The 69,800-nt window shown below is 47.0% G+C and overlaps 5 protein-coding genes across 8 annotated transcripts in view; 3 read left to right on the top strand and 2 right to left on the bottom strand.

Moving 5' to 3' along the window:
* The first annotated feature begins 15,586 nt into the window (after positions 1 to 15,586).
* On the top strand, positions 15,587 to 27,129 carry ccdc80 (coiled-coil domain containing 80). 2 transcript variants are annotated; one of them, XM_062457102.1, is made up of 11 exons: positions 15,587 to 17,275; positions 17,474 to 17,671; positions 18,094 to 18,351; positions 18,388 to 18,704; positions 19,245 to 19,616; positions 20,233 to 20,389; positions 22,814 to 22,950; positions 23,954 to 24,105; positions 24,570 to 24,673; positions 25,593 to 25,676; positions 26,209 to 27,129. In XM_062457102.1, the coding sequence occupies exons 1-11, from the start codon at positions 16,573 to 16,575 to the stop codon at positions 26,526 to 26,528; spliced, it is 2,802 nt and encodes a 933-aa protein (XP_062313086.1). In that variant the 5' UTR covers positions 15,587 to 16,572; the 3' UTR covers positions 26,529 to 27,129. The 2 variants fall into 2 exon arrangements, with proteins under 2 accessions (XP_062313086.1, XP_062313085.1); XM_062457101.1 differs by having other exon boundaries at positions 15,588 to 17,275; positions 18,094 to 18,704.
* A 159-nt stretch (positions 27,130 to 27,288) lies between these two features.
* Positions 27,289 to 32,770, bottom strand: slc35a5 (solute carrier family 35 member A5). 3 transcript variants are annotated; one of them, XM_062457103.1, is made up of 10 exons: positions 32,488 to 32,770; positions 31,479 to 31,706; positions 31,127 to 31,225; positions 30,898 to 31,031; positions 30,618 to 30,685; positions 30,235 to 30,417; positions 29,833 to 30,030; positions 29,547 to 29,674; positions 29,024 to 29,335; positions 27,289 to 28,255 (listed from the first exon to the last, which is right to left on the bottom strand). In XM_062457103.1, the coding sequence occupies exons 2-10, from the start codon at positions 31,603 to 31,605 to the stop codon at positions 28,125 to 28,127; spliced, it is 1,380 nt and encodes a 459-aa protein (XP_062313087.1). In that variant the 5' UTR covers positions 31,606 to 31,706; positions 32,488 to 32,770; the 3' UTR covers positions 27,289 to 28,124. The 3 variants fall into 3 exon arrangements, with proteins under 3 accessions (XP_062313087.1, XP_062313089.1, XP_062313088.1); XM_062457105.1 differs by having other exon boundaries at positions 29,067 to 29,335; positions 32,488 to 32,767; XM_062457104.1 differs by having other exon boundaries at positions 32,697 to 32,714.
* A 501-nt stretch (positions 32,771 to 33,271) lies between these two features.
* f5 (coagulation factor V) lies at positions 33,272 to 46,558 on the top strand. Its single transcript, XM_062457100.1, has 27 exons — positions 33,272 to 33,599; positions 34,220 to 34,302; positions 34,776 to 34,898; positions 36,214 to 36,426; positions 36,613 to 36,774; positions 36,861 to 37,082; positions 37,240 to 37,405; positions 37,501 to 37,681; positions 38,238 to 38,334; positions 38,634 to 38,839; positions 38,941 to 39,088; positions 39,266 to 39,478; positions 39,657 to 41,677; positions 41,821 to 42,020; positions 42,139 to 42,307; positions 42,445 to 42,549; positions 42,675 to 42,809; positions 43,011 to 43,215; positions 43,367 to 43,546; positions 43,662 to 43,778; positions 43,860 to 43,931; positions 44,024 to 44,109; positions 44,239 to 44,397; positions 44,561 to 44,705; positions 44,795 to 44,946; positions 45,503 to 45,685; positions 45,952 to 46,558. Exons 1-27 carry the CDS (start codon positions 33,433 to 33,435, stop codon positions 46,096 to 46,098), a joined length of 6,057 nt encoding a protein of 2,018 aa, XP_062313084.1. The 5' UTR covers positions 33,272 to 33,432; the 3' UTR covers positions 46,099 to 46,558.
* Positions 46,559 to 47,710: 1,152 nt separating this feature from the next.
* Positions 47,711 to 53,549, top strand: rgcc (regulator of cell cycle). Its single transcript, XM_062457099.1, has 5 exons — positions 47,711 to 47,904; positions 48,181 to 48,354; positions 51,178 to 51,285; positions 51,728 to 51,790; positions 52,644 to 53,549. Exons 1-5 carry the CDS (start codon positions 47,871 to 47,873, stop codon positions 52,649 to 52,651), a joined length of 387 nt encoding a protein of 128 aa, XP_062313083.1. The 5' UTR covers positions 47,711 to 47,870; the 3' UTR covers positions 52,652 to 53,549.
* A 14,467-nt stretch (positions 53,550 to 68,016) lies between these two features.
* Positions 68,017 to 69,800, bottom strand: part of vwa8 (von Willebrand factor A domain containing 8) — a 46,876-nt gene continuing 45,092 nt past the window's right edge. Inside the window, exon 44 of the mRNA XM_062457106.1 lies at positions 68,017 to 69,636. Within this exon, the coding sequence (XP_062313090.1) occupies positions 69,528 to 69,636 (109 nt within the window). The 3' untranslated portion in view covers positions 68,017 to 69,527. The remainder of the gene's footprint in view (positions 69,637 to 69,800) is intronic.

Raw genomic sequence — 69,800 nt, 5'->3', positions numbered from 1 at the left:
AGTTGTACAGACTATGGATTACTGTATTTGATCAGTTTTGCCAGTTTTTTCTTATCTTATATATGATGTGATTTATGTTTTAAACAGTTAAAACAGTTTTTCACTTGAGTTGAATGAATTGAGTGAATTAAGTGAATATAAACATGTAATGGTTAACAATAATAATAATACATTTGATTTGTAATGCCCCTCTCTTGCACTAAAAGTCTTACAGCACAGTAAAAAAACATAATATACAATAAGAACAGACACACATTAAATTAACAATTAAAAGCCTGATCAAAAAGGTACGTTTTGAGGAAATATTTTTAAATGGCCAAGCGAAGAAGAATTTCTTATGGAACCAGGTAGTGAGTTCCACAGTTCAGGAGCAGTGTTTGAGAAGGCCCCTCCATCCATGGTTTTAAACGTTTTTACATTACATGAGGAAGGGCAGGAGTTGGTACACAAACATCTAGATTTGGTTGTTTTGGACCAGGCCTGAGTTCCATAGACCATGGGGTCAGTTTAGGTGAGAGTGGAGATTACAGAACAACAGCGTCCTCTACTGGAACTGGATGTTGTTTTTTGAAAATATCCATAACCATGCAGTAGGGGGCAGTCTGCAGTGTACTTGCATAAAAGGCAATTTTCCACTTGCCGGGTCTGTTCCAATACCTTCACTTTAAAGTTGTTCTGCCGAGTACAGAATCTAGTTGAGTGAACTCTCTAGGGAAGGGAGTAGGAGCTGGAATGGTACTAGAACTGGAAAGCAGGAAGTCATTGTGCATTGTGGATTCATAAGTTATTTACTTGATGGTATCAGGATCTCTGACATGGATCCTTTAGATGAAGAGTATATTACCTTCTGAGAATATCCAAGTTTGTCTCAGGTATCTGTATAGCATCTGGTCTCTTTAACAGCCAGAAGCACGACACAACATATCAGGTCACAGTTTTTCTGTGATGTAGTAACAGTGTTGACATTATGGTTGTGTTTATACTGTGTGGGGTGTCCAGTGAATTGCTATGGATAAACCTAACGTGGGTCAGAATGGGCCTGTGGTTTGAGTTGTGGTTTGGGTAGACCATGTGAGGCTCAGCCCAGAGAGCAGGACGTCCACGTGCTGATAGATTGACCTGTGGATAGATGAGAGATGCATGGTGGATTCATGTGTATGTGTTCCTTTCAGACTTTTTTCTTCTCTCCGTGGCGTCTTCAGTTTTATTTTTAACATGCTTGACCTTTTGGTCCCAGCCTTGCATTTCTGTGGTATTTGTGTCTCTGAAAACGAAAACAAGCATCTTCAAAGCCTATGTTTGTCCATGACTACTATGATTAAAAACGATCCAACTTTTCAACATTCCTACAGATGTGCTTGTGTGGAGTTTTATTCACACTATTTCAAGGTCTTTAAAATACTGGACACAATAATTGGACAGGTATTTTAGAAGACAACAGTCAATAGATTCTATTGGCCTTCTCCTTTCCTACACTGGTACACAGACAACTGGCCTTAATAATTCAATAGCAAAAGAAAAAAACGACTTTGTTTTCTTTTCCCAGGTGAACCCCAGAATCCATCTAGTTCTATGACCCGTCAACTTCTTCACCCTTCCTCATATCCCCTCGTCTAACTGAAGTGTAACTGGAGCAGGAAGAAGAGGTATCCATGATATTACACTCTGTAATGGACACAACCCATAACCAACTTGGCCATTCACTTCCTTTCCCATGATGTCACCAGAGAGACAGCTATGTGTGGGGTCACTGATGACTGGATCCCTCCTCGGTCACTTGGGAGAGGGAGCCTCTGCGTGCTCCTGTGGCCGAGAGGCTTCAGGGGCGAGAGGCCGAGAGGCTTGCCGTCTGCTGCTTCCATCAGCCACGGCCATGACTGATGATGTCATGACCGTGCATACCTCCCAGGATTCAGCAGTGCATGCAGTAGAGCAAACAGGGATATATCTGCTGTTCGTCAATCAGTGTCTGATATACTCTCTCACAACATGGTCCGCATCAAGAACGGGTTGACATGGAAAGAGAAAATGTGTACATATTCATGTATATTATACATCTATATGTATGTGTAAATATAGGTGTATTTACATATACTGTACATATACAGGTACAATAATTTAAAGCCTGGGACTCAAAAGCTAATTAAAAGAATTATACTATTAATATGAGAAATGGATAAAAAAAATGTATCTAGGTTACCTAAGACATCTTAAGTTGGAGAAAGTAATGACCAAAGTCATCTTAGTGGGACTGATGATGTTCAAACAGTACAGGCAAATTCCTCAGCCCTTCCAAACAACGAGGGCTTTTTGGAAAAGTACTGAGAGATTTTTGGACAGAAGCCTGTCTAAACCTACAATGGGGAAGTTGGGCTCTCCCATGTTTGGCACCCATGATTGGCTGTGTTTATAAATACATACAGTATAGTGTGTGTGTGTGTCTGTGTGTTTGTGTTGAGCATGCATGCACGCACGCACGCACACGTGTGTGTCTATATGGCTAAGAGCATGTTCTTGTGTGTATATTCCAGGTTTGTTTTTGTGTGCTGTACACATATAGCACAGGTCATGTTGACACTGGCTCAGGCCTTCCTCTCACATTTTGCTCACGGCCTTTGAAGACGGCATGTGTTAGAACTACTCATGCTTATGTGTAGGGGTAATGGGAATGTTGTTCCTTGTAGTATATGACCATAGGAAATGAGACTGTACGATTCAGTTCCTAGTCAGTTAATGATATGGACCTGTTCCACCCTCCCAGTACACTGTCAGTATTGTAAACTACCAAGAGGCTCTAAACAAAGTCAGTTTGATAGTATACTGATGGGGGTGGGTATGGCTCAGTGATAAAGGATTTGACTGCAGATCAAGAAGTCCCAGGTTCACATAGATGACAATCATATTGTGACCGACATCATTTTATACCATGTTAGAGTTTGTACCATGAGTAGAAATTCAGTCTGAAAAATAAACAGGCTGACTGAAGTGTACTTCGTGTCATCGCCTGTTCATCTCCAGATTAATCTGGGTCCCAGACTGTCACTAACTGTACAGCCAGGAAGCACCAGATGCCCAGAACCCCCACCCACCCACCCCTCTCTCTCTCTCTCTCTCTCTCTCTCTCTCTCTCTCTCTCTCTCTCTCTCTCTCTCTCTCTCTCTCTCTCTCTCTCTCTCTCTCTCTCTCTCTCTCTCTCTCTCTCTCTCTCTCTCTCTCTCTCTCTCTCTTGTCAGCCTGAGCCCAACTACCACAGTTTGCCAAACCAACTGGGAGGACGTTTCCCAGTACCATATTTTTCACCATGTTGCCAGTCACACATCAGAGACAGCCACATATCGAGCAGCAGGAAACCTGGAAACCAGTTCAAACCTGAGTAGAAATCGCAGTTGAAACTTTTCCTCAACACAAAACAAGAAACAATTCTGCAACAATAAGCTTGTATGTATGTAGAATTCAGTACAGGTGTTAGTGATACTCCACTTCAAAGAGTTCCTGTCCGATAGCATGAAGGACTTTGACAGCTATGGAAGGAGTTACAGAGATTCAGGATCATGTGCCTTCTCTCCATCTGCTGGGTGACCACTGACCTCTAACTGTCTGATCAAGGTTCTGTACAACACCCTAAGAAGCTTTCTAGCTTTCCTGGCTCCTGGTTTTCTAGCACTTTAAACTTCCAGCTCCCCATCCTTCCTCATCACCTCTAGTTTTCCTGCTCTAGACTCCAGTTTGGTGGACATGTGCAATATGCCTGGTATAAAGTGATGAAAGCCCAGGAAATTGTTAAATTACCGAACAGGAATAACCCATGCACTGGTGCCACTCCATGAATTCTACCCTCAGGGATCATGGCATTACGAGTGGTGTCCCTGCATTCAAGTACAAAAGTGAAAAAGGCAGAAGTGGAAATTGTTGAATCAAACCTGAATCAAAAACAGTGTGCCACTTTAGAAACATTTTTTTTTGATTGACAACTTGAACTCTCCTCCTGTCTCTCCTTCCAGTGGTGTCTGGGCCCTGGATATGTGGCTGTAACCAGAGAGCCTTTCCTTGATCGCGCCCCCTTGCCTCTCTCCTGGGTGTCTGACTCAAAGTCTAAAGCATACTTGTAATGGCAGAGGCAGATGTGGCAGTGACTAACAGCCCCTCTTCCAGCCAGCTCATCTCCCATAGGTCTACCCTGCTGTGCTTCACTCGCCAGAGACTGGATGTACAGACACACAGCGGTATGGTGCACTGGACACTTAGCTGGACTGAACCGTAACCTTGTGCTGTACACCATATCAATCATTGTTTGCTGACAGAAAACTGTGGTGGGGTGAACGAAGAAGAAAGAATGAAGAAAACGATTCATCATTTTTATTTTATTTTTACCAGTCCTTGAGATGCTCACATTTTACTAACTGGGGTTGGCCTCGCACCAGAATACTGATGTTGTGTGTGAAATGTCAACATTGTTGATGTCACAGAAATACAGCTCCAGAATTCAACTGGCCTCCACAATGGAGCTCTTGTGTCTGTGACAGACTCAGAAAGATATTTACTAGGGAACTAGGAAACCACCCTTGGTTGTACAATTTTGATGGGCTTTGGGAGGTCTGGAATGAGAACAGATTCTAGAATGAATGTGTTTTGTGTTAAAGAATGTCTTACTCTTTAACACATCACAGACATCGATACGGGTGGACTGGGGTACTTTCAGGCAGGACGTTCAAAGACTCATGTCCAGTATTCACACAAACAACTTCCAGCCACCCATCAATCATATTCATAATCCATATCTCTCCTTTTTTCTCTTTCTCTTTCTCTCTCTTTCTGTCTTGCTGTCTTCATTGCTTCCTCCCAAAATAAAAAAAAACACTTTTATATTGTATATTGGATAGGGCAAAGGGATGGGGCTGTGAATATTGGTGATTAAGTCCCAAAAGCAACTGTGTCAGTATAACTTTCATGCGAGGGGGATATTGAAGGGCATGATAACCAACCTCCAAATTGATACCAAACAAAAAATCCAGTTGTCATTCTGTTTTGATTGATACAAGTACAAAATCATTTCAATTGACAGCATTTCAGTCCTAGGTCATTTCAAGTAAACAACAATGCATAACTCTTAACGTGTATTCAACTGGTTTCGAATTCATCCATCACTTTTTGTTAGCCTACGGTAATATTAGGTTACAAAGTTTATCCATGGGCTTGCAAGCCCTAGTCATGGAACTTTAAGGAACTTTTATGAACCATGAGCTGAAATAATATGCCTGTGTGAAAACAGAGGATCGTGATAACTCACATACTGTACACACCAACCACGGGTATCACTAACAGTGTGGGATCTGAGGAGCTGTTCTCTCTGCAGACTGATTGAACTGTTCACATGGAAGCAACTGTCCAGCTGTTCCAATGTTAACAGATGGGGCCAGTAACAGGGGAGATTATTTGGGGTTTACTGTGTAGATAAAAACAATTGTCCAATTTCAAGTCTAGACCAACTGTCAATCAAGGGTGACATCATGTCTGTCCACTTGACCTACGGACATGTAGGATGTGGTCTGTCAGAGAACATGCTGTTTTGGCATCCACATGTAAATGGTTCTAGGTTTTGATTCTTTTGTTGTTTTGAATGTACCAGATCATGCAATGATAGCGATTGCGAGCTTCACTGTGTGCGATATTGATTAAAAGCAAAATAACCTGCTCTAAACTGTTTTTTGGTCCTGTTTCTTAATCAAATACTCATGTGTTTTTTCAAGGATTCGGTCTCAAAAACAAGCTGCAAGTTTTATGTTAAAATATCGTTTTTGTCCTGCCGTGCCTTTGGGAATAAAAAGTGGTTTTCATTAAGAACCTAAGAAAAGATAGAAACGTTGTAACTCTTGGCTGAACATCTTGTTTTTACACCCACCCTTTTTTCTGAGTGTGTGTGCCGACACATGTGTTTGTGAGTGTGTATCTGTGTGTGTTCTCTTGGCACTCTCCTGTCTTAGAGCTGGAATTACAATACCATTCAGCATGCCCCAGACACCAGTAGTGTGCCATTCTGCAACTCACGTCAGGGCTGTGAACAGGACAACAACTTGGTACAGGCATTGGGGTGTAAACGTCAGGGAGCCACTGGAAGACGCACGTCTGACCATAAAACATCATACTTAATCGTGGCTGAAGCTAATGTGTCATCTTTGTTGAGTCTGGCCTTTTTTTTCTAGCCTGCCAACTCAGCCCCTCCCCAGTACGAGCCTGCCTTCGCATAGCTCCCCAGTATGGGCCTGCCTTCCCATAGCTCCCCAGTATGGGCCTGCCTTCCCATAGCTCCCCAGTATGGGCCTGCCTTCCCATAGCTCCCCAGTATGGGCCTGCCTTCCCATAGCTCCCCAGTATGGGCCTGCCTTCCCATAGCTCCCCAGTATGGGCCTGCCTTCCCATAGCTCCCCAGTATGGGCCTGCCTTCCCATAGCTCCCCAGTATGGGCCTGCCTTCCCATAGCTCCCCAGTATGGGCCTGAGTATGGGCCTGCCTTCCCATAGCTCCCCAGTATGGGCCTGCCTTCCCATAGCTCCCCAGTATGGGCCTGCCTTCCCATAGCTCCCCAGTATGGGCCTGCCTTCCCATAGCTCCCCAGTATGGGCCTGCCTTCCCATAGCTCCCCAGTATGGGCCTGCCTTCCCATAGCTTCCCAGTATGGGCCTGCCTTCCCATAGCTTCCCAGTATGGGCCTGCCTTCCCATAGCTCCCCAGCCTTCGACCTGCACACTTAGTCTCCCAAAGCCTCCAGGTGGTGACCACCTCCTCCAGAGCCATGCAACAATAATCAGACCTGTCCAACATGGCCGTTGTATTGATTCCTCTGCAGAGCGATGGATCTGTCTAAATCCAGCTTGGCCCAGCTGGTGACCCGCCAAAATAACAGAGCTAAAGGCTGTACTGGATCAGGTATTCGACCAAATGAAGTGGGTTGAGTCACTCAGAGGGCAGCCGCAAGTTCCTCTGTCTCCCCCTGTATGCAGATGAGCAAATAGTCAAATCTGGGACAAATTCAGCAGCACATCAAACCGAACGCCTGTCTTCATACTTTATGTTGTAGTACTGTGCCTCAGTATGTGCTTTCTCAGCAAGTTATCAATAAAAACCTGATGCTTTCCAGATATCAGTCTGCTATCTATGAGTGGTCAACAGCTGTCAAGATCCAGAAGGTCCCAGATTTTTGTATGTGTTGTATGCGTGCGTGCGTGTGTGTGTGTGTGTGTGTGTGTGTACATGCGTATGCATGCGTGTGTGTCTGTGCGCTTTGTTGTAGGTTGGCTGGTTATTGGGGCGCTTGGGGTCACTGCTAGCACTCGCTGTACATGTGGGGAATGTTATTCTAAAGCCTGACTGTGGAATGTCTTGTTCAAACACCCGTCTGCAGCCGAGTTCTGTGCTCCCTTCCCAGAATAATGCACAACACCAGGGATGTGTGTCAATAGACTAGAATTGCTTCCTTCTCTCTAGAGGAATGCAGTTCATCTCCCAAAAAGTACACATATAATGGAGTTGGATATGACGGAGGTCCTGGAGGAGATGACCACACCTCCACTCCTCCCCCATTCTCTACGTTTCTTCTATAAACATCCTCCCCAGATTCACCTGTCAGATCATGTTCTCTCAACCTTCACGACCTCACCTTGTTCCACCTTTCCCCCGCTCTCAAGTTAGATCCAGGAACCCCGGGGGGAATCTGCTTGTGTTTCCTGCTCAGACATGGCCCTAAAACTCCACCAGCACACCCGGAGGATTCCGCCTGCTAATTATCAAAACATCCATTCTTCATCCGGATGTTCTCATGTGTCTACAGGACTCTGAAGGCTCCTACCAGTCTCATCATCCTGCAACAGGCTTGGCATTGCTGCAAGCCCTACCCTTCTTCTCTACAATCAAATTCCTAAATGTATTCAGTTGTTGGTGGGTTCTTTTTACGCGTGAATACCCAAATCTCAGACCTGAAACAGCCTGATGGAAATCTGGACTGACCAGGACATTTTGTAAAACATGATTTGTTGTTCTCACATAGAGGTTTGAAGGAAACACAGATAGTAAACTTATGAATATGAGTCTTTACTGTAGACACACTGCTAGATCCAGCGCTGGAAATGGTCTTTACTCTGGAACTGCGCTGTAGGAGGTCTGTACTGAAGCAGCTCTGGAGATCTACTCTGTATGAGCCAGGTTGGAGTGAGCAGGGTCAGATAAGCCTCAGCTTGATGATGCTACAGTATGGTAGGAATGTTCATGTAATTTTCATCAGGGCCATCTCAGTGAGAGTGGGCCCATAACAAGCAACTGATGCTTCAACTGAGCACTGACTGAGGATGGAAAGACCGTTAAATCGTCTGGATCGAATGAGAGAGTAAGAGGGAGAGAGAAGTGGAGAGAGGGAAAAAGACAGCGAGAGAGTAAGAGGGAAATAGAAACAGTGAGCACCACATTCTTTCTCTCTATCTCTTTGTGTGTGTCTGTCACCTCTGCACTCTGGCTGAATAATGGTGGGTTATTTCAGCAAGGCAAGTTTAATATGATGAAAAACAGAAATGTGTTTCATGACAGAAATATGTGTACGGCAGGACCCTGACCCCTCCACCCTATAACTTCTGCCCTCTGACCCCTTTCAAGACTCATATCCTCTCCTTTCAAAAACTTCTTTAGATGCCTATTCAGCTGAGCAGTGGTAGGCTTTAATCGTATGGACCCGGACCGACTCTATATAAACTTAAATGCACCATTCTGTTCTCACCAAGATGTTGACAAACGTCAACCTAAATGTGAACATATTTTCAAAACGTTCTGCATCTGGTAATAGTTATGTAGTGCGTTTCAGTCAGAATACACAATAGATTTCATCTTATGATTCATCTTATGAATCATTCCTCCCATCCTCCTATGATTCTATCAGTCCTCCCCAGACCAACCGTTCAGTGGCCACGATGACTTGGAACTAAGAAGATTTTCTTCATCTAGGCAGTCTGTGGATTGTTGTTCGACCAAGTCCATGACCCACAGCACAGTTCAGGCCTACACACACACTTGCACACATACACACACAAGCACAGGCGCTCATGCTCATACTATACACAAACACACACACACACAAAAGCACAAAGATGTTTGTCATATACAGTGTATATATATATGCAAACAGCAGGACACAGCAGCAGACTGGAATAGCTGTTCATGATCAGATCAGTAGTTTCTCTAGACGGTGGTTTAAGTGCTGGGTATGGATAGACAGCCACACCTATTCAGACACCTGTGCCAACCCCTGTCCTGGACCCGTTGTACAGACACGCACAACCCTGAATACAGGACGGAATAAAAGATGTCCAGCGCCAACACGGCAGTACAGACGGCTGCATGAGAACATCTCATGTCTCCTTGTCCACCTTCACGGCTCCTGACACACAACAGAGACAATAGGGGCTGTTGAATGGGAGGGGACAGCTGGCACTCTGCACAGCCCCACCTCTCTCACCTCCCCTGCAACTTATATTCACCTTAGCCCGCTTGTGTTGGGACATCCACACTGAAGCTGGTATATTATTATAACATGATCCACCTCAGGGAAGGACCCCTCTCCCCCCCCCCCCCCCCCCCCCCCCTCCACCAGTGAACTTTGCCTGGATTGCACTCTGCAGGCCTGGGATGAAGCTCTAATTCAAAGAGTAAGTTGTCCAGTCTGGATCACCCCTCTCTGACTGGGACTGAGGCCAGACGTCATCTGCCGTCCATACCTGCTACTGACAACCAGATGCAACGGTGGTTTATATTTCCATGTGGAAGAGACTGGATGTGTATTGTCTGTGTCTATGCGAGTGTGTGTGTGTGCGCACGTTTGTGTGCACGTGTCAAGTGTGTGCATGAGTGTGATGTGTGCATGTGTATGGCGAAGATTTGAGGTTAATAGTCCCAGTGGTCTGTGAATTGAGAAGTCTGCTAGTCATTATCCAATCTATGCTGCAGTATAACTACACTCCGGGGCATAGGAACAACGACAAGCAGAATTACCATCAGGTTATGAGGAAATACCTTACTGAATATTAACTAAATTCCCATTGTCAATGGAACTAATCAGAAATTCTGGCAAATAGGCATTAACATCATTTTCATCACATTTTGCTGTGATGTAATCTCTTGTAGCCATTAGCATGCCCCACAGCACACCTGGCAGCTATCCTCAGGTTGTTTTATCTAAGCCTCCGCTTCCTGCACCATCAGGGATCCAGCATCAACAGCATTCTTCTCCTCTGCCATGTTCCAGGATAACAGGATGCAGGAATGTTCTTTGGCATGCTGTTGTTGGTGCGGATCATAGCATCAGTGCTGAGGGTTTCTCCCCACTAGGCCTGCGGTGACCAGGGGATCATTCAGGTGACACACTCCTTAACTCCATGGTCTGTTGTTCCCCAAAGTGTTACACCCTCACTTTGTGCATGCTACAGGATCACGCTCCGGGGATTTGGTGAAAAAGTTGAAATGTTTCAGATGAATAGCACAATGTTTCGGAACATTCAGAAGCAGTGTCATTGTTTCAAAACGAATCAAAGGATTAAGTGTGTGTGTTTGCGCCAGTGCTTGTGTAAGGTTTGTTGGCTTGTGGTTTTTGGTGGGTTTGATTTTGGATACACACTGGTCTCGTGTGTGTGTGTGTGTGTGTGTGTGTGTGCGTGTGTGTGTGTGTGTGTGTGTGTGAGAGAGAGAGAGACAAAGAGAGAGAGAGAGAGAGAGAGAGAGAGAGAGAGAGAGAGAGAGAGTGAGAGAGAGAGAGAGAGAGAGAGAGAGAGAGAGAGAGAGAGAGAGAGAGAGAGAGAGAGAGAGAGAGAGAGAGAGAGAGAGAGAGAGAGAGAGAGAGAGAGAGAGAAACATCACTGTTACACTAGTCATGCTTGGCTCCACTGTTCCGGACAAATCTCCTAAGCAGGATCTCAGTTTCAGCTATAACAAGTCACTCCTTAATATGCCTGCTACACTCCATACAGGAAATAGAACAAGTGGGATTTTATAGCTACACATGCTAGGGTCATTAGCAGGGAAACCATGTCATGTGTCTCACGTTGTAGAAGGCTGACTTACTCTGCCTGTCCTCGCACCACACAGGATCACTGGCCTGCTCCTTCCATGAAAGGGGGCCTATTGACATGATGAATGCCCTGCGTTATGGTGCAATGATTGGGGAGTCATGGCCTTGAGGTCATTGGTTCAAAGTCTAGTTTAACCACATGCATAATCGACCAATAAACATCCCTATACATTTCAGTTCATTACAGTCTCTGCTAGAGTGGGCTACTTAGCAATGTAAACTAGGCTGGAGGACATGCTGAGCTATGTTTAAACCTCGACTGGAGTGCTTATCAGTGCCAGACACACATCCAGATGATACTGCATCTTTGATAGAAATTAGTAATGAGGCCCAGGGCCAGTCATCCACCCACCCATTGTCCACCCACCCATCCAGCCCCCCTCCCCTCCCCCCCACCCCCCCTCCCTTCTACTACCCCCCCCCACACACACACATACACGCACACAAACAAATCCCACACAATAAAACAAAGAACAGAACCAATAACCATGCAAGCCATAATGCGATAATAGCTTATTAACCTAACGACCAACTACCAGTGTAACCTATAAAATGTTAAATGTTGTGAACGAGTGTGTGTGGGGGTGTGTGTGTGAGGTGTGTGAGTGGGGGTGTGTGTGCGGTGTGTGTGTGGGAGTGTGTGTGCGATGTGTGTGTGTATGTGCAAGACCAGACGTATTTCGTTTACATGACTTCATCACCAAAGGGGCTTATTCATCCTATAATAGACAGACACACACCAACACACACAGACTTGGAGTGGAAAGAACACAGTGTAGGGGCCGTGGGGGAACTGGGGGCAGCCTTCGTGGTGTTTGCTCAAGGTGGGTTTTGTAGGAGCACATAATGTTTCTGGACACAGTAAAGCACTTGGTTTTGCGCTACGCCCATGATCACACACGCAAACATACGCTCACATGTACACACACACACACACACCATATACTAGCACGTATACAAGCACAGCTGCTCTGTGACCACGTCAGGTAATGTTCTGCTGATGTGGAAAGCTTCAAGATAGAGGCTGGAGGAGCTAGAGAAACTGAGAGTCTGAGGAAAGGAGGGATGGAAAGATGGAGCGGTAATGGGAGTTTCCCTTCGATTTTTTTGCAACGCCACCAGTATCTGACCTTTCTCAAACTCTGCAGATTTTCTGACCTGAGAATGTTCCAGAACACCTGAGCCCCTAAAAGACTATTTAAATAATCCCATTCTCTTTCATGTGCTTCCAGAATGGAAACAGTAGTGTTTTGTGTGGTCGTTGTGGGAGTCTGGAAACCTTTTTCCATTTGACATTCTACTGTACAGGTTCCCATACTACATAACAGTACTACAGTTACAATCAGTTACAATCATTGGGACAACAGTTTGATGTTTACCCTGTTTACAGCTACCACTGTGAGAGGCCTTCTCCCACGCTCAACTTCATATTTTTTTGTGGATCAGTGACAAGCTTTTCCAGTGAAGGTCAGTAGCAAAACCGCTTAGCTGCAGGGTAGCAGATAGGATGTGTTCACAACCAAACAGACAGCCTGACAAACAGGCTAGCTGCTTCTCTTCTGGGTATGATTCACCTACTGCCTGTCTGTTAACTCATCACTTCCCATAATAAGGATTTGCTCTCAGCCAATAGGAGGTAGCCTTCTGACATCTGCAATACTACTCCCGAGCTAACTGAAAATGGAAAGAATCTTTTGAATCAGACATTCTCACTGCATGAGAAAGTATGCTTGTCTTTGTGTGTGTGGAACTCACCAGAGGTCGAAGGAAGGTTGTGTCCCCTCTCATTGACCTGACAGGGCAACTAAGAGGTCAAAGGTGAAAAGGGCCACAGACTGGATACTTGGTGTCATGGTGTTACTGTGCATGTCATATTCTGGGCTAGATCATTGAGCCATTTCAAACCGCTAAATCTCGTCATGTTAAGAAATGGGATATGGGAGGAGTAAGAGCAGGAGGAGGAGGAGCAGGAAGAGGAGGAGCAGGAGGAGGAGGAGGAGGAAGAGGAGGAGGAGGAAGAGGAGGAGCAGGAGGAAGAGGATGAGCAGGAAGAGGAGGAGCAGAAGGAAGAGGAGGAGCAGGAAGAGGAGGAGCAGGAAGAGGAGGAGCAGGAGGAGGAGGAGGAGGAAGAGGAGGAGCAGGAGGAAGAGGATGAGCAGGAAGAGGAGGAGCAGAAGGAAGAGGAGGAGCAGGAAGAGGAGGAGCAGGAAGAGGAGGAGCAGGAGGAGGAGGAGGAGGAAGAGGAGGAGCAGGAGGAAGAGGATGAGCAGGAGGAGGAGCAGGAGGAGGAGCAGGAGGAAGAGGAGGAGCAGGAAGAGGAGGAGCAGGAAGAGGAGGAGCAGGAGGAGGAGGAGGAGCAGGAAGAGGATGAGCAGGAAGAGGATGAGCAGGAAGAGGAGGAGCAGGAGGAGGAGGAGGAGCAGGAAGAGGAGGAGCAGGAGGAGGAAGAGCAGGAAGGGGAGGAGGAGGAGGAGGAGGAGGAGGAGGAGGAGGAGGAGGAGGAGGAGGAGGAGGAGCAGGAGCAGGAGGAGGCGGATATGAGGAAGGAGGAGGAGGACTGGGAACAGGAGGAGGAGCAGGAGCAGGAAGAGGAGCAGGAGGAGAAGGAGGAGGAGGAGGAGCAGGAGGAGGAAGAGGAGGAGGAGCAGGAGGAGGAGGAACAGGAGGAGGCGGATATGAGGAAGGAGGAGGAGGACTGGAAGCAGGAGGAAAAGCAGGAGATGGAGCAGAAGTAAGATGGGTTCCACACATCCAGACCCAGTCAGTCAGTCAGCCAGCCAGCCAGCACTTTTATAGCGGATATTAACAGAGTCTATTGAAATCGTAACATGCTGTTTTATCTGCAAAAGCTACATTTGAACAAGAAGTGTCAGTGTTGACACACATCCATATATCAACTCATTTTGTCATGCCCGTGAGGTGCTCACACATGAACACACACACACCTCGCTTGAGCTGAACATGAGCACCACAGACAAGTGTGAGATTTCCATGAGATGTCAAATGCAGATAACAGTTTGATTCTACCCTGAAGTATCTTGGCAATGTTAACCAAAACACAGGCATACACAGACACAGACACACTGAGACAGGTCTTGCGGAAAAGGATCAAAGGTCAGGACAATTGGCTTGACCCCAGATGAACTCTGACCTCTGACTTATGACCAGGAAGTGAAGGATCAAGCCTCATCCTCTTCAGGCTGGCCCTGTGAAGCGCTCAGAGAGAGGAACCAGCTCAAAGCCTCAGCACTTGTCTCACATGCCTGTATTGCCATCTGTTCGGGGCGTGGGTTATGAGGACATGTGCCATCAGTTATGTGGTGCGTGTCTGTCTGGGTGTTTGTTTTTGTGCATTTGTGCGCTTGTGTGTGCGCGAACGTATACCTCAGTGTGCATGTGGGTCCATGTCACGTGCCTGTATTAAGAGTCTGTAATAAAGGCCTTTTCCAAATTAAATAAAGAACATGTTGCTGCTGGAGTTCTGCTAGTAATTTCCATGTAGGCTTAGAGTGTGTGAGACTTCGGAGTTCGCAGAAATCTCTTTAGTGGGATGAAACCGCACTGACTGTGCATGCAGACTGTAATTACAGCCGGTGTAGTGCATGGACGATCCAGCTGATGGACTCCGTATGCTGAAGGTGGTTCAGATCTGGTCTTTGGTTCTGACAGGAGCAGACAGGAAACAGCCTGCAGACCTGTCATCAGCCAGTCTAGCACAGCACAGCACATCCGGGTTTATTCCAACACAGCCCATCACTACCCCAGGTGTCCTGGGCAACAGAGTCCAGAACCACCTGCTGTCCTCTCAGTGTTGCTTCCTGCCTGACACCGGGTTTGTCCATCATCCTCGGGACAGCAGTGGTAACTGAGCAGGTTGGATGATCGGGTTAGGGTTTAGACAATAATTCTCCTTATTCCATCTGTTCCCTGTTTGTCAGTATTATTGATGAGGGTTCCTTATTTATTCAATTTAAAACTAGAAAAACTGTAAATAAAAACGAAACTTTGACAATATAATATTAATTATTTGTGTTTATTTATCAGATGTTTATATCCAAAACAATGTCGGGAACAAAAAATGGACCTGCTACTTCTTACTTTGAAGACAACCAATGTCTACCACTGAGCTACACTCGTTATGGGAAAACCGTCAATATTCCTTGTAATTATATAAAGTTGCCTATAATAAACCGTCTCGTGTACAGTAATTGCACCCCATTGCCCTGTGTACGGTGGACTTTTAGTTAAGTGGAGACCGACGGCCGACCGTTTACAGTCTAAATTTACTACCGCTCTCCGTTCCTTTTGAAATGGTCCGTGTCCAGACAGCTTTACAGTAATACCCTGGTTTATACACTCCCTTTTGGACAAGGTACATGGGAAAACCTGGTCTGTCTGTTTCGGATGAATCAAAGGCAAAAGGAGCGGGCAGGGGGCGTCTCTTGTCAGACTTTATGGGAGGAACTTGACTGAAGTGCGCTATACGGTCATTTCTCTTTCAGCGTTCTCCACGGAGGGGTTACCATTTAAATGTTATCTTTGATGTTAATAATCATAGAATCAAGGTGGGTTTATTGTAAATAACCTTTTGTCTATGTAGGCCTACTTGTAATTCAAATCTCGAATCAGATGTTCGAACCTCGAGAGAAATGAAACATTTTCAGTAGTTTTTTCTTTATTCTGGTAACCTACTGTCAATGCCGAGGCTCATGCTGCGGCGTCGCCAAGAAAGTTGGGAGACTGAGGTTGGTGTGGACATTCTGGGATAACTTCCAGAGCACAAGTCAAGAGAGGGAACTGCGTTTCCCAGAGCAGCAAGTCAGTGGTTATGGACAGGTTTCCTGCTGGATCTGGACTCATTCTGCGTAAAGTTTCTTTATTTTGTCGGGTGGAAAGCATTTCATTTTCATGCGCGAAGCTCTGCATGTGCAGCTAGTTGTCTTTTGAGGATAAATAACTTTCCTCATTTTGTACAGAACTTTTTTCAATGAAGAAGCTTTTTGAGTGAGTATTACATTTGTAGTTTTGGAATAATTGCATTAGAACATTAGTTACATTTCTGACATTTATTATGTAGCGTAAATGCCACGGAGCAGTAAACTGTGCGTTTGAGATAACGGTTCTGGATACAACGGGAAGATCGCTAATAAAACCAGTGATATAGAGGTGGATGACAGTCCGTAATAGTTTCCTGTAATCCCTCAGTGTTCATGTGGCAGCTGGGTTGATACAGACAGTAAAGTAGGGCTATGCGTTACTTGGTGTTCCGCTGTGAAAAGTGAAGGTATGCTCTCAAACACGACACAGTAGTGTATGCACCTTTCTTACATTCTAGTTTTGCATCCGTTGCTAAATACAAATGTAATACGCGAGGACAAATGCACTAAGCACGCACCAAGATCTCATGTCCATTGCTGGATATTTCCCCATCTTCCTTTACCGGAGTGTTTACTTTGATTTACATTTTTAAAATGCGGGGAGAGTTTGTCCTGGGTCTGGCCCTGCTGAGTCTGCTAACATGGGCAGGTGAAGCCGACAGACAGGCGCACCTCAAACGGATTACCTTGCGCCGACGCACCAGACTGGGGCGTCTTCAGCCGTTTGGTTCCGGCAGGGACCGCACTGTCGCCGGCGTGCGCCCTGGCACTTCGCCTATAAACACAGGGTCCAGAATCAAACGAGGAGAGACCATGCAGGCTGACCAGAGCTCTGGTCCTCCCGCCAGTGCTGCAGCTGGACAGAGCAGAAGGAGAGGAAGGATCTTGCTGGCAGGGGCTGGGAGGAGGGGGGGCGGGCTGGGCCAGGCCGGAAAACCACCGCAGCCTGGCGTGCTCCAGGATGAGGGCACTCCCGGGGCACGGGCCAGAGTCGCCAGAATGCCAAACAATGCAGGCTCGCCTAACCTCCTGGCAAGCTTTGCGGGGAAAAACCGGGTCCTGGTTATCTCGGCACCCCACGAGTCAGACGGGTATTACCGGCTGATGATGTCACTCCTAAAGCCAGACGTGTACTGCGAGCTGGCAGACCGCCATGTGCAACAGATCGTGATGTTCCACGAGGAGGGGGAGATGGGCGGGAAGGTGAGGCGGATCACCCAGGAAGGCAAAGTGATGGAGGAGCCGCTGGACACAGCCCTCATCCCCCGACTCATGAGCTTCCTCAAGCTAGAGAAAGGTACAGACACGTACATCTGCTCACATCTGGTGGACAAGGCTATGTTTGTGTGTGAAAGAGAGAGAGATAGACAGAGAAGTAGACCGAGAAGTAAACAGAGAGAGAATGAGAGAGAGAGAGATAGATTACACAATCGCTAAATTCGAATTTTGTATTACTAATAATGCTGACAATAACGTGACGTTGTACCTCTGACAGGCAAGTTCGGAATGGTGCTTCTGAGGAAGACCCTGCAGGTAGAAGAGAGGTACCCCTACCCCGTCAGGCTGGAGGCTGTGTATGAGGTCATCGACCAGGCGCCCATGAGGAAGCTGGAGAAGCTGAGGCAGAAGGGCTTCATCCAGAAGTGTAAAGGAGCGGGGGTGGAGGGCCAAGTGGAGGAGGGCACAGCGACTGGTGAGATGGTGTGGGGACATGTCAACTGTTACCATACAAAAAACGAGAACACGGAGAAAACAGATATCTTTCCTCACAAAAGTGTCTAGTTTTACGTGAAAAGAGCTAAATTAAAAAGAGTTGAATTAACTTGATATGGGGCCGCTGTTTATGACAAGCTAGAGAAGTGCAGTTTTTGATTTTGATTTCGAACTCCTAATCTCCCATTCTGCTTCACTTCCAAATCACAGCACAAATCTTTATTTTGACTGATTATTCATGCAATTACATGTAATTTCTTGGTCATCGATATTATATTTTCTTGATTGTACATATTACAAGAAGGATATGTGTCCCAGAACATGTGAAGTGATGGGTGTATTTGATTTGAGCTACAGACAGTGTTGGTGTACTAAAGCTCTCTGGGTATTATCTTTTGATAGGTAGACAAGTTGACATGCCCATAGCTGGGAGGCCTGACAGGAAGCAAGTAATGATGAGGCCAGCAACTGTCTCCACGACAACGACAACAACTACCACAACCACAAAACCCACAACCACCACGACAAGAGCAACTACAACCACAACTAGACCTACCACCACCACAACTAAATCTACTACAACCACAACTAAACCTACCACCACCACCACAACCAAACCTACCACAACCACAACCAAACCTACCACAACCACAACCAAACCTACCACAACCAAACCTACCACAACCACAACCAAACCTACCACAACCACGACAAGGCGAACAACGACCACCACAACCAAACGCCCTACTACAACCAAACAGACCACCACCGTCACGACTCCAAGACCCACCAAAGCCCAGACCACAGCACATTGGCTGCCAGCCTCCCGCACCACCCCAGACCCCTCCCTCCGCAGGGGGAGGGAGAGGCACCCGCCCAAGACCACCCCTGCTGGGGATAACCGCACTGACAAGAATGGAAAGGAAGCCCACAGCCGGAAACAGGACGGGCTGGTGCCCACCTCTCACAAGCCGTCCAAGACCAAGCCCACCAAGAGGAAGAATGGAGGAAAGGTACGGAAGCTCGTAGCTCAAAAACATGTTTGTGCATTAGTAGAATTAGGGTTGTGGTGGTCATTTGCAGTTCCTTTCTATAGAGGCTTTTCACGAGCCATAACGTGACGCGGTTGTCGTTTTTTCATTTCCATGTTTTTGCACAGTAGGCTTGTTCTACAATGTCTTGCAAAACATTTAATGAGCAAAAATATCCAGATTATGTAGGCTGTAGTTAGGATGCTGCCTTGGGGTGATTAAGTCATGTGTCACATTAGGATGTAATCAGGGATTTTACGCTGATAGCACTACTGTCAATCTAGATTGAAATAGTATGTTTAATGGAGGTGTCAACCAAAACAAAACTACTTTGGCCATTACAACTGACCCAAACTGCAACTCAAAATAGGCCCAATGAATGTGTACAATTGATGTTATCGTTAAAATCAGTTCTGTTGAATTCAGTCCAATTTGTAGAAAATGTAGGATTACCAACAATCATGTACTTTTTTCCACCTAGTAAAAGGTCACACACTTCTGTTGTTCTGTGTCATTTCCCAGTATTTGAATAACGAGTATGAGGATAAGTATGAGGTGGGCCAGCCAACAGCCAGCAACCCCGAGGAGCCAGAGGTCATCCTGGAGGTCACCCCGGAGATCACCCCCACCAAGAGGGTCAAAGTCAAGCACGAGAAGAGCGACAAGAAGAAGAAAAAGAGCGATAGACCGGACAAGGCTTCCAAGAGAGAGAAAGCAGAGAGGAGAGGGGGGAAGCCAGGGAAGGAAGGGAAGAGCAATGGAAAGAAAAACGGTAAAAAAGCATCCAAGCACAACGAGAAAGAGGAGTACCAGAAGCCGACCAAGAAGCCCCCCCCAGCTAAGGGATCCCTGGCCACCTTCCTCGACTACTTTGAGGGCAGGAGACGGCTGGTGGTATGTGCTAAGTCCACACTATGCACACATACAACACATAAAACCCATACAGTACATTGAATACACCATTTATTCGACCCCATTTATGTACCACATATTTTAACTACACATGAACCAAACACAGTTCACATGACCTAAATGTACACAAATACAGACGCTGGTTAGAATAGCTAAATCCCAATAGACTCCATGTCAGGAGGGAAGTAGACTACAGACTCTGTCAGTGTATTAGTACAGTAGACTGTCAGTTGGTGTATAGCAGACTGCTGTATATGCTTTCTAGTGGACTGTATACAGCGTTCCAGTAGACTGTGTCGTGCGGTGGTATTGCTAGAGAGTGTAAGCAGTGCTCCGCAGCCTGTCTACATTCTTATTAGAGCTGTGAGGAGGGGCAGAGTGGGAAACCACAACCCCCATCCTCTCCCAGGGCTGCAATGTCAACACAAGTACCTCCCAGTGTACACTCAGGTGTGTGTTTTTGTATGTGCGTGTGTGTGTGTGTGCGCGCACGTGTGTGTGTGTATTTATGCAGCTCATTTACTGTACGTGTGTGCTTACTTCTTCTCATCCCCCCTTTCCCCACACCCCTCCTTCATCCCCTCATCCCTCCCTCCAGATCATCACAGCCCCCGGTGAGGAGAACAGCATGTATGTGCAGCAGAGGGATGAATACTTGGAGAACGTGTGCGAGATGGCCATCAGGAAGGTGTCCATTATTACTATCTTTGGCTCCCTCACCAACTCCACCATGAAGATTGACCACTACCAGCTGGGTATGTAGTCCAACTGTGCAGTATAGAACATACTCAGTCGAGTTATATGGTATTCAGCTGGCAAGTGCTGTTAGTTTACAAATATCTGTGCGTGCTATCATTTCTTATCAGTGATCAGTAATCGGGCAACAGGAAACACAGATCCCTCATTTCCCCTCCCTTTACCGCATGGGATTTCCTGGCCAAACTGCAGGGTCAGAGTTCAAGTTTAACTGTGTTAGGTCCAAATCACTGTTTTGTCCTCCAGGTCTCTGGTCCTGAGCCCCGGCCCTAGAACACTGTCACAGTATATGTGTCTGTCTTGTATCAGTGCATCAAAGTCCTGCTCCCTGTCCTTACTTCACCCCTCCTGCTAATATTCCTCCCCCCACCTCGAGACACACCAGACCTCCACGTGTCTGCAGAGTGTCGGCCTGGGCCCACAGCCTAGAGGTTCTCAGACAGGCAGCACAGGAACAGTAACACCCTGAAGATGGCCACAATGTCTACCGGTCCCCACAGGCCAGAGGAAATTGTGTTTAACTCTCTCCTACCCCTCTCTCACCCCTCACCACCTCTCTCTCCCAGCTCCTTCCTTTCCCTGCTACTCTCTATGTTCTGCTGTGTCTAGTCTTTCTCCCTGCATTTCTTAAACGTTTCTCTCTCCTGTTACTCTCTAACCGTCTCTACCTTTTCTCCCTTCCATTTTTTCTTCACCTACTCCCATTTAACCTTTTCTAACACTTTCTTCTCCTTTCTCTTCCTTCACCCCCCCACCTTTCCTCTTCCACTTTCCATTCCTTGCCATGTGTAGCAACTTTGTTTTCTGTTTGAGGTCTTGTTCAACAGTGAGATAGGACTGCAGACTATAAAAAGGTTTTTGGCCCTTGGCTACCGTGGACACAGTTTCTCAACATGCTGAAGTCTGGGTTTCCCCCAAGGGGTTCTGGGAAAGGGCACAAAGCCCTCCTGTATCAGCAAGTTAGGTAGCCTAGTGCCAACACCAACATTTTATAACAGATTTATGAATCAAATCAAGTTCTTAGCGGCAGTAAGACAAATCTACGTATATCACCTGATCTGTGTGAGGGACAACGGTACAATATTCCCTTTTGTTGTGAGTTTTTTGTCTTTGTGTGTCACCAGAGTCTATCAGCTGGTGTCAGAGCTGAGCGAGAAAGCACAAACACACTCACACACACTCACACACACTCGCAGAGAGGTGAGTGTTATTGTTATGTGTGGGATTGGGAGCAAATACCTTCCTAGTTCATCATCTCAGACAAGGGGGAAGTTTGCTTCCCCTGCAGCTGATGTGTTAGCTGGAGAGAGTTAGCTCATCCACACACAAACACACACACACACACACAAACACACAAATGCTCATGCACACACAGTTCTTATTCATAGGACCCAGCATCACAACTGTTTTTTTAATGGGATATGCCTTGTCATCGGGTAAGTTACCATTACAGACACATTTTATGGACGTCTGGATCTGAAGCCTCTAGTTAGGGTGTGTTAGGACACAACCCTTCTGTATAAAACTGAAGTAGTCTGACGACCTGGGTGGAAAGAGTTCTGTACGCCGAATACCGGAAAAAGTTCTGAGGTGAGGTCATATGACCCCACCCACGTACAGAAGTGAACGGTAGTTACAGTTTTGTTCCACTTGCTGACCAAAGGGTCAGTGTGTGTGTGTGTGTGTGTGTGTGTGTGTGTGTGTGTGTGTGTGTGTGTGTGCGTACATGCATGCATGTGTCTGTGTACGGTATATGTTTTTGTGTGTGTACACAAGTAGTCTTTTGAATGGTATATGATGGAACAAGTTCTCCACAGTGTCGTGCATACAGTGGTGTGTAAACATGTGTGCTGTATGCATGCTTGTATGTATGTACACGTGTGTGCACAGTTAAGGCCTTTGGCTGTGGTCTGTGTAAGTGTTAGTCAAATATTACAGACCACCATAGAGCTCTCCTTACAAGGTCAAACTAATGTTTTTTTAAATATTTTCTTTACCAAAGATGGTATTGTTGTGCATGTTCTTCTAAGGTATATATCATGGATTGGTATCATCATTACTGGAGTGGACAGGATCTGAAAGAATGTTCTGCTTTGTTGTTTGATCCATACTGTCTGCACCAATCTAGAATTGACGTGACCCAATGTTGTTCAATAAGATCTATGCCCATGTCCAGTAAAAGTGTATCCAGTCTTCTGTTCACTAATACATAACAGTCTGTGGTGATGAAGACAAGTTCGGTCCATCTCTTCAGGACCAGTTTGCCTGAAATGTACACATACAGCATGCCATATGTTTTAATTGCCCTCTCTCTTTGTATATACTGGTCAAGCTAAATGAGCCTGTTCTCTCTCAGTGTCTCTCCCTCTTCCTCTGTCTCTCTGTCTCTGACTCCCTCTCTTCTTCTTTGGTGTCCTCTCCAGAGGATGACAAGACGATGAAGGGACTTCGCCAGGAGGATCTGGTGAACCACGATCTGATCACAGAGCTGAGGAAGGACTTTGGCATGACCTACAACGACTTCTACATGGTCGTCACGGACACCGACATGAGAGCGAAGGTGCGGCCACACACGACCCACTGCATGCAGCGAAGACTTTGCGAACGATAAAGCATATTCTAAAAACAAGAACAAGTACATTCATCATCGATAGATATGGCTTCTTCTGCCTCCACTACTGACATACTGTGTCCGGCGGCCATTGGGTTACACCACTGATGTACTGTCTGCCAGGTGGACATTGGGTTGAGTGTACACCACTCATTCAGTGCATCGGCTCCAGTCCCTTTAGCAACCCATCTGTGCACTACGATTTCTCTATACGACTCTGTACATCGATTTACTGTCACACCTGAAACAATAAGCAATACCAAACAGATATTCCTGTCTCTCTCTCTCTTTCTCTCACTTTTCGGCATGTCTGTCTGTGACTCTGTGTGTCCATGCCAGCGTAGACTGTGGTCGTTTTCAGACTAATAAACAAAGAAGCCAGTGTTCTGAGAAGTAAAAAAAAAAAAGACAGGGCACTGACCCTGTGTATGAGAGGGGAGAGAGAGCAGAGAGAAAGAGAGAGATTGAGAGGGGGAGGAGAAAGATGGTAGACATTTGGATGGAGAGAGAGATGGAGGTAAAGCAGGCTCCAGACAGTTTCCCAGAACAGTGTCATGGATCGTAAAACTCTATAACTGTATTTTCAGACCTATAAAATTAAATATTCATTCGATTGCATACATCCTGCACCCTTTGAGACAGTCATGTCTAAGAGTGTTGAAATTCCAGCACCAATTTGATTGTCTGAAAGCAAAACTACTGATGATGCTAAATGTTTCCCATATGCAAACCGTTGTCTTTTTAAAGCACGTTTTATAAGATCATGTATAGTGACCAGCCATTTACTGTCGTCTTTGTGATGCCCAATTTTTTTAATGAAATAGATTTACTTCAAAACGTCCTCACAGTAATGGTTAAGATATAATCATTCCTTCTCCCAGTGTGACGCCAATGATGGGTGTACAAATTTGGTTTGTTCCACCACCAGTAATTCTCATTCCTCCAATCACAGCAATTCTACGAGGTTCCCATCGCCATGAAGGCCGTATTTGACTACGTGGACACGTTCTCCTCTCGCATCCGGGAGATGGAGGAGCAGAAGAAGAACGGAGTGGAGTGTAAGAAGGAGGACAAGCCCAGGTCACTCGAGAACTTCCTGTCCAGGTATCCTGCCTCTGCTCAGAAGCATAGTCATACTGTACACACACACACATACACACACACAGACACAATCAGAGGTGCAGTGGCATTTTGAGCTTGGTCAAAATGGGTCGGCTCCTGAAATGTATGGGTTGAATCTATGAATACACATGGCCTGTCTCCTATTAAACTGTACATAACCCGCCAGGGAGCATGCACCTGTTTCTCTGGTCACAGTTATCGCCTGGATCACAATGTACACTACTTTTATGAGCTCAACTTGGCTCCTCTCAGATGCTGAACTGCGTGCTTGTGTGTGTCCGTAAGTCTGTGTGTGCAGTTCAGTAGTAACTTAGTTCATTTCAGGAATAAGTCACTTTTATAATCATGCTTTGTGACTGATTTACTCCCGCAACAAAAAAACCCGACATATCATATGTTTCTACGGAGACGTGAATTCCGTTCAACCATTCCGCAAACCATTTCAGGTTCCGTTGGAGGCGTCGCCTGTTTCTTATCTCCGCCCCCAACGATGAGGAGTGGGCCTATCAGCAGCAGCTCTATGCTTTAACAAGCCAAGCCTGTAACCTGGGTGAGTCAGCGCATCAAAAAATCTATCACAAAAACAGCCTATCAGCCTGACCAATCAGAGTCATGAATCGCCTTTTCCTTTGCCCGTTCCACTGCTCTGATCTGTATGACAACAGCATTCCAGTGTAGTGATAGCAAGCCATTTGGCAAACTTTTCCAACTGTCTGGAAACTGTAACAGAATTACTCAAAAAGTGCTTTATTTCAACAAACACAGATACAGAGAGACGTTGTTTATCTACAGGCCGAGGATTTCCCTCATCTGTTTTCTTGGCTGGCCTCAATTATTCTTTTTTTCTTCTCTCTCTCTCTCTCTCTCTCTCTCTCTCTCTCTCTCTCTCTCTCTCTCTCTCTCTCTCTCTCTCTCTCTCTCTCTCTCTCTCTCTCTCTCTCTCTCTCTCTCTCTCTCTCTCTCTCTCTCTCTCTCTCTCTGCCTCTCTCTGCCCCTCTCTCTCTCTCTCTCTCTCTCTCTCTCTCTCTGTCTGTCTTTCTCTCTCTTTCATGCTCTCTATCTCCATCCAACAAAGAGCCAGTCCTGCTGACTGTGCTGGGAGGTTTTGCCACGGTATTCAGCTGTTGGCTCTCACCTCTCTTCGCACAGCCCAGCCCTCTGTTTCATGTGGCTGTGGCAGCTTTCTGTCCCCGCTTTGCTCAGCAGCCCTCCCCGTTCCCCTTCCGTCAACCAAACACACCCAAGCATGGTTCTAATTATATACATCCACATGCACATGAACAAAGTGAATCCACACTCTGTGTGAAGAAACCGATTGGCGTTCTGTGTGCTGCGATACAATAAACAGTTTGTGACAGATACTCGATCGATCAAATATGTTATTTGCTATTCCTTGACGTTCGAATGTGTAAACATTTCGTCTGTTTCCTGTTGTTCTCCATATTGCGGGCGTTTCCATGGTGACCCAGGCCTAAGACACATCTCCATTCTGAAATTGGTCGGCATGGACGCAGCAGATATGGGAGGCGTCTTGGAGCTCTATCCTATAAATGGTAAGACACCTTTAATGTTAACCTACAGTATGTATTAGGAACTGGCTTTCTGAAAAACAAACAAGACACACATACAGTGCCCCCCCCACACACACACACAATGTCAAAGTCAGGTGCTCTACAGTGCTCTTTGATGCAGATTCGTGGTGTTTTGTTGACACAAGCAGCTTTGCTCAGCTTCTGCACTGAACCAGCCTACAGACCCAGCTTGTGCCCCCTGTTCCTCCAGTCAACCACTGCTGCTGACCCAGTTCTACTCCAGAGTTCCTCCCCTCCACCCCTGCTTCTCACCCAGCTCTGCCCCCCTGTCCCTCCACCCCTGCTTCTCACCCAGCTCTGCCCCCCTGTACCTCCCCTCCACCCCTGCTTCTCACCCAGCTCTTCCCCTAGTGTTCTACCTCCCTCTCTGGCCCCTGTTCTGTGCTTGCCATTGATCTCCACCTCAAAGACACGCTGACGCAACCACAGATGATCCCTGAATCCATCCATCCCCCTATCCCTCCATCCCTCCCTCCACTCCTCCCCTCACCAGGCAGCGCCACCGTGGACCGAGAGGGTCTGTCTGCCACCCTGGTGAAGGACATCAGGAACTACTTCCAGATCAGCCCGGAGTACTTCTCCATGCTGCTGGTGGGCAAGGACGGCAACGTCAAGTCCTGGTACCCGTCTCCCATGTGGTCCATGGCCATCATCTACGACCTGGTGGACTCCATGCAGCTGCGACGCCAGGAGATGGCCATCCAGCAGTCCCTGGGCATGCGCTGCCCCGAGGACGAATACGGGGGCTACGGATACCATCACCACGGTTACGACGGCTACCAGGATGCCTACCACCAGGGCTACGGTTACTAAGATGGGGTTGAAGCGGGTGTGGTTTATATAATGCCTTTCTGTCGTAGGCTTAAGTTGTCAATGGAACGGGGTAGTTCCATATTGGCTTCTGGTCTTTACCCTCGCCCCTGTCCCTAGTCGGCACACATCTGCGGGTGGGGTTCCTAAAATCTTTGTAGCACTTATAAATGGCATTTACCATATTGCTTACACGTATACAGTTCTTTTACATCTGTAAGAACCTAGAACCCGTACTGGAACTAGGCAGCTCCATGAGTTAAATTCTCAAGTCTTTATACTTCTCATTTCTGTTCAAGCCAACACTGTTTGGACGAGACATTCTGCTTCACTCGCCTTCCTGGCTAAAGTCTCCCTCTCAATGTGGATCTGTCTTCTGTAGATAAAGACTAAAAAAAGACTAAGCTTGTGTAGATATTTATTGATATGTTATCATGAGTCAAGGTAAATCAATATCTGAGATCAGCAATACAACTGGTTGGGGGAAAGCTCCCACACAAAACAGTTTCCTCTCTTTTAAAAAGTTAATTTGCTACTGTATACATTGTTCTTATTTATACTATGTTGTGCTATTTGACAAATTAAACTGTGTTTACAACCAGTATTTAACCCTGAGTGGAGTATGTTGTTCACCAACCAGGCTGTTTATACTGTTTGTCATTCATTTACAGTGACTACATACCTACAGCTCCTCCTGGTGGTATCATTTGAAAATACAATCTAAAAACTTCCCAGGTAATTGAAAGATACTTGTACAGAAAAATATTATTCATTCACAGAAAAGTGCATTTATTGTCTGATAATAGTCGTTCAGATTGGCAAAATCAGCGGTAAAGGTATTGTTCCTTACTGTTACTTCAGTTAGAATAGCAAAACATCAGTTCAAGATAACACTTATCTTTCTGTACATTGATCACAACTATATTATATATATACACAATGTATATATAAATAATATACTCTTTATAGTATAAATGATTAACAATTCCATTGTCTGTTAATACTCTGCAGAAGTATACTGGAGCTTTATGGTTAAATACAAATGCAAATAGTAGAAGACAACAGATGGACATTTCATGTGTAAACTAAACCCAGAGATGTGATGCTCAGCTTCCATATAATCAGTTGTCTGTACATGAACACTGATAAGCCTTTAAGAGTTCAGGTCAAGGTCACCATCCAGTCACTACTCTTGTGATCACAGGAGACACACAAGGCTTCTTTCAATAGCAGTATCTTTCTTCCACACCAATATAATGTTCCCAAAACACTGATAAAACACAGATAAAAAATAATAATAAAAAAAATTGACTAACATCCTCTCGACATGAACTCTTCCAGATGAATCATTTTAGCCCCCACCACATTAATACCCTTTCAGAAATATGGGCTATCATTTAGCCTAAACTGTACAGAGCAGTAATAAAATGTCATTACAATGTCAAATTTGACACCACTATCATCCAGCATTATAATCATAAAGACAGGCACAAACGTTCAATAAAAGCTCTCGTGACAAAAGGTTATTTGTGTCGCTTTTGATGTTACAACCAAGCACACTGATGTCACACAACCACAAGTAGAATTTCGATTGAGATGTCACAGTCCAAGACCAGGATTTCCATTCGCAGCGACAGCGGAAGTGCTGCCATAAGGAAGTGCTATAAAGATTCCTCCTCTGATTCGCTGTCTGTGTTGGCCTTGGTCAACCTCTGCAGCTCCTCCCCATCCTACACGACAACACAAACCAAATATTACACACAGTTCTTTTTCGGGGGGGGTTCAAAGTTCCATGCTTTTGTCTCAATACGGCTTTTGCATATGGATTAACACTGTGTTCTACATTATCGATTTTCATAAAAAATGGCCATGTACATCCTATTAGTATTACTATATTACTTCAGTACATACATGATATACTTTTATATACATTGTTTTTTTCGACCAAAAGCAACAACTGATGTTCCTTCAGGGAAAAATGTGGACTTTAAGTGAAATTTAAAGTGCTTTTACTTACCATGTGCAGCCTCTTCAAACTGACATATCATTAGTAACATTAGGCAGCCGAACAGTCTAACATGGCATATCAGTGAAGGACTCACAACCTGACAGACATGTACGAGAGCGCCCTGGGCCTTCAACCTGTCAGCCTACTTAACTCCCACTAGCGCCATAGCTAGCTACAGCTTCTTCATATTAGATCAACGCAGGCTGTGCCCTCACAAAGCGTACACACATAGCTAGGCCTTCCCTCATCTGAGGCCCATAACTCCCCACCTAATGTATTACATCTTATCCGGCTAATGTTGTTATCTGAGGTGGTGCTATGGCAACAGCCTGAATCCTCTTTTCATTACAGAGAATCAGCTCTGCTTCCACTCGGCCCAAATCACATTACACAGGAACGAGCCGTCGCTGTGAATGTGTTTGCATGTGGACGCGCTTCTATACTGCAAGGCAAACGCTTTCATTTCGTATTATCTTGAGGCGGTACCAACCGCTTGTGTGCGTGCGTGCGTGCGTGGTTCTGTCTCTCCTCACCCCCCGTGACCTCTCGAACACCTCTCCGTTGACGACGCGCAGCTTCTCCTTCTGCAGGGCGTACTCTGGGTCGACGGCGTGGCTGCTGTTGTACACGAAGATGGCGAGCAGCACCACGGGCGCCTGCAGGAAGAAGTCCAGCGACGGTTGGAAGTTGAAAAGGAAGAGCGAGAGGGCCGTCACCAGGACGGTGGTGATCTGGCCGCTCAGCACGTGGAACATGTTGTCTCGGAACTTCAGGATGAAGGCCACCGACAGACCCAGGGCCGCTGGAACCGGACGGGAGAGAAGAGCGGGATCGTGTTCATCGGAATGAATACGGCTGAATCCTATCGATCTCAGTTACTGCGGTCGCGATCAATGAACCATATGGAATGGATAGGGTTAGTCATACATTTATCTGAGCATCAAGGAAGCAGGGGAACGGGTAGTGCTTGTTGTGCATGTGTACAGGGATATCTAGAAGTGTTTGAGACCCACCAGTGACCAACACCAAGCCCAAGGAGTAGACGTTATGCCCGTAGAGGAGGCCACAGTGCACGGTAAGACCCCTGGCCTCTCTCCCCAGCGTCAGTGTCAGCCCGTTGAACACTACGCCAAACACATACCTGCAACACCACGTGAGAAACCACACATTTATTTAATCCTGGAACTTGCCTCGTCACCCTAGGTGGTTGGAGGTTCAACCTCAGGCCACCGTCTGACCGACCAACCATGCTCGGTCTGGCCGTGTCATTTCAGACGTAGCGTGGGTTTGCCGTCGTACAGTTTGCTGTTCTGTATGAATATGCTCTCGCCGAGCTGGTCTCCCTCCTTCAGGATCTTCTCGTTGTAGATGTTGGCCATGGAGGAGATGAAGCACTGGAGCACCAGGAGGACGTGCCCCATCCCCAGGGCGCGCAGCCTCGCCAACACCCTGCCTCGCCATGCCTCCCCTGGCAGGGACGACACCCAGGAGGACTCGCTGAGCGGGAGGGGGGACACAAGGACGCCGGGAGGAAGAGATGGGGGAGAAGGGAGAGAATGAGCTCTGGAAGACGGGTTCCGTTCGCCCATGCTATTCCGTCGTCTATCTATCCATCCGTCTGCTTCTCTGGCATCTGTCCATCCCTCTATCCATGCCTTTATTCGTCCATCCATACATTCATCCATCCATCCATCCATCTACCTGCTGTTGCTCCTTTGTTGCTGGGTGTAGAGCAGGCAGCCGTTTGTCGGTGTGGTCAGGGGGCTGGGGTGGAGGCCCGGCACCGCCATGGCGTGCTGGCTGCCCCCCGAACCCATCGTCAGGGAGACGATGGACAGGAAGAGAATCAAAAGGGAGGCCCACTGTACCCAAGACAAGCGCCTCCTGGTGGTTGAAGGGGAACGACAGCTGATGAGGGACAGAGCCGTGGTCACCGAACACACTTTAGCATTGAGACCTAACAGGTCGTCTGAAGCCTTTAATCCACATTCCGGATATGTGGTACAACCTTTAGGTAAAACACGTCATAAACAGACATATAGTGCGTCCAGACCGGTTGAAAACACGAATGAGTTGTCACTTACTTCAGCACAAGCCTGAAGAGAATGGCTGTAGTCAGGATGACAAAGTTAGAGAACAGAACTGCCATGGCCTAAGGTAGGACAAGGAACAGAAACAAAGGTCAGATACAGAGTGATGTACAGGTTTGTTTATAGAAAGACACACCAACAAGGATAGAGCAAAACAACTGCCCAAAACACTATTGGTAATCATTTGAATGATTATGCTTAAAGGATTTGGAAGGATTTCAGATTATATTTGGCCCTAGGGATGATTCCAACCCAAGCATGTGGAAGAACTCACAGGCTGCAGGTAGGTCATGACGTAGAAGATGATTAAGTTATCCAGGAAGTAGAGGAAGGCAGGAACAGACCACTTCATGAAGCTGAGCAACGAGGGGCCAGAGGAACAGCCCAGCTCTCTGCACGAACGACCCTCTGGAACGCACACGGTGATGAACTCACGCTCAAAAGATACTCCCTCCCACACACACACCTTAATGTCCAACATAATGTAATTGTTGTTCTCTTACCGTTTATAATCACCCTGAGAGACATAACCAGACAGAAGATGAGTTTGAGTCCCTCGGCCAGCAGGTTGACAGATGCAGGGAGGAAGTCATACTTGTTTTCTTCAGACAGAGAAATAAACAAAGAAACAGGAAATGTCAATGTACACTGCTACTGCTGCTGCTGCTGACTGCACAGAAAATCTGAAAGGCCTAGCTCATCAAGATTAGGCCAAAGAAACACAATCCACATAGTAATGCTCAAATAAGTGGTCCACAGAAATGTCTAGTTCTTACTTACAATATCAGAGCCTTCTTTAAACATCTCCCAAACGGACAAGTGAGGTCTTCGTGACATCGATAAACATCAGCTTACCAGCATTGACGGAGAACTTGAGCAGCAGGATGCGGCTGGTCCCCAGGGTGACGAAGCCCAGGCCCAGGGCCAGGGTGTAGGCTGAGGAGCGGGAGCAGAGCCAGGGGCTTGGACGGCAGCACGGCATGGCTGGAGCAGAGGAGGGAGCTGGGGCTCGTGGATGAGGCAGGGGCTGGGGATGGACCTGAGGCTAGGTGGCTGGTGGAAGCCTCACACACAGTCACAATTCTGCAAGAGGAGTGAGGACACGTACAACAATGAGCTGCAACTTTCCTTCCCTCCCTACCTTGATTAATCAAGTACGATCTCCTATAGCCTTATACGAAATGGAAAATTAATGTGAAAGTCTACAGTCCTCCTCACACACTGTACAGCCAAGAAGCTGGTCATAACAGTCAGTTGTGGAATCTCGTCAACAAATACAAAACTTGCTGTTGTGCCACAAGACTCAAACTGGACATGTAAACAATTATACCACATGCTGGACAAACTGTGTCCAATGCAGTCCTCCTCAACTCCCCTTCTGAGTTAAACCAGGGTCTTCCTGATTAGCTATGTTTAGCTAGCTGATTAGAGACATGTGAGAGAAACAGACTAAGACTGTGCCAACGACGAGGGAAACACAAAGAGCCTTCTATTCCAACAGGCAGGGAGGGCAGTCAGGGTTTGTCACACAAAATGAAATCATAGCTATTGAACACGCTTTCTCAAAACAACAATATTGGGTCAGGACGACTAAGCTAAGATGTAACTTTAGAAGTAGTCATCATCATATACAAATACTTGAACCTTGTAGGTGGCTAACCATAGGCTAGCAGGTTCCAAAACATACACATACCTGGTGGATTGACAAACTCGATCTGTTAAATATGGTTTGCTATTAGCTTTGTATTAATATTAAGGCACAATCTATGGATGGCTGCTAGAATATAATCACACAACACGATTAGGTAGAAACGTTAGAGTACAAAGTAGATGGTTAACTACTAAATGAATTACAATACTGTACCTGCAGATGAATAATGTAAACAACACCGAACGAATACAATGCATGACCAGCTGTTTCGCTCGTCACATAAATAGGTCTCCCGAATGCAAACAAAACGCAGTGAGTTGTCCACCCTGGACATTTAAAAAACAATGGAAGGTGCCCTGATTTAAAGATAAAAGTATTACATTTTCAGCCCCAGTCAGCTAGAGCAACACATCCTCATTAACCTGCTCACTGCTTCGTGCTTCCTGGTCACTTCCTGGTTGTGAAACGTGAAGCAATGACGTAGCCTAATAACTATAACTTTTTTTCTGTCTGGCTCCATAAAAAAGACAAAAAATATAGCGGTAAATTTAACCCTAACATTAAACTTGTGTACAAGCGCAGTCATGTTCTGATGGGTATAAAACATGACAGACACCACACCAGCATTCACACAAGCAGAGCGAGGCGTGTTACTTCAGTGATCGGACCAGAATGGCTCTGGATCGGACCATGGGATCGGACCAGTTGGCCTTTGCTTGAGCTCAATGCTCTTTGTGGGCGGCTCTAACTAACGAGGTTTTTGTTTAAATATTGTTAGCATAAAACAATTTCAAATTGCAATCTCTTCAGGGGGTCCAAAATTCACATGCATCATCTATTGTTACTTAAGGCAGGACTGAAGTCAGGCCTTAAGTAAGACATTCCTCAATAAGGGAGGAGTCATATCCATGACGTCTAAAACCCCCGTGATTAAACTTGACATCAAATGTGTAATATGCGTGCATGTTGGGAAATACATGTACCAGGGAGCCAACAACAGTAAATTACAGGGTTCAAAAATGTTCCGCTGGCCCATTGCCCTGAAATACAATGTTTAACCAGTCTGTGTGTTTTGTGTGTGTGTGTCCAAATTCAGGTCTAAGATAGGCAAAGTACAGAGTGGACCCAGATCACACTTTGCTGTCCTGCTGAACAGAAATGAAGCCTTGTCCCTGGGCAGCTGCTTCCTGTCTGCTACCTGTCCTGGCTGTGTTTCCTTTTCTGTCCTTTATCACTGCGTCTCAGGATGGAGCCAGGATCAGACGGTACTATATTGCTGCTGTTCCTATCCTCTGGGACTACTCTGATGGCCATGGACACGGAAGGTAGAGTTGTTATGATATCTTGTTCTTAAAAGATGTATGAGTTTAGTGAATTACGTATCCTGAGGAGATGTATGGGTTAGCCTGTGGTGAAATAAGTGACATTAATGTAATACTCATGAATCATTAAACAGGTTTTGTGTAGGTTTTGAGGTTTTATGTTACTTGGGCCATTGATTTGTTACAGGAAAACTTGGTATGATCTATGACTACTACTGACAGATTTATCAGATCTCTTGTTCATTTTGTATCATTTGTATCATCTCTTGTTCATTTGTATGGAAGTATTTGATGACATTTGATGAAAAAGCATCACATTAGGTTTTCTTGTCATTTTGTAAGACTAGTTATGATTGTATGTTTGTGTAAGTACTTATGTGTAAGTATGGTAAGTGGTAGACCTTTCTAGAATATCACTACCCTTTATTAAACTTTAAATATGACTATATTATTAGAGGAAAAGTAGTCTTTTATTATTAGATCACTGTTTATGTGTATGATTCAAGTTGAAGACAGTGAGCCATGTAGTATACAGTACATCACACTGTGTTTTGTGTGCGGGCCGATGCAGCTCCTGTTGTTTTATTAACTGTTTGTTTGTTTTTCCGCCTTAATTTCCCCAGACCGGGTCCCTCCTATAAGAAAGTGGTTTTCAGAGAGTACGAGGAAGGCTTCAAGCAGGCTAAGACTCATCCTCCATGGTTAGGTAAATGTGATTTGTGGTTTTGGCAATTCTAGACACGGTCTGGCTTTCATTAGTAAATGAGTCTCATATTTCCAGACAGAAGTATACCCACCCAAGAAAAACATCAGACTTGATCAATTGCTGGGAAAACAATGTGCATTGTCCTTCTTCAGACCCTGAGGATACGAGAAAGAAAGACGAGTCATATATAAATCATCAATCGATCAAATGTACTTGTGTAACAGTGTTGAGATAGAATAGAATAGAATAGAATAGAATAGAAAAGCCTTTATTGTCCTTGTATTTGGATACAACAAAATTTGGATATAATCCTAATCCTATCAAGAAAACATATGGCCCGCCATAACCACAAACAGCATCCGCACAATAACAACCTCACTTTCAAGGCATGGCACATGAATCCTTCTCACTCTAACAAATGATCTTACAGTGTGGTATGCAAACCCTTCACCACAGCTTGTTGTCTTCCCTAGGTCTGCTGGGCCCAACCCTGAGAGGTCAGGTGGGCGAGACCATTGTGGTCACATTCAAGAACATGGCGGACAAACAATTCAGCATCCACCCACATGGCATTGCTTATGGCAAGCAGTCAGAGGGTAATCATCATGACTGGATCATCTAGTACACACTGATTGCGTGACTATTTGCACGACTGTTTAGTCTAGTTGCTGATATTACCCTGCATTAGAGGATCAACTTAGCAGGCATAAATGCCTGATAAACCTAAGCAGAAGTTCAACTATTAAACATGATGCTAGCAATCCTAAATATGGGCATTGTAGAAAGAGGAGGAAGTGGTGCTGCGTGCTCACTCTAACAAACCTTGCCCCAGACGGCTCCACCCTACCAAAGAGGAGGAAGTGGTGCTGCGTGCTCACTCTAACAAACCTTGCCCCAGGCGGCTCCACCCTACCTGGGGGTTTAGATGTTTCCAGCGTGGGTAGCAGTGGGCCCTGGAGTGTTTGGGATGTTATTCATTCACTAAAGTGTACACAGATATTGGGCAAAAACACAGCTGTGTTTGGGCGTTTTGGACATATTAACCAGGAAAGACAGATTACTGATCTGAAGTCCACCAGGATGTCCTGCTGGAAATCCTCAATATCCCTTCACAAAAAGACTAATAAGACAGAAGCACTATGCTGCTGGGCATGACTGTGAAACAACCAAGTGGGAACAACTAAGTCTAATTTAACTTAAAAAAATAATAATAAACCAGCGGTCACAGGGTAGGGGAAATCAGATAAATAAACTAGGAAAAACCTTACTATCTGTACCACTTTCTCATGGGATTTTACATTGCTTTCACTTTGATGGGACTGGCACACAAGAACTATAAGCACAGTTGAACAAAAACTCTCTTCAAACGTTCACTTTACCACGAGGCAATGGTCACCCTGACCAGAGAGAAAGCTCAACTGATACTGTTACTGATATAGCTAACTGACATAATGTACAACACAATATGTTTATGTGGAATAAAATATAGCCTCTGAATCATTATTTCCATTGGGCTTTCCACATTAAGGGCATCATCAGTTAAGTTATTGCACTTGAATGTTACTAAAGCCTGTGATAGTCACTGCTATAGACTTTATTATGGCTGAACCTAATAATTATTGTATCAATTCAACAACTGAAAAGAATCCCTTTATCATTGAGAAAGGTACCCTGATCAAGCACTCAATACTCACCTGCTTCCTAGAAATAATATAAGACTTTATTTATATAGCACATTTCATACTAAAATATATAAATATAATAGTATAAAACATTACTCCATTTTATCATCACTGTACCGTACTAACAAACAATATCTGCCAATGCAATGAGCAGGAATATTTTCCTCGTTAATCTCTCAGTAATGAGGCTATCCTGATTTTAGCATCACGGCTCCATCTCCTTTCACAGGCGCCCATTACTTTGACAATACGTCTCAACAAGAGAAGGATGATGACGTGGTGCCTCCTTACAGCGAGCACACATACTACTGGGAGGTCAACTCAGAAGTAGCCCCCCAAGAGGCAGACCCCCCCTGTATTACCTACACCTACCAGTCACACTTCGACATAGTCAAAGACTACAACGCTGGCTTGATTGGCGCGCTACTCATCTGTAAACCAGGTAGGTCTGGTAGCATGTCAGGATCTTTGCCAGTCGGTTCATCCATCCACCCACCCTTTCATCCATTCATCCATCCACATCCATCCACATTCATCCATCCATCCATCCATGCACATCCATCCATCCATTGCGTAGAGAGAGGTGTCCAGTGGCCCTAATTGTATTCGCTGCTGTGTCTTCTTGTAGGCAGTCTTGACGAGACGGGGCAGCAGGCTTCCTTCCACCACGAGTACGTCTTCATGTTTGGGGTATTTGATGAGAGCCTGAGCAGATATAGTGCTGTAGGAGAAGCTACCGACAACCCTGTCAAACACACCATTAACGGCTACAGCAAGGGAGCGATCCCTGGTGAGTCTCGCTTTCAGTTGGTTAGGCAGCCTGTTAGGTGGTCAGGATCTAAAGTTTAAGTGCCTCACTACCTTTTCCCTTCTCAGGTTTAAGTATTTGTGCTCACACCTCTGTCAGCCTGCACCTGGTGGGCATGAGTTCAGACCCTGAGGTGTTCTCGGTGCACATGAATGGGCAGATGCTGCAACATTTCGGCCATCAAGTGTCGTCTGTGGGCCTGGTCAGTGGCACTGCCACCAGTGCCCAGATGACCGCCGTTTACCCTGGCCGCTGGCTGCTCTCATCTTACACCAACAAGCACCAGGAGGGTATGTGGTCAAGAACAAATAAACATGTCGGAGACACTGTGAGAATTTGTTTTTAAATGTGCGTATTAACTGCTGTTCAACCTATTGGTTAAAATATCACCTATGTCTGTCGGCGGTCTCTCTTTATCTCTTTCTGTTTCTCTCTATCTCTCTCTAGCTGGCATGCATGGCTTTGTAGATGTAGTGAGCTGTAAGGGCTTCGATGCTCCCAAGCGCAAGCTGACCATCCAGCAGAAGAGAGAGAGCCAGGAGTGGACCTACTACATCGCCGCAGAGGAGGTGGTCTGGGACTACGCTCCAAACATGCCTGCTTACATGGATGGGTGAATACAGCGGCCAATATTAAAATAACATTGACCATTTCTGTCAATGAGCATATGATTTTTGTCATTTTTTATAACTGAAAAATACTTCCTAGGGACTTCAAGTTCAAATACTTGAAGCAGGGCCCACAGCGTATAGGCAAGAGGTATAAGAAGGCTGTGTACACTCAGTACACGGATGACTCTTTCACTAAGAGGGCAGAGAAGCAGCAGAGGAAGATGGAGGTGGGCATCATCGGCCCCGTCATCAGGGCACAGATCAGAGATGTCATCAAGGTAAAAGCTTTCTCCTCACACTGCGGAGCCGTCCCTATACTTTCGGGATGCATGCTACCCTATCCACAGAAATAAGGTTGTCGCTGATTCAAAATGGATACAAAACAAATTTAAAAGGTGGACTTTGTTGACAAATAAACAATGAACTTTGTACCATTTACATTTATGCATTTAGCAGACGCTTTTATCCAAAGCGACTTCCAAGAGAGAGCTTTACAAAAGAGCATAGGTCACTGATCATAACAACGAGATAGCCCCAAACATTGCGAGCAGCCAAAACATGAAGCATACATTGTGGAAAACCAAATAAGTGCCAAAGGGAAGAACCATAAGAGCATGCAGTTAAACAAGTTACAATTGAACAACATGAAACTCCCCACAAGAGTGCAAGAGTGTCCCTGTAGAAAAAAAACAATCAACAGTACAATATTTCACAGCGAGTACAAGAATTTGAAACCGTTACAACTAACCAACAAGAGCAACAAGTCGTACCGACGTAGGAATATCGAACTTTGCTCTCCATGCATCCCAAGTGCCTCTGTTGATGTTCCTCCAGATAGTGTTTAAGAACAAGGCCTCACAGCCCTACAGCATCTATCCTCATGGACTGACCATAGACAAGGCAGCCGAGGGGGCCAACTACCCGGCCGGAGGTATGCTTTACACTCCTCCACTTGTCTTCCTCTCCTCAGAAAACAGACCACACGTTGATAAATTGTATCTTGTACAGGGTGCTATTTGGAGACAGACTTGATACTGTATGCCTTATCTCCAAGGTTATATTACGTCAAACACTGAACAGTATAGAGATCCTTCAGACATGGGCAAATACATTGATTTATAATTGTGAAGTCTTTCAAATGTGTAGTTTTTTGTTGTGTTTTATGTCCTTATTTTCATCAAACGGGTTAATCCAACTAGTTAACCCAATATCACGCCTGTCCGTTGCCAGGTAACCAGACGCACGGGGTGCAGCCTGGCCAGACGCACACCTACGTGTGGCGGGTGATCGTGGAGGACGAGCCCTTCGACAGCGACTCCAGATGTCTGACCCGTATGTACCACAGTGCTGTGGACACACCCAGAGACATCGCCTCTGGACTCATAGGCCCCCTGCTCATCTGCAAGAGCCAGTCCCTCAACATCAAAAACGTACAGGTGTGACAGTAGGACACAACGACACGCTACGGCGTTATACTCTTCCTCATCTACGAGCCCATTCCTTCAACCTACAGAGTTCATACAGATTTGTGTTTCAGTTGAGAGCAGACAAGGAGCAGCATGCCATGTTTGCCATATTTGATGAGAACAGGAGCTGGTACCTGGAAGACAACATACAGTCTTACTGTGACCCGAAGAAAGTGAGGAAGGACGACCCGGACTTCTATCAGTCCAACGTTATTCACTGTGAGTCTCAGCTTTCAACACTCAGTATAAACTCTCATTCTGGCTCACTACTGGATCGTTCTCCGATTGCAATTCCAGACATTTTTGAATAGAATTTGTGCCAAAGATCATATTTATTTATGACAATTATTTGGGAAATGATACGTGTACTTAAATCGACACTTGACCTCCCTGCAGCCATCAACGGGTACGTGTTTGAGAGCGGCCCGGTGCTAGGCTTCTGTAATGGAGAGATTGTGACATGGCACGTGTCCAGCGTTGGAGCACACAGCCACATCCAGACCAGTACCTTCTACGGTCACGTGTTTGAACTGAACAATCGCACAGAGGACTTCCTCAGCCTGTACCCCATGACTGGAGAGACCATCAAGATGGACATGGATAACATCGGTGAGGAATGAGTGGATACTGAAAAAAACCCTGGTTTAGATTATAAACACCTGGCAAAGTTGAGTGCAGTGTTATCCAGAGGGGCTCCAATCTTCAATATGCTTCTAATGATATCTTCCATAAGTAAAACAAAATGTGTACAATTTGTGTATTTAATGTTGTTTGTGTCTCCTGCTAGGCGTGTGGATCATATCCTCCCTGAACTCCCATGAGACCACCAAGGGAATGCGGGTGAAGTTCCAAGATGTGGAGTGTTTCCATGACTACGTCTATGAATACGAGGATAGGGCCGAGTTGGAGGCTGAGCCCAAGGTTGTGTTTGATGTGTGGCTGCCTGAGGACATCGACGCTATAAAAGAAGAAAAACAGAAGCATGTGACGGAGCAGAAGAAAATAGATGTGGAGATAGACGAGGATACGGAAAAGTGGGCCGATTTGTTGGGCATTCGATCCCTCAGTAAGCAGGCAGAAGGATCGAGTGTGGAGCAGTTGGACCTGTCTTTCCTTGATAAGCCTGAGAGAGATGAGGCTGAGAATGCAAACAACTTGTCCAACAGTGTACCTGCCTCCATCCTTCCATCATTCTTTAACACCACGTTCGACGGTGACGTGAAGAAGGTGGAAAACCACACCGTTCCAGAGCCAGCACTGGAGTCACTGAACAACATGATATCGACTGAATCACTGAATTTCAGCCTCTGGGGAAATACAACAGAACCACTGGGCACCAGTCGTGATCAGTTAAGCAGCTCTGCGGCTGAGACAAGGAACATAACTGGGCAGAACATAAGTTCATTGCTAGAGGATGGCAACATGGACACAGAGGCTGGCAAGAATATGAGTTCAAACAGGGACAGAACCGGGAGAAACCAGACATTTGTGAGCGATACTCTAGACCTTGAGGACCAGGAGAAAGTCACTCGGGGAGATGTTTTCTCCTATACTGAACTTTCAGAGGAATCCTCCAGTGAGACAGACCTGTTGGTTACCAACATGTCTCCCATCCCAGATTCAGCGAATGAAAATGTCACAGATTTGATTAGTAACAAAACTGGCCAATTAGAACCATTAGGAAATGCAACCAACCAAACACACCTAGATGTAATTGTGTTTAGGGAGTTAAAACTCCAGTTAGAAGAACAAATTGACAATGACATTTTTGTAAGCAACATGTCTAACAACACCTTTCCACCCCCCCTAAATGGCACAGCTTTGACAGGTAACATAACCAGCCAGCTAAATTCATCAGAAAATGCAGCTAACCTATCAATTACTGGAGTGAGTAGGTTGAACTTCAGCCAACCAGATGAATACAATAAAAAATTGGACCTACAAATGGAGGCAAAAAATCTGACCAATAACAATAATTCCCTGGAAAATATGACCAGTGTAAATGTAAATAATGTAAATACCATCCATTTACCTGAGGCCACCTCCACACCCAACCGGTCTATTGATGCAGTGGTAAATAGGGAACATTTCAATGAAACATATATTCAAATAGTACCTCTACAGAATGTCACCAACAGTGACCGGATGAACTCTTCTGAGGTCAGCTTTGAGAGAAGGGAGGACATATTTGCTCTTCAAGTCAACCAGTCATCATCATCTGAGAATGTCTCCAAGGAGACCAACAGCCTTGCTGCTGGAAATCTGTCTATACCAACCAGTCACACGCAAGAGAACAGCTCAGAGGAGATCCCATCAGAGCGTTCCGAAAGCATAGAGGAAGTGGTCATCTGCTTGAAGAACGGCAGCTGCCATGCCGTCCGCACCACGCCCCTCAACCCCCAAGAAGAGCACTGGAGCTACAATGCAACCCACCACGCAATCGCCATGGAGATGCCTGACCATATGATCAAATACATAGGCAATGAGCTGCCAAAGCCAGCATTGAGTCCTGATCCAACACTAAAGCCAACACAGAAACCCAAGATCATTACTGAGTACCGCAGATGGATTCCTGAGAAAGGCCACAGCATGAAGACCAAGAAGAAGAAGGAGTACAAGGCTCAACCCAAGGAGAACGTAGGGTTCTCCCCTCGCGGGGTACGACCCCAGGCCCCGGCATTCAGCCCCCGCGGGTCACGACCCGTCACCAACCAGGACGATCTGATCAACAAGGCCATCGTCATCGGCATTCCTCGACCTGACTTCAGTGACTACGAGCTGTATCTACCAGGGGAGCATTCAGAGGAGGTGGAGGACAGTTCCAAGATTGCCTGATTGTCATGGTTCATGTTCTTAAGTACATGAGTACAGTCTCTCAAAGTATCAGATCATTTTGAACTAATACTTTTTTCTTTCTCTCTCTCTCTTTCTCGCTCTCTCTCTTTCTCCAGCAGACTCACAAGTCAAAGCATGTAGATAAGGATGATTATGAGTATGTGGACTTCAAGGATCCATATACTCATACTCATTTTGTCAAGTTTAACCTGGATGACAACGGCAAGTACTTCCTGAAGACCGCAGGGGAGAAAGTGAGGACCTACTTTATAACCGCAGAGGAGGTTGAGTGGGACTACGCCGGCTACGGACAGAGGTGAGGAGCGAGACGGCAGAGGAGGAGAAGAGGGTGGCTAGTGATTGACACTTTGAGAGATGAACACATGTATTCCAGGCTTAACAGCGTGTTGAATCATCTCACTCTCTCCTTCCAGGAGGATGGAGAAGTGGGGAAACAACAGCCCCTACACCCAGTTCACCAAGGTGATATTCCGGGGTTATCTGGATAGCTCATTTAAGACTCCTGACCTCCGGAGGGAGATGGATGAGCACCTGGGCATCTTGGGGCCAGTCATCAAAGCTGAAGTCGGAGAGACCATTATTGTAAGAATGGCATCAAGCAGTTGTAGATCCCACAGATTTCCTGTACAGTTTATATGGAGAATGCACAGCTTGGTATTGTTATACGGAGATATTTGTATACATGACTCAGAGTCATCTCAGTGTGTTTGTGTGTGAAGGTGTTCTTCAGGAATCTGGCTAGCCGTCCGTACTCTCTGCACCCTAATGGGGTCACCTACACCAAGCAGACCGAAGGCCTGTCATACGAGGATGAGTCTACTATGGTGAGGGAACGTTTGTGAACCATTTTCCGGAATCTTCCGGACTCCAATCACAACATATGATCCTCAATGATATGTCTACTCATGGTTTGCATTATGTTAACATCTGGTTGTCCTTCCACTGTAAGTACTGGTTCAAGGAGGATAACGAGGTCCTGCCCAATAGCAGCTACACATACCTGTGGAATGTCAATGCAAAGGCCGGGCCTAAGGCACACGAGTCAGATTGTCGTACCTGGGCCTACTACTCTGGTGTGAATCCTGTGAGTACCGGCTGTGTGTGTGTAGAGATTGACCGTCACAGCTTTTCATTTTGTGGGGATAATTTCGTTGTATAAATTGCATGACTACACGACTGCAGTAAAACCGCAAAATGATGATGTCATCTTTAACAGTGTTTTTTTTTTGTTCTATGGGACGGGATGAACATAATACTGAATTGAGCCGCTTACACTGTCCTCCAGGAGAGGGACATCCACTCTGGTCTCATTGGTCCGTTGCTGGTGTGTCGGGAGGGCACCATGGCCAAGAGGATGGTGGACATGCGAGAGTTCACGCTCCTCTTCATGACCTTCGACGAGTCGCAGAGTTGGTACTACGAGAGGAACCGCGAGCGTCTGGAGAAGACGAACAGGAGAGCCCTGAAGGAAAGCACCTTCAAGTTCCACGGTAGGCATGTGGGCTCGGCTGAAACGTCAAACGTAGCCACTGTGGAACGAAGGGGCGCCGAGGTCCCCAGGAAGTCTGTTCCACAACGTCCCGAAATGTCATAGCCGCTCTGTTCTGCGTTTCATGTCGTCTTCCTTGCCTTCATCCATAGCCATCAACGGCATCATCTTCAGCCTGAAGGGCTTGAGGATGTACAGCTCCCAGCTGGTGCGATGGCACCTCATCAACATGGGCTCTCCTCGGGACCTGCACAGTGTGCACTTCCATGGGCAGACCTTCTTGATTCAGCACATGCACACGTATCGCCAGGGGGTCTTCCCTCTGCTGCCGGGTCAGTAACACCACCAGGTGCTATCCCAGGGAGGATAGGAGCTGTTGAACAGACATCTTAAAGTCAGGGAATCCATTGACAGAAAACGGCTGTTAAGATATGTGTTCCATCCCAGGGGGCTTTGCGACACTGGAGATGAGGCCATCCAAGCCCGGCTTGTGGCAGCTGGAGACGGAGGTCGGACTGTACCAACAGCAGGGGATGCAGACCCTCTTCCTGGTCCTAGATGATGGTATGACCCACTGACATATTACAGGCATGCCAACTACGCTAAGAACATGTCTTTACACGTTGCATTGGGTGTTTGTTCTAGATTGTTTCCATCCGCTGGGACTTGAGTCTAGGAGTGTTCCGGATCAACAGATCACAGCATCAAGCCACAGAGGTATCGCCCCGCTCCCTCCTTTATGTGTAGTCTAGGTGTATAGTTGGTGTAGGCTGGTGTCTACATCCAACAGCTCATCTCTCCTCTCCTAGGATACTGGGCTCCCTCTCTTGCCAGGCTCAACAACCATGGCAAGATCAACGCATGGAGCACAGACAAGGCAGGCAGCTGGATACAGGTACCGGGAAACCGACAGACAGTGTTTATGTCTGCCTGTGTGTGTGAGTGTGTGTGTTGATATGTGTTTGTCTGTATGACACGTGTACCAATGCCCATCTCTAACCCTCCTGTGCTGCTTCCCCCTCAGGTGGACTTCCAGAGGTCTGTGGTGATCAGCCAGGTGGCCACCCAGGGAGCCAAGGAGATGTTCAGGTCCCAGTATGTCCTCAACTACACCATCTCTTACAGCACCGACCGCAGGAAGTGGACCTATTACAAGGGAGACAGCGACCATTATGCGATGATGGTGAGGGTCCATGCTCCGGCCTAGTCATCTACAACAGTATGAACACAGACATGAAATACAGGAAATGTAAACTGCATGCAAGCGTTTTCTTCACAGTTTGGGGCACAGTTTCCTCGCAAAATATCCTGGTATTTATCTCTCTCTCTGTCTCTCTCTCTCTCAGACATTCACAGGTAACCGGGAGGCTAACGAGGTGAAGGTCAACACCTTCTTCCCCCCTCTAATTGGCCGGTACGTGAGACTCCACCCTCTAAGCTACTACAACATGCCCACATTACGGATGGATTTCTACGGCTGTCAGCTTGATGGTGAGAGAGAGAGAAAAGAAGGGAGGTAGAAAGAGAGAGAGAGACAAGGAGGGGTATGACTAATTGTCCCGGTGTAATCCTTATGCCAGGTTGTTCTGTGCCCCTGGGTATGGAGAGTAAACTGATAGAGGATCATCACATCACTGCCAGCTCCACAGCTACGAGCTGGTACTCTGGAAAATGGTACCCTTCTCTGGCACGTCTTAATAACCAGGGCATCATCAATGCATGGCAGGCAAAGGTACAGTACACACACACAACTCCTCATTCTGCCCCAGATGGACTCTGCCAAGTCCATCCCACCCACACAACTGTCACTTCATCACCAGTGTACATTGAACACTAGCCACTACACTGGAGTTTGCACTTTAACATAAGAGGTACATGCTCAATTCAAATAAGCTTTATAGGTTTATTTTATGTAAAACATTTTGTTGTCATTGTATTTTTATTGTTTATTTTATATACATGTGTATGTAGGTTTAGAAAGGCGTTATGTAGAAATTAAAATTTAGAACCATATGGGACTTTGACTGCTCGAAAATCAAATCAAACTTTATTGGTATAGCCCTTTTTACAAGTAAACAGTCGAGAAGGGCAGGAAAGAGCTTTCGAATGTACCTGTTTTTCTACTTGTTACAAATCACAAATAAACTTGAAAACACAGAGAAACACACAGAATGGACTTTTTACAGACATGTATGCACACATTCATTGCATGTACAGTATGTACACCGCCAGGGACATCCCCTTCCACTCACATCACCCCCACTCACCTTGGTCTGCCTCCTCACCAGTACAACGACGCGGGGCAGTGGCTTCAGATAGAGCTGGCTCAGGTGAAGAAGATCACTGGGATCGTCACCCAGGGAGCCAAGGCTCTAGGCAAGGAGATGTTCATCAGCTCCTACTCTCTGGAGCACAGTGACGACGGAATAGTCTGGAACCAGTACACGGACGATGATGAGTATCTGTCTAAGGTAAAATACTGCTCTGGGAGTCTCTGTGTGTGTTTGTTCACCTGTTGTATATATTATCAGCATAACTGAAGATGAGAAGGTTCTTTAAGTCAAAAGATCTAAGATGAACAGCAAAGAACACAAGCTTGACTGAATATATCATCGACACAAGATGAATCCATTTTTTACCAACGTCACCCAAAGTATTTTAGATTGAATTCCTGTTCAACAGACTCTCTGTTATTGCCTGTAAATGATTTGTCTCTGTGGTGTGCTGCCACCTGCAGGTGTTCCCAGGTAACACAGACAACAGTGGCCATGTGAAGAACTACATCCACCCTCCCATCTTCTCTCGCTTCATACGAATCAAACCCCAGACCTGGAGGAGCTCCATCACCATGAGGGTGGAGCTGCTGGGCTGTGACTTTGAGTGAAACAAACGCACACACAAACACACAGTGGCACACACGGACACAAAGTTTACCCACACACATACACCCAGACAGATGCACAGACAGATTAAACAAACATGCGGGTGCAAACACAAGGAACGGAATGTCCTTGAAACTCAAGGAGGGTTTTGGAGGAATCTTCATGACAGCACAACTGTTATTATCAGCTTGTAATGCCACAGATGAATTCACTACAAACACGTTAAACGTTCCATACATTGTCTTTCCTTATTGTGTTTCCCTACATTTTTCCATACATGTTTCCATACATGTTCCTCAGCAGTAAAGATATGTGCCTGAAAGCATGCAAAATATACACATTGGAACCAGAGATTAGTATATTATGTAATTATATTTGTTTATCTTAATATGTAATATTTTGTATCATAATTGAAGATTCATGTAAATACATCGTACTTATCAATAAATAGTGTTAATCCTCCTTTGTCTGTCATTAACATTACATAACTGTCCGGCAGCAGAATGTCCAGTCCAGCAGTGTGGTATGATGTTTCACCATAGAAACAGAGAGATAGGAGAGAGAAAGAAATACATATAGGCAGCGAGAGATAAATAGGGAGGGGAGAGACTCCCTGAGAAACATCAGACAGAGAGCGAGAGAGAGAGAGAGAGAGAGAGAGAGAGAGAGAGAGAGAGAGACTCTACCCTCTACACACGCCTACCCCTGTCAGGGTAGGCGTGTGAACAGCACCATTGTCCAAGTCCAGGGCCTGAAGGTGTCAGCTTTAGCACTGCTCCTCCAGACGGCCGTGCCATCATCAAGCCCCTTCTGGACCTTGAGTCAACACAAACGTGCAGCTGCAAATACACTCTGTGATGAATTTTACTGGCCCACGGGAGGTGTGAAAGTCTCCACAGGAGCTGGTCCGTTACACACATACATACACACACACACACTCACCAGATTTCCACAAACAGTGTCCAGCCCTGTTGAAGAGATTATAAGTGTAATAGTTTGTCTTGGAACTGGACATGGAACTAGTGTAACTATCTTAAGACACCAGATGGCGCCCATTCCTTATTTTAGGGCACAAAGGATCCTAATGTACTGTAATATCAAGGCGGCTTTGGGTAGGCTACTGATAATGATAAAACAATAACTAACTGATTAATTAGACTCTGCTGACAGAAAAGGAAATTTAAATGTATGGAGTATAGCCAAATGAATAGTATTCTACCGCTGAAGTAGAAAAATTAGTTATCTAAGAAACTGCCATGCCAATAATGCGTGAGCCTATAGGCTATCAATGACAATTTGGCCCAAGTTTGGCCCCATTCTGTCAGTATCTGCCCGGCTATAGAAGACGGGGAGCTCAAGGTCAATGATATTAATACCTCAGCATTACATGAATGCCCGCTAAGTGACACACAAGTTGTTTACAAACATGCTTCTATTAAGATGACGCCAGCGAATGTAACTGTACCCACAAATATGGACCGCCCAACGATAAAGTAGCTTAAACGGTCACGGACACCTGCATCTCTCTCTCTATCTTTCTCTCCCTCCCTCTTTTTCGCCTCCCACTAGTTACCGCCCCCGCCACGCATTGGACATTTAAATACGGGAGTCCTGCAACGCGGGAGGGTTCAGTTTAGAGGCAGTGTTTTGAAGTCAAGACCCACTAAATATAAGAGGGACTGTATCCTTGGACATAACGCGGAGATTTATTTTATCTTCGAGTGAATATTGGATAAACCTGAATAAAAACAACAACATTAATAGAGAAACAACTATGAAGTCTCCTCAACTGAAGTCTCGAAGCAAAGGTAAGTTTTTAAGCCTTGTCATCATCTATGTAATGAAATGTGGACAGCGAACACTAAACAGTGCTGGAAATAACTTTCAAGACACCTATTTAGGAATTTTATAACACAGAACTAGCCTATTCGAATATTTTTGTATTTTCTTAATTCAGCAGGACATACAATATGCCGCCCGCCCTTTTTAATGGCAGATATAGGCACTAAATTTAAAAATAAATTATAACCTAAATGATTTGTATACACTGGACTATTTCTTTACCTGAATCATTATAATTTCAGGCAAGTTCACTGAGGAAGACGATCTGAGTGACGTGCTCGGTGAGTTTGACGCAGTGATCGAGGATTTCACGTCACCGGTGGAGAAGAGACACTTTCGATACGACGAGCATCTGAAGACCATGAAGAGGAGAAGCAGCGCGAGTGTCAGTGACAGTGGCATCAGTGACTCAGAAAGTAAGAAAACCTTCCCTTCCTGGACTTATCAACTGGGCATCACCATCCAATGTCAGGGTCCCCAGGTTCCAAAAATAATTTAATGGTGGGAATAGTATGACTAATAACAAGTGTCATCAGATTGTCAGCACCACTTTTCCATAGCTGCACACTTAACACTAGTATCCAGAATGCACTTATTTTCATGACTATGCTGTTTAGCTAGTGGGAAGGTTGCAACGTCAGCAGGAAGATATCTTTGTAAAGGTTTGTCTTGGTCTGCTGGACAGCTAAACAGGAGCTTGCACAAACACACACACACACACATTCAAACACAGACACACAGGCTTGATCCGAGTCTAGAGATCTTGGGGTTAACTACAGGGGCATACTTGGCAAACGAGCCCCCATATTGAAAGCCTGCCATGACTCTGTGGCTGTCTAAGGTTTTATTGTCATAAAGCTCACTGTGCAGTTTCCTGGTCCACAGAATGTGTATTACCATTCCATACACTGAAACTGACTCCGGGCCTCACTGTCGCTAACCAACATATAGTGTCACACACCCGCACACACACACAGACACACTCACACACATATATGCTCCACTGGTCCCCCCTGAGGACAGCGCTTTAATTTCCCAGCCACATGCGAGTGGGTTGGGGTCTCCAAAGGAAGATGTGAAGAGTGCTGTAGAGTTCTGCATGTTCTAGAATCCCGGGACTGCTGAATAGTTTAAGGAGGTTTAAGTGCCCGGTCCATCAGGAACTGTGCTAAAAATGTAGTCTTAGAAATAGATACAATACGTAGAAGAGATGCAATAATTTTTTCTCCTTTTTTCCTTGTAGTTACACTGTTATGTTTTTACTTCTCAAATAGCAAAAATGTAGTGACACATTTTAAAAAAAAGGGTACATCATTTGATAATAACTTTAAAATTAGGGGAATATATAGAGAACCCCAGTAGCTCACTGGGTATGGGCGCAAACCATACAGGCTCACATGCACCGGCCAAGGCCGTTTCTGCATGTCTTCCCTCTCTCTCTCTCTCTCTCTCTCTCTCTCTCTCTCTCTCTCTCTCTCTCTCTCTCTCTCTCTCTCTCTCTCTCTCTCTCTCTCTCTCTCTCTCTCTCTCTATCACACACACACACACACACACACACATTTCCTGTCGATTTCTAATGGTCTCTGTCCAATGAAGCCATAAAAAAAAAAAAAGTAGAAAAAAAAAAAGAGGTTTCACATGTTCCCACACAGTTAAAAATCCAAATTACAGCAATAAAACGCATGCAATGCAGTCAAGGAGTACTGTAGAGATTACTCAGGAGAAAAACAGTCGCACTATGTGATATGTGGCTGAAAATAATGAGAGTGGTTGTGGGCGAGGAGCGAGACAGATCAAATTCCTGTGTGAGGCCTGTCCTCTCCATGGCAGTCCATTGAGGAGGCTTCTAGAGCCATGCAAAAAGGAGCTATTGTGTTGATGATGGATGGATGGATGGCTGAAGGGGTGAAGAAAGCAGGGTGCCGAAGTCTTAGATATGCTCCCCAATGTAAGTTTGTGTGTGTGTGTGTGTGTGAGAGAGGGAGAGGGAGAGATAGAATGGGAGGAAAGGCTGAGACAGGGAGAGAGACAGTTGGAGAGAAAGAAAGATGGTGAGAGAGACAGCGAGAGAGATAGGGGTTGAGACAGGGGGAGAGACGGGGGGAGAGATAGTGAGGCGGTGAGCCGCCCCACAGACCAGCTGAAAGCCACCGTCTGCTTGAGAAATGAGAGGTTTCTCGTTCCAAGTCAAACAGGGATGCTTATCATCACACACCGTGGCTGCAGGGAGCGTGTGTGTGGCTACAGGGTGTGTGTGTGTGTTTGTATGCATGTGTGAACGACAGCAGTTGAGGTCGTCAGAGGCTAGACCACTGTAGGTAAGTGGTGTACATCAGAAGCACTCTGTCAGTCGTTCGGCACAAAGAGGGAGAGATAGAGGTGAGGGGGGGATGGGGGGCCAAAAGACACTATCTGTTTCTGTATAATCTGTTTTTACTCCATGCACACTCTCTTTACACTCACAAACTCAATTGCCCGACAGCATACCATCCATACCAAACCATTTCAGGTTTACAAAGACGTTCATCACTAAGCCACGTCAGAGAAAAGTCTCTCCAGACTGCGGGCTAAGCTGAGCTGAACTCCTCCTCGATTTTACACATGGTGCTTCTCTTATTTGAAACTTATTTTTCCACCATCCCTTTCCGGAACTTAAAACAACAGAACGTGTCTTACTGTGTGGGTGCTTGAACTGTGATTTGGCTGCATCAAAGTATTCATTATGTCTCTTATGCAACAATCCAACAAATTTCTGGCGGAGAACAGTGGAGGGAGTGAGGGACTAACAGAGGGAAAGACCCAGAGTTTTATACGTTTGAAACCAAACTGAGGACCAGGGGAGGAAGCGGTGCTGTCTTGCCTCTCAAAATGCCATAATGTGTTGCTTTTACTGAAATAGAAACATCTAGAATTGAGACATTTTCCCATGACTTCCATAGAAGTCCATGTGACACTTCCAGGTTGAGGAAAGGGCACAAAAATAGTTTTGACTCAAAGTTAAGCGCGTAAGCGTGTGTGTGTGTGTGTAGAAACAGGAAGGTTGTTATTAGGGGGGTATGCATTGAGTACACACACCCATCCTGTTCCATTGACACAGACAACCTGCCGCACGTGTTTCTGTGGCAATACACTGACGCCTGTTGTAGTGAACCTTGCGGTCGACACCAAAACAGGCTGAATAGTCTTTAAATAAGTATTTCTCTTTCCTCCACCCCCGTTTTTCTCTCTGTCTTTCTCAGGTGCAGAATCCCTTAACAGAAACAGTTTCAGCTTCAGCGATGAGAGGCTCAACTCCCCCACAGTCTTCTCCCCCACCCCCACCTCTCCCGCTCTCATGTCACCAAAAGGTGAGCGCCGCTCGTCATCCCTCATGGCTACGACACACACAGACACATGTGCATGCTCACACGCACATACACTCACACAATCACACGCAGACATGCACAGACATGGACACACACGCGCAAACAAATCGGGTCTTTGTTTGCCTTTCTGTATGCAAAGTTTTTCTCCGTTTGACTGATAATGACAAGCTGTACCAGAGATCAATGCTTCAGCAGAATGACTATGACTAGAAATAGCCATGGAAGAGGATGATTGAACACAGTTCGAATGCCAAAACTTAAGATAGGTTCAACTTACGATGTGAAAGGTCACCTTTTAGGTGCACATTTCAATGTTGTGTGTTGTTTTTTTAATAGGAATAATAACATCCCTTAGCTGTTGTAAGCTGTTCAATCATGGTCACCTAGTAACAACTTTTAATAACGCTGTCTGTTGTATTTGCAGCCAAACTGGGAGACACTAAAGAACTGGAGGACTTCATTGCCGACCTTGACAAAACATTAGCGAGTAAGTGTTAATCCCACCGAGCTGTCCGGTCCGTGATATATGACCACCTGCCCCCCTGGCACTGCCCATTGGACAGGATCACCAGGCGTGCTTGTTCTTTGTAGTGCCACCTATGCTAACGACCAGTCCTAAAGCGACGTGAGGGCTGTCACACTTGACTGGTTCTAGGAAACCATAAGTGGTTCGCTATAGAGAGGGTTATTGGGCTTGGGGCTGGGACTAGGGGGGCTGGGGGGCAGGGAGGGATGCACCGGGGGGTCCAGGGGCTTACAGGGGCACCGTGGAGGGAATGGGAACATATCCTACTCAGCTGTCACTCATGTTGTAAAATCCTGACAGACACACACAGACACACACACACACAGTTACTAACCTGTTGCAGCCTATGTAACAGCGTAAGGAGAGCTGAAGTAGTCTCTAGAATTCTGTGGGTACAGACCAACATAGCATAGTTTATTTGTTTTGGACCACTTCTTTATGACAGCACTGCAGGGTGTTAGAACTTGTATCAGATGTGCTGGAATGTGTGCGTGCAGAAAACCTGGGATGGAGTGTCAAGTCGAAATGTTAAAAGTGGAATGGGATTGGCAATGAGGAAGAGGTGTATCAACATTAAAGAGATTGCACCTGTGTCTGTGTTGGGTAAAAGTGTCCCTCAGTGCCTGTAGGTGGACAGCCAGTCCCTGTAAAATCGAAACCAGTCAGTCAGTCACCAGTCAGTCAGGCAGCTTTATTGGGGCCGCGGTGTTTACGATGACTGGACAGTAAAAACCCTGCCCAGAATAGAACTGGATTCTGACAAGGAGGGAGACAGTGAGTCCACAGCTAACCCCCAGTCTGTCTTTCCCTACAGGCATGTGACACGGAGACGCTAACACACAGACCCGTCTTGGAGTGTAGCCATGAGGGAGCGGGGCATCTGTCTGGACTTCACCCACCCTCCCCAACCTCCCCACCCCCACCAGCCGCCAGCCTCCCAAATCCCCTCCTTCTCGCCCTGATACAGCTGGATTTGGCACACCAGCTGCCATGGCGACCACGTAACTCTGAATCCCACAGCAAGACCGAAACTCATCTCCTCCTGTAGTCCGAATCACTGTCCTGTCAGGATCGTCTCTCCCCTCCCCTCCTCCCCACATCCCTTCCTCCCCTCCTTGCCTTCTCCCCCTCGCACTAACGCAGCATTAGTCTGTATGGATACAGAATACTCAAGGTGTTCAGAGTAATTCAACGATTCAAGAGGAACAACCATTGGCTATGTATCTGTAACTAGTGATGGTGAAAAGGTAAAGCAGGATAGCAAAGGAGAGAAGCAAAGGACGTCATTAACAGTCATTGTGACAATGTCTGCTCCCTCACTAACACACACACAAGGCTGTGCTACTTTAATCAAAACTTGAGCTGGAAGAGTATTTAAAAATAGCTTTTTTTTATAGAAGTATATTTGTAATTTTTATAGAGCTGGTTATTGTACATTTATCAGTAATACTTTTTTTGTGAAATATATTTTTGTATTTTATGTATATAATGATTGCTCCAAATTATATTGCTTTGGTATTAAAAAGCTTCTATGGACAGATTAAGATTTGGGCTGGACACTCGTTGACTGCTGGTTTCATGCTTCTAACGAATGTGAACTTAAATCATAATTTACTTGGAAAAACTGGACGGTAAAACAATGTATTTAATACAGCTACCAGAGACGATATTATGAATTAAAATTGATTAAAATGAATATTTTCTATGGATCTTTTAAAAACGACCCCTTGTCTTTATTTTTGTTCTTGACTGGTTTCTCTGTCACCTAACAGGAGGTTGGATTATTAACACCTTCAACCTGGCAACCCACAGCTGCATGACACTACTTCAAAATACTGTGACATATTACAAGAGGAAGGGTCAGAAAGAAGAATACATGCACAGTAGCACAGAGTAGCTCCTGGATTTACAGTAGCACATGGCTCGCACAACACAGTCCCGTCAGTATCTCCGACATCAGGAGTATTCAACTAAATGAACGAATGTAAGACAACAATGTTGCTGACTCCCTGTCTTGAGATTGAGACAGTTGGCTGACTGCGGGCAGCTGGTTCCTATCCACCTCGTCACCTCAGTGGTGTACTGCTCGTGCGCCCTCCCTCCCCCTCCCTCCCCCCCCCCCCCGTCACTCCACTGTCCCCCACATCCTTGGTCCCTGTCCTTTCCTGTGGGTGACTGTGTCCATGTGTCACTGCTGTCACTGATTCTATCCCTGTCCTGACCTCTTCCTCCGAGGCCTCTGCTGGAGCCAGAATTCAGCCGGACAAAGTCAGCACATCTCCGTTAAAGGGATAATCTGCAGTTTCATGACGTTTTGGCTTGGGCTGGGTCTACGAATGACTGGCCATCCACTGTCGGGAATGTGAAGTCTTTTCATGTAGTTTTGACAGAAGCTGCAGTCAAAGAGAGAGAGAGAGAGAGAGAGAGAGAGAGAGAGAGAGAGAGAGAGAGAGAGAGAGAGAGAGAGAGAGAGAGAGAGAGAGAGAGAGAGAGAGAGAGAGAGAGAGAATGTGTGTGACACCTATGGTGACCATGCACATGACAGCAACGTGATTGACACACACACACAAAAATAGACATTACAGATCACATGACTCATGTAGTCATTACTCAACCACTCAACAAAGCAGGATTTTTGTTGTATAACACCCCACCCCCCACCACCACCCAGGGTCTATTGCCAGGCCAGGCTATCAGCCAGGGATGACCCCTCGTTACCAGGACGGCAGGTGTGGTGGTCCAACCAGGTCTGCTACTGGGGGCTCTGGGGGTCAGAGGTTGGAAGCAAACCAGTCCTCTCTGTGGACACCATGTTGCCAAGAGAGCAGGTGCAGGCCACTATTGATACAAGACTTCAGCCTTCCAACCCCACATGTATTATTTCACATATAACATGTACCATCAGACATGGTCAACAGTCACTCAGAGGATGAAAGCCCCATCATTTGGAAAACTTGCTCTGTCATTCACATCTGTCCCGGCCTCTGTCCAGGCATCTGTCCAGGCATCTGTCCCGGCCTCTGTCCAGGCCTCTGTCCAGACCTCTGTCCAGGCCTCTGTCCAGGCATCTGTCCAGGCCTCTGTCCAAGCATCTGTCCAGGCCTCTGTCCATGCCTCTGTCCAGGCTTCTGTCCAGGCCTCTGTCCAGGCCTCTGTCCAGGCGTCTGTCCCGGCCTCTGTCCCGGCCTCTGTCCAGGCCTCTGTCCAGGCCTCTGTCCAGGCGTCTGTCCAGCCCGTCCCAGGCCCAGCCAGTGTGTCTGCCTCCCTGTCCAGCCAAGAGTCAGGCCCCATCCGCCAGGCACATTCATCTGGCAGCAGGAAACTGGCACAGAGCTCACATCCACTCTGTATCTTTAGTACAGTTGGCAGAAGCCCGTGCCCGTGGGGGCAGAGCCCACCGTATCACAGACAGAGCCCACCTGTCCTCATTGTTCTTTGCCAGGGAAGCAGGGAGGTTGGCAGGGGCAACGTGAAACGTGTTGGTGCAATGGTATTGTTCCTCTGGAACAACTCCTCTCCTACTTGGCACCGGGAAGCACCTTTTTGGGCCAGTGCAGGAGGAGCCAGTGCTGGGTTTGGCAGGAGACCCAGGACCTGGCCAGAGCCACGACCAGGCACACTGGGCTGGAAGTGTGGGAACATTGGACAGGCAGAGGCATGGGAAGGGGAGGGGTGGAGAGAGAGAGATAGGGAGAGAGAGACAGAGAGGGAGAGACTGAGAGAGAGAGAGAGAGAGAGAGAGAGAGAGAGAGAGAGAGAGAGAGAGAGAGAGAGAGAGAGAGAGAGAGAGAGAGTGTGACACCTATGGTGACCATGCACATGACAGCAACGTGATTGACACACACACACACAAAAATAGACATTACAGATCCCATGACTCATGGAGTCATTACTCAACCGGAGGACGGAAGGATGAAAGAGAGGGATGGGATTGAGGAAGCAGTCATGCAGTTGGAGAGAAATGGACAGCATCTGACAGGCGTTGTGGAAAAGGCTCCATGCAATTGAGGTAGAAGGTGAGGTAGTTTGGAGCGCAGGTGAGATGGCGCAATAAGGCAGGGATGGTGACAATCTCATGTTCTCGAGACAAGCCCAAACCTGTCAGGTTCTTGTCAACAAGACTTCAGGGGCAGCCCAGTTACCAGGATAATCCTGATTGGAGCCTGGAATGGAGCTCCTGGGAATAGCTGGGGTGCAGCTCAGGCCAGTCAGAGATGTGGACATCCACATCATGGGGAGATAGAGCTCCACTGCGGGCCAATGATCAGGCTCGTTTACTGCTCCGTCCCCAGATCACTGGAGGCCAGATGTCAGGTTTGGCAGTCCAAGGAGCAAGGGGGAGGGGCTCAGATTGTGTGTGCCTGCGTGTCTGTGTGTGTGTGTGTGGCCTGAGGCTCTGAATAACCCTCAAACTGAAGCCTAGCTTTCAATAGATGACAATGCCCTGCCACTTTCTTTACTGGGGCTAGACTTTAAAGGGGAATCGTCATTTTCTATATTATTGAAAGCTGAATCATATGGTCAACATTTATTTTATGCATTTTATGTTCAGTGGTATTGTACAGTTGCCCTTGTTTGATTATCAGAGGATGTTGTTTAAAATACTGCGACTGAACTTTATATGAACTTTATAACTCACTAGTGCCGTATCGTAGTTTCTACACTTTTCTAGATATGACGATGACTGCACCACTCCTCAAAACGGAGTGGTGCAGGTCCTCACAAGTCCCATGACTTCACCACACACAGAGACGTACGATTGCATGTGCACACCCACACACACACACAGAGTTTGTCTGTGACCACCCAGAGGCCCGGGCTCAGACCGGGGGAGTGCTGGAGATGACTCAGAAGATAATTTATGAGAGTGAATGTTTCCAGTTGAATAGGACTCAGCAGCAGGTGCTAGAAGATAGCTGAAAAGACCCGTTCACAACCGTCAAACCTCTTCCGGCTTCTCACTGCCATCTCTTAGGGGAAACACATTTTCCACTGACACTCGTTCGGTTCCCCCGTATTGTGGTCGCGGTAGGGGCTCGATGCTCTCGTCACTTGTTCTCACTCAACAAATGGGGGTGGAGGAAGGCAGGAGCATGATGATGTCACGCTGTAGACTAGGTGGAGAGCACCAGTCCAGACCACCATGGGTCCCCTGAGTCTGGACGCAGCTGTCCGACTGACCGCTGGACGCATTCTGAGAAACATCCACAGGGGTTGTTGTTCACACTGGGGGAGTGGTCATGACCTAGTTAACCACACTTCTGAAGTTCTGGTTAATGGTTGTTCGTTCTAACCAACAGGAATGTGTGGGAAACCATCGCGATCGATTTGTTTGGTGAACTTGAGGGTATTGAGTCATCTAAACAATGATGTTGTGTGAGCGTGTGTCAGAGTGTGGCCTTCCTCTTTCTGAGGTGATCCACTGACTGGGTTTCCACGTCAACGTTTCCACGTTGGTAACAGAGACTCAGTCAGTCAGCAGGCTGGTTGGACAGACAGACAAACAGATGTTTGGGCGGTTGGCCAGTCGGTTAAGAAGTAAGTCAGTCAGTCTCACTGTGTAATATCTATAAATAAACAGACATAGTTGCCGTAACTGTCACAGTAAGAGCAAAAAATTCATACTGAGAATCTTTTCAAATAAAAACCACTGGGATTTGTATTTGTATGAAATGTGTCCCCAAGGACACACAACCAGGTCCCAATGATTTAAAGAAATGGAACCCCCCAGCCCTGACCCCAGGTTCCTAACCCCGACCCCAAGTTCCTAACACCAAACTCCCTGGAACAGGTTGCCAGGTTAGAGGTTATGGAGTTACCAAGGAGATGAGAAGGCGCAGGGACACTTATCCTCTATTTCTACTGGCCAAAGTGAGATCTATTGAGTCTCCCATACCTATATCCATGTAACAGTACTGGGATGACTCTCCCAAAAGAAGGGCAAATTGATCGAACAGATGGAGTCTTGACATCAGCTTCACGATTTATTGTTAAAACAGATTTTCTTCACAGAGGGAGACATTTTGAAACATGATTTTAAGCTGTCTCAAGTTATAGTTATGCGAAAAATGTTTTTTTTTATCTTGAGGCCATTTTAAGGCTTGTCAAATTATTTTGCAACATTAACAGCAACGGTTGCCAAAATGTGTTACTGTTGGCAATGGGGTGAGACACATCAGAAACAAAATACTGCCACTTAATACAAATGAAATGTGACCAATTTGCTGTTACTATTGCTCCAAAACCTCCCAAAGCTCCTAACAATTACAATAGACTGAAATTGAACCAGACATTTGTCATATAATATTCCGCAGCAGGCCTGCGGGTTTGATACAATGTATCTGACCCACTACATTAGATTATATGTGAGAAAATCCGTCTGGGGTTCCTCCAACATCAACAGAACATCATATTATCATATCGCGTCTTGTGACAACACTGTAGTAGAATCAATCTATCAGTATCAATGTTTGGATGATTCAAACTTTTCTAATGATGACGCATCCCTGCTCCAGCTTCTGTCCCATCAACACCAAGGAGGAAGTGAGGCGTTAAAGATTCATGACTGCGTGTGTATGTGGCGTAAGGCAGACCCCAGAAGGCTATGTGAAGTCGTGGCCTCTGCTCCCCTCCCTCCAGGACTGTCTGGCCTCCATCTGCTCTGTCTGGCTTCCAAGAGCCAACATTCGATCTCCTCGTCTCTCTCCGTCCCTCCTCCGCCTCACTCTCTCGTCTGTGCATCTTTCTTCATCCCTCCGTCACTAGCTCTTTACACCTCTCCACCTCAAGGTCTCTGTCGGACGCTTTCATTTACTTCTCTCCATCTTTTTCGTACCAGATACGTTTGTAAGTCCTCCATGTCTGTCTTTTGTTTATCAGGGTGTGGTGGGAGGACAGATAGTGTCGGTGGGAGGGCACTCATTTGAATAGATAACAATATAATGGGAGCCATTTTAGGAACAGTGGTATCTTAGATACTCCTACAAGATAGGGATATTAAAAGGACTTGTAGAGACTAAAAGTGTGAGAGAGTGAGGGTACAAGTGTGAGAAAGAGAGATATCAATCCTGATATCTATTCAAATAAATCAGTGGATTTTTGAGACACAAATTCAAGCAAGCGGCCCTTTCGCAATTTTCCCCCCACACTAGAAAATAGAATTATATTCCAAACAAATCCTGTATTCTTTCCTAGCATGAAGTCCTTTCAAATGTTGAAACCACCTACTCAGCTGAATTATTCAACCGTCTTATGTTCGTGCAAATACACACGGTCAGCTGGTAGGACGTTTGTTGTTTTATCAGAACAAAGGAGTTTGTTAATAATTAAGTTCCAAACAGATGCCAGAGTCACAACAATGTGAACCTAGCAGACTGGGGTCGGCCCCCCTCCTAACCCATCTCCTCCCAAGCCGTCTGCTTTTAACTGTCCTTCTTCCTCCCCTCTTTTATCTCTTCTCCTCCCCTTCTCTCAACATCTCCACCTTCTCTTCTTGTCTCTCCATCCCCCTCCTGCCTTTTCGTCAAGGTTAGGGCCCCCCCCCCCCAGTCAGTGTAATTCTTGTTGCTCACTTTTCTGCTCTCCTTATGACTCCCCTCTTTCCCGCCACTATTTTCTAACCCCTCTGTTCTTGTTTTCAAGGCCCTCTCTGTACCTCCCTCCATTCCTCCCTCTGGGCAGGTTAGAAAGGTGGATAAGCAGCCTGTCATTTAGTCCAGGTTCACGCGTGGCCAGATTCTCCTCAGACCCTGGAGCACAGGGAGGGGAGAGAGGGGAGAGAAGGGAGAGAGGGGAGAGTGGGGAGAGAAGGGAGAGAAGGGAGAGAAGGGAGAGTGGGGAGAGAGGGGAGAGAGGGGAGAGAAGGGAGAGTGGGGAGAGAAGGGAGAGAAGGGAGAGAAGGGAGAGTGGGGAGAGAGGGGAGAGAAGGGAGAGAAGGGAGAGAGGGGAGAGAAGGGAGAGAGGGAAGAGAGGGAAGAGAGGGGAGAGTGGGGAGAGAGGGGAGAGAGGGGAGAGAAGGGAGAGAGGGCAGAGAAGGGAGAGAGGGGAGAGAAGGGGAGAGTGGGGAGAGAAGGGAGAGAGGGGAGAGTGGGGAGAGAGGGGAGAGAAGGGAGAGAGGGGATAGAGGGGAGAGAAGGGAGAGAGGGGAGAGTGGGGAGAGAGGGGAGAGAAGGGAGAGAGGGGAGAGAGGGGAGAGAAGGGAGAGAGGGGAGAGAGGGGAAAGAAGGGGAGAGTGGGGAGAGAAGGGAGAGAGGGGAGAGAGGGGAGAGAGGGGAGAGTGGGGAGAGAAGGGAGAGAAGGGGAGAGTGGGGAGAGAAGGGAGAGAGGGGAGAGAAGGGAGAGAGGGGAGAGAGGGGAGAGAGGGGAGAGAAGGGGAGAGAAGGGAGAGAGGGGAGAGAAGGGAGAGAGGGGAGAGAAGGGGAGAGTGGGGAGAGAAGGGAGAGAGGGGAGAGAAGGGAGAGAGGGGAGAGAGGGGAGAGTGGGGAGAGTGGGGAGAGAAGGGAGAGAGGGGAGAGAAGGGAGAGAGGGGAGAGTGGGGAGAGTGGGGAGAGAAGGGAGAGAGGGGAGAGAAGGGAGAGAGGGGAGAGAAGGGAGAGAGGGGAAAGAAGGGGAGAGTGGGGAGAGAAGGGAGAGAGGGGAGAGAAGGGAGAGAGGGGAGAGTGGGGAGAGAAGGGAGAGAGGGGAGAGAAGGGAGAGAGGGGAGAGTGGGGAGAGAAGGGAGAGAAGGGAGAGAGGGGAGAGTGGGGAGAGAGGGGGAGAGGGGAGAGAGGGGAGAGAAGGGAGAGAGGGGAGAGTGGGGAGAGAGGGGAGAGAGGGGAGAGGGGAGAGAGGGGAGAGAAGGGAGAGAGGGGAGAGAAGGGAGAGAGGGGAGAGTGGGGAGAGAAGGGAGAGAAGGGAGAGAGGGGAGAGAGGGGAGAGTGGGGAGAGAGGGGAGAGAAGGGAGAGAGGGGAGAGAGGGGAGAGAGGGGAGAGAGGGGAGAGAAGGGAGAGTGGGGAGAGTGGGGAGAGAGGGGAGAGAAGGGGAGAGAAGGGAGAGAGGGGAGAGAAGGGAGAGAGGGGAGAGAGGGGAGAGAAGGGGAGAGAAGGGGAGAGTGGGGAGAGAAGGGAGAGAGGGGAGAGAAGGGAGAGAGGGGAGAGAGGGGAGAGTGGGGAGAGAGGGGAGAGATGGGAGAGAGGGGAGAGTGGGGAGAGAGGGGAGAGAAGGGAGAGAGGGGAGAGAAGGGAGAGAGGGGAGAGAAGGGAGAGAGGGGAAAGAAGGGGAGAGTGGGGAGAGAAGGGAGAGAGGGGAGAGAAGGGAGAGAGGGGAGAGTGGGGAGAGTGGGGAGAGAAGGGAGAGAGGGGAGAGAAGGGAGAGAGGGGAGAGAAGGGAGAGAGGGGAAAGAAGGGGAGAGTGGGGAGAGAAGGGAGAGAGGGGAGAGAAGGGAGAGAGGGGAGAGTGGGGAGAGTGGGGAGAGAAGGGAGAGAGGGGAGAGAAGGGAGAGAGGGGAGAGAGGGGAGAGTGGGAGAGTGGGGAGAGAGGGGAGAGAGGGGAGAGAGGGGAGAGAAGGGAGAGAGGGGAGAGTGGGGAGAGAGGGGAGAGAGGGGAGAGGGGAGAGAGGGGAGAGAAGGGAGAGAGGGGAGAGAAGGGAGAGAGGGGAGAGTGGGGAGAGAAGGGAGAGAAGGGAGAGAGGGGAGAGAGGGGAGAGTGGGGAGAGAGGGGAGAGAAGGGAGAGAGGGGAGAGAGGGGAGAGAGGGGAGAGAGGGGAGAGTGGGGAGAGTGGGGAGAGAGGGGAGAGAAGGGAGAGTGGGGAGAGAGGGGAGAGAGGGGAGGTTCTATTTACTCCGTACTTCTTTACCTGGTGACCCCCCCCCCCACTCCCCTTCCCCCCTCCTACACACACACACCCTGTCCCTTCATCTGCTGCAGATCTGGGGGCGGCGGGTTGATGGGAATTAAATTTCCCTGATAATTGCTGCTCAAAGGCAGGCAGTGAAAACAGGCAAAGTGCTGTCCCCCCGCAGACAAAGGAAGGGTGTCTCCACTCCTTTATCACAGTGTGTGTGTATGCGTGTGTGTGTGTGTAGACTGGGAACTCTGAAGGTTTCTTCTGTAGCTATGCCCATACTCGCCCAGATGTAAGGCTCTTGACTAATGTGACAGGAGGTCAACTGTGGGAACGAGCCTAAACCTATGTATGAGCGTGTGTGTGTGTGTATGTGTGTGTGTGCATCCTGAGATTACGTACAGCACGTGTCCTTCATCTCACCAGTCACTCTGAACAGGCGGGACAATATGCTGTCATATTACTACAGCCTTTATCATCACTCCGCTTTTTATGCTTCTGTCATCTCAATCTTAGTATGGATAAACAGCAAGAGAGAAAGACAAAGAGAAAGAGAGAGAGAGAGAGAGAGAGAGAGAGAGAGAGAGAGAGAGAGAGAGAGAGAGAGAGAGAGAGAGAGAGAGAGAGAGAGAGAGAGAGGGAAGGAGTGAGTCATTAAAACAAGAATGGGCACGCTCCGGGATCTTGTTTGGCTCCCAGCCACTTAACACGAGCACCCCGTGAACCTGCTGCGGCGCTGATGTGAGGTTAGAACAGCTTTGTAGGAGGGCATTGTGGAGGCCAGCGCCGTCAGATCAGAGGCCTAATCTGAGCTCAACTAAAACACAAAAAGCCTAATCCAGACTGACAGGCCAGATACCTTCCTCTATGGAGAAAGATTTGGCTTTTGTACTGCTGAGTGGCACAGGTTGAGGGTAGAATAATAGATGACAGCCATTCAAGGTTGTCCAGTACCTGGCAGTTCACGTCTGCTAGAAGTGGTGTATTATTCAGGCTGTGATAGATGTTCAAGTGGATTATCCATTTTGAACATGTCGCCCTAGGTTAGGTTTAGACTGTGTACAGCTGCTAATTCTGTTAGTTTTACGATATGATCAATGGGAGAAAAACCTGTTGTAGCCTCCCACACTGTTAAGCTAGGAGCTGGTCGATCCACATGCACACGCCAGTCTTACGGAACTACTTCAGTCATTAGGCCAGCCCTAGCCACAGAAATGCAGGAAAGACTAAATACAGCTAGGCTAATTAGGATTTTTAGCTTCTCTCTCTGTCTGGAGTGGTTTAGCATGAAAGAAGCCTTTGACAGAGCCAGCTAGGGAGGCTGTCTGAGGAAGGAGCAGAGAGGAAAAGTCTGTTTTTGTTTAACCAACTCCCTGGGCGTAGTGTTCAGGACTGATAGCCTGTGTAATAACATTATCAATAGTGATTAGAGAGGCGGAAGCCATGTGAAAACTGTTAGTTCTTTTATAGATATGTTCTGGAGACTTCCAGAACAGAGGTTGGAAATTAAGAGGAAAACGTCTTTCTTTCCTTGTTTTTCCCAAACTCATTGGTACACTTCCTGGATGTAGACCAAAGGTCACCATACAAACGTGTATGCTCTCAAACAAACCAACAAACACGCAAAAAGAGACTGTGTTTTGTGGCATTTTGGGAGGCCGTGTTGGGAGGAATGTGGAGAGTCGGCATGACATCTGGAGGACAAGGGTGTATGGTGTGTGCGGTGTGTGATTGAGAGTGTTTTCATCATGCTGAACAAAATGATGGATCTTCCACTGCTGACTGACAGCTCCATCGCGGATCATACTACACACACCACAGAACCTACATTTGCCTACTAACCTCCATCGGTGTGTTATCCATAGAAATTCAGGAGTCTGTTTACACGTTACCTACTGTGCTTCAGCCATCAGGGACGCACAGAGGCTCAGATCAAACAGCAGGGAATCCTTCAGGGGTTTAATTATCCAACCACCTGCATCTGAACAGACTGCTGACAAATCCCATGTGGTTCTGCTACCTTGTACATACTGGATTCTGTGCAAGTGCTAGCTCACCATCACACTAGAGGAATTCCGACTGAACATTCATCTCCATTATCAGCAGCATTAGGATTATTCTGTAGAGAGAGACTGGAGCACAGCTTGCTGTACTAAAGCCAAGGCCAACCAGCCAGCCAGCCAGCCAGCCATACTGGATTCTGTGCAAGTGCTAGCTCACCATCACACTAGAGGAATTCCGACTGAACATTCATCTCCATTATCAGCAGCATTAGGATTATTCTGGAGAGAGAGACTGGAGCACAGCTGGCTGTACTAAAGCCAAGGCCAACCAGCCAGCCAGCCAGCCAGCCAGCCAGCCAGCGAGAGACAGACAGAGACAGAGAGCAGGAGAGAGAGAATGAGAGAGAGACAGAGAAAGGGACGGAGATAGAGAAAGGAGGTAGAGCAGGAGAGAGAGAGAGAGAGAGAGAGAGAGAGAGAGAGAGAGAGAGAGAGAGAGAGAAAGAGGTAGAGCAGGAGAGAGAGCAGCTGGACAGGAGGCTGTGAGACAGAGGAAGTGAGAAGGAGGGGGACAGGAATGAGAGCGAGGGAGGTGAGGAAAACAGAAGAGAAGAATCTGCTAAGCAAATCAGTGTTTGTGTGTGTGCGCACGTGTGTGTGTCACACATCCAGTTAGCCAGTCAGCACAGAGGGAAGTCGAACGAGTGACAAAGGTTAACCAGCGGAGGGACGACTTTCCTCTGTCCATCACTCTCTGTCGCTATGACAATAAACAGGCAGGGACTGAGTTGAAAACAAGAGAATGGCCTACAGAGATCACATTCTTGTGGTCTTCATCCCTGGGATCGCCATGGGGAGTCTATCATGGTGCATAGGAGAGGAAGAAGTCTCTGTCAGCAAACTGTACAAGCCCTGAGAATCTACTGTCACTGATGTTGTCCCCCCCTCGCTCCCCTTCCTGGTATTGCTGCCCTGAGCAATGTTAACTGCTTCACAAACACTTAGCCTTTCTCATGCCAGAGGGCAGGTTTGCCAGCTTGACCCCATAAATCCTTAGAGACGGAGAGCCTATGGGAGAAGGGAGAGAGAGGAGAGGAAGAGAGATAGAGAGTGTGTGTGTGTATGTGTGGGGAGGGGGGGAGAAGGAAAGGCAGAGAGATAAAGATGTCTGGCTGCTGCGCGAAAACCCAGAAGCAGATTCGCTTCTCATTTTCCCATGTTTAGGTGTCCGTGTGACGAGGCTTGTTGCTGTTTTGATGTTGCCAAGGAAAGCGTTCAAATCAGCACCGTTTCACACTCAAGAGAACGAACCAAGAACCACAGACGCAATATATCACACACTGTTCTGCTGTTGTCAGGGAAGACAGTGTAATCACGTCCACACCAACAGGGCAACCACAGCAGAACAGAAAGAGACCACATCCTCAGCGGTGTCATCGGCGCAGAGCTGTGGAGATGCATACAGACCGTGAAGGGGGTCTGATTCAGAGACACGGTACAGTTGCATCCACCCAGAATGACTGTAGCTACAGTTACGGGGAGGACACTAATCACCCCTAGTCTGTGGTCGGGACACTCAGGGCGACGGTTGAGAGGAGGAGCAGAGATTACTGCTAACGCCAGTCAGTTTCCCACGTGTCACAAACACGCAGACACACACACACACTCTTTACAGCCTACGTGTTCATAGACACACACACACAAACACGCCAGAGCTCCATGCAAGGTCATGTCTCTGGAAGGTGTGTGGGTGTTGGCCCTTCTCCTCTCCCCTGATTGGTGGTCCTTGTCGTCGCCTCCGTGGTCGCTGGGTTGTTTCCCACCACGGCCTCTCAGCAGACGGAATGGCTTTTCCACCGGGTGCAAATATGCAAATCACTTACTCTGCTGAAACCTTAACTGCGTGGCTAAACAAGGTCCTACATGCAGAGAGAAAGAGAGAGAGGGGGGGGGGAGAGACAGAGAGAGAGGAGTGAGAGAGAGAGAGGGGGGGGGGGAGAGACAGAGAGAGAGGAGTGAGAGAGAGCAGACAGAGATGGAAAGATAGATCCACTAATGAGCCAAAACGCCATGACGGGTGAGGTGAACAACGTTGTTTGTCTCCATGCAAGAGTACATATCGAGGTCTGGGTAGGCTCTGAATGATGGGATGAAACCGTGTTGTATTATCTGGGTCCATAGGGTACTGGGTCTGTCAGCATTGCTTCTGCCACTCTGACCATCTATGTGGCCATCAGCAGTGTGCTCATAAGCCCCTCGGCCTCTGGTCAGATCCAGAGTGGAAGTTCACCGGACTGATGACGAGCACATATACTTAAGACATACAAACACACACACGCACAAACTCAGGTGGTGATTAGGTAGGGCTATTAAAGCCTGGCTGTTGTTATAGCCTAATGAATCAGCCATAAATCCTATGGTGGGTGCCTTCTGGCTGGAGAGTTCTATAGGAACGACCACAGGGCGGGGGTTGAGTACGCAGACTGCTACAGTGTGTGTTTGTGTGTACGTTTGTTTACCGAGAGCCGAGCTGAGTGAGATTTCCCTAAACTCTCTCAAAAAACAATTCTCAGGATCCCACGCCATCTGGTGTAAGTACTGTAGGCCCGTGTGTGTGTGCGCCATAGGTGACATCATTACTTCCTCCTACTTTACTAGTTTCCTGTTGCTTGAGGTCATTATCGCTAGTTTACAATCAGGAAACTCCCGCACACACTTTGTCTCTCAAACGTGTGCGCGCACACACACACACACAGTACTCAAAGCACGTTCTCACAAAGAGGCTCATAAAACACACATAAAATCGCACATATGAAGCACACATGGAGAAGAATGTACATACAATACTAATCACAATTAAACTACATGTATACAGTGTGGTATAAGCTAGACACAAAAGGTTTGAGCAATTTCTTTTTTGGAACTATTTTTGATTGTTTTCAGGACACAATTGAACACTGCCATTTACAAGACAATGATATTTACAGGAACATAAACTGTACAGTGACTCAGGGAGAGACATATATTTCAGCCTCTTGTCGAGCCATAGTATTTACATAATATCCATGCAGAGGATTTCTTTGGCTTCCCATGCGTCAGTAGATAATCACCCTCTCACAGCAAACAGTAGCAGAAAATATTCACCAGAGACTACACTGTGTCCTTTGTCTAGTCACCTTATACAAACACTTCCTGTTGTTTTAACTATCCTGTCCCACCCGCTGGGTTTCCATGATAACCAGCCATCGATCAATCAGTGTGATCAATCGCCCCCCCGCTGTCACCCTCTGGTTCAGTACTGCATGCTGCGCATGGGTTAGAGAGATGTCACTGTGTGTGTGTGTGTGTGTGTGTGTGTGTGAGAGAGAATTACTGTCAACCTAGAAAGAGTCTAACTCGGTTCTACACTTCTCATACGGGGAGTCATCTGCATCCATTAGCCCCCCCCCCCCCCCGTCCCCCCCCCCCGTCCCACACACACACACACACACACACATTCACGCTTAGCACAGAGAAACCCTCAACCGTCAGCTTGATTTCCATTGATGTTGACTCTCCTGGTAGAGGGGCCTAGTCATCAGGCTACATTCCAACAGCTCAGTGTTTTGTCTGAACAACACAGTTCGCTAAGTGAATCACAGACAAAAAAATACCCCCACTGTAACCAAGTGACTCCGTAATTCACCAAACCTGTATGTGTCTTTGTGTGTGTGCGCGTGCGTGCATCAGTGAATGCAGACATCCCACACGTCTAGACTTCCTATCACTGTACCGGAACCACACAGAGGGTTAAAAATAACATGGGCAGGTGTGCATTACGACCGCGATGGTTTCAGTGTGCGTTAGTCATTATGACCCACACTGCCGTCCTTACCAGGTGTAGAAGATGGAGAAGGGGGAGTAAGCAGGTTCATACGGGAGGTTCACTGCTAGGGTTGGAGGGCTTGGGTGGGGGCCAGGGTAGTAGGGGTGTGGGCTCTAGGAAGGGGTTCACGCCTGAGTCCGGAGAAAAGACTGAGGCTGAGGTTAGGGGAAAGGTCCGGGGCCAGGGATGAAGCAGGAATAAACCAGTTCACGCTTCAAATAGACTTGGGTTTGAACCAGCTAGGCCATGAACGAAAGGGTAGATGGGGCAGCGATGGAGCTGGACCAGGAACAATGGAGTCTGTGACCGAGCGTGGAAAGAGTGAGCAGGCAGGAACAGAGGAGGGGAACACTGGGGGCTTTCTAAGAACTCCCTCAGACTCTCAGAACCACATGGTTGGCTCTGGAACGACGACCACCAAAACGGTGGCCAGTCCCAACACATTACTGATCGCACACCTCGACACGCCGGAGTACATGATGTGAAAGAACACGTGCAGTCATCGAACGATCCTTTATGTTCAAATGGTTACACATAAATTACATTTCCGCTAACTCCAGAGCAAATCCATGTCACAACCTACAGTCATGTACAAAGACATATTTAACAGCAGCAATTATACAAATTGTTCGATTTTCAATCGGATATCTTTACGGAGGCCATCTTGTTTCTGATTTGAAAAGACTTTCGCACAAACAGTAAAACACACCCACACACACAGAGGGCATACAGTAAGTACATTAGGAGAGACAGTAAATTGGGTCAGACAGGGGCATCCCTCCATCACAGCAGAGAAGAGAGGAGAAAGGGATCGATGGAAGAGGGTGGGAGCGACAGAGAGCAGGCCATTGATTTCCTTCGGCTTCCAGGGGAGTGAACACAGCATGTGACTGCCAGTGCTGAGGGAAACAGAGAGGGCGAGAGGGTGTGTGTGTGTGTGTGCGTGTGTGTGTGCTGCCACCCACATGCCGGACTCGCGCACCCACACATACTGCACACACAACCCCGCCACCCATATAACTCTATCCTACCCAGCAGCACAGACTTCTGCCAATCGAATAAGACGCTGTGTGTGTGTGTGTGTGTGGACGAGAGAGTTGCTGGGGGTCCTGTAATGAGAGCCAAGATTCCTCACAAGACTGAGAAGAGCATCAGGCGTCACAAGGTCCAGTCATCAGGAAGGAAAGGGCCGCGCTTGTTGACATAGATGGAGCACAGGAAAACACACACACACATCCACATACCACACACACACACACAGCCACATGCACACGCACACACCAAGGGGTTGTGCAACCGCGGCTGCTTTAAAACAGCGTGTGCAGTCAGGTGGGAAGTTCCCCCGGTCACAGTCCCTGCATTCCAGAGGAGCCAAGTTAGTACCGCTTGCCCCCTGTGTGTGTGTTTGTGTGTTTGTTGGTGTGTCAGGGGCCACGTCAGTGTTGTCCGCCCTGCGTGTCAGAGGGCACAACGCACAGGAAGTTCAGAGACAGAGGGACTATCGATGTTCACCCCCCCCGCACACACAAACACACACCAAGTAGGGTCGTTGATCAGGCCTGACACTGTGTGTGTGCGTCACAGAAAGAATTTTCAACAAATTCAAGAACAGGACACGCCTCAGTGTGTGTGAAGTCACTAAGCGGGCTGGGATAGGCATCCGACATCACAGGGTGTTAATCCGTAGCTTTACCACACACACACAGACACACACACACTTCTATCAAGCACTTCCAGGGATGCAGCAGTATCTAGGCACTCTCCAACTGTTTCTACATAAACAAGGGCTTCTGTACAGACATTCTAGCAGGTAGTTCATACACTCCCGTTCACAGTTAACAGAAACAAAGTTTTGTAAGTGGTCTGGGAGATATAATTATAGAATGTTATATGGTTCAATGAAGACACAACGGGTGTGCTGTAAGTCACTATGCATGACTGAGCTAGTTTGTATCGAGTAGGTCTGTGTGCGTGCGTGTTGAATGTGTGAATGAGAGTGTGTGTGTGTCTCAGGCACTGGACAGCATGGTGGATGTGAAGATCTGCTGCAATATTTGGGGGATCTGCTTGGTGTCCATGGCAACGAAGGATCTCCCCGCTGGCAGGGTTCTCTGTAGTCTGTCATGGGGGTGAGAGATGGGAAAGGGGGAGGGGGGGAGGGAGGAGAAACAGTTAGGGGCAGGAAGCGACCTTCTACTGACCAGTTCCCAAACAGAGAAAGAGAGACAATGGCTGCCGTTCATTTGCACACAAGTTTTGGGACATAACAGGGACTTCCCTGA

This window comes from Osmerus eperlanus, chromosome 3 (genome assembly GCF_963692335.1).
Source record: "Osmerus eperlanus chromosome 3, fOsmEpe2.1, whole genome shotgun sequence".
In the NCBI taxonomy this organism is placed as follows: domain Eukaryota; kingdom Metazoa; phylum Chordata; class Actinopteri; order Osmeriformes; family Osmeridae; genus Osmerus; species Osmerus eperlanus.
The sequence above is the reverse complement of the archived record's forward strand: the minus strand, read 5'-3'. Positions and strand labels throughout refer to the sequence as shown.

Excerpts from the sequence above, each read along its gene's own strand:
- slc35a5 (XM_062457103.1), bottom strand. The coding sequence starts at position 31,605 with ATGCCGTGCTGCCGTCCAAGCCCCTGGCTCTGCTCCCGCTCCTCAGCC. Across the intron at positions 30,686-30,897 it reads TCATGACCTACCTGCAGCCT|GCCATGGCAGTTCTGTTCTC; the intron begins GTGAGTTCTTCC and ends GTCCTACCTTAG. Across the intron at positions 30,418-30,617 it reads CTCTTCAGGCTTGTGCTGAA|GAGGCGCTTGTCTTGGGTAC; the intron begins GTAAGTGACAAC and ends TTCAACCACCAG.
- f5 (XM_062457100.1), top strand. The coding sequence starts at position 33,433 with ATGAAGCCTTGTCCCTGGGCAGCTGCTTCCTGTCTGCTACCTGTCCTG. Across the intron at positions 34,303-34,775 it reads GACTCATCCTCCATGGTTAG|GTCTGCTGGGCCCAACCCTG; the intron begins GTAAATGTGATT and ends TGTCTTCCCTAG. Across the intron at positions 38,335-38,633 it reads GGCCAACTACCCGGCCGGAG|GTAACCAGACGCACGGGGTG; the intron begins GTATGCTTTACA and ends GTCCGTTGCCAG.
- ccdc80 (XM_062457101.1), top strand. The coding sequence starts at position 16,573 with ATGCGGGGAGAGTTTGTCCTGGGTCTGGCCCTGCTGAGTCTGCTAACA. Across the intron at positions 18,705-19,244 it reads AGAGGAAGAATGGAGGAAAG|TATTTGAATAACGAGTATGA; the intron begins GTACGGAAGCTC and ends GTCATTTCCCAG. Across the intron at positions 19,617-20,232 it reads AGGGCAGGAGACGGCTGGTG|ATCATCACAGCCCCCGGTGA; the intron begins GTATGTGCTAAG and ends CCCTCCCTCCAG.
- rgcc (XM_062457099.1), top strand. The coding sequence starts at position 47,871 with ATGAAGTCTCCTCAACTGAAGTCTCGAAGCAAAG. Across the intron at positions 47,905-48,180 it reads ACTGAAGTCTCGAAGCAAAG|GCAAGTTCACTGAGGAAGAC; the intron begins GTAAGTTTTTAA and ends TTATAATTTCAG. Across the intron at positions 51,286-51,727 it reads CGCTCTCATGTCACCAAAAG|CCAAACTGGGAGACACTAAA; the intron begins GTGAGCGCCGCT and ends TTGTATTTGCAG.